This window comes from Adiantum capillus-veneris, chromosome 20, assembly GCF_014529385.1.
Source record: "Adiantum capillus-veneris isolate H3 chromosome 20, ASM1452938v2, whole genome shotgun sequence".
NCBI lineage: Eukaryota > Viridiplantae > Streptophyta > Polypodiopsida > Polypodiales > Pteridaceae > Adiantum > Adiantum capillus-veneris.
The window spans coordinates 153403334-153475422 of NC_140950.1; the positions used below are offsets into that span (position 1 = coordinate 153403334).

At 44.4% G+C, this 72089-nt stretch overlaps 1 protein-coding gene across 1 annotated transcript; it reads right to left on the reverse strand.

Moving 5' to 3' along the window:
* Positions 1-3363: 3363 nt before the first annotated feature.
* On the reverse strand, positions 3364-43997 carry LOC147433427 (uncharacterized). The gene is made up of 13 exons (XM_086492988.1): positions 43502-43997; positions 42885-43220; positions 42654-42810; positions 42348-42567; positions 42209-42262; positions 42051-42130; positions 14537-14814; positions 14060-14440; positions 13512-13981; positions 13164-13361; positions 12983-13084; positions 12805-12897; positions 3364-5710 (listed from the first exon to the last, which is right to left on the reverse strand). Exons 2-13 carry the CDS (start codon positions 43156-43158, stop codon positions 3902-3904), a joined length of 4116 nt encoding a protein of 1371 aa, XP_086349114.1. The 5' UTR covers positions 43159-43220; positions 43502-43997; the 3' UTR covers positions 3364-3901.
* Between the last annotated feature and the right edge of the window lie 28092 nt (positions 43998-72089).

A 72089-nucleotide genomic window follows, 5' to 3' on the forward strand; every position in this document is an offset into this window, starting at 1 on the left:
TCATTCCTCTCTTCTGGTTTCTTCTTTTTGAAATTTTTTATTGCATGTCGTTACTGACCCTAATTAAAAAAAGCTACCAATAAACTTCTTATTCGAACCATCTAAAGAAGATAGCCCGTTTTGCATTTGCTATGAATGCATCATTACCCCATCTTTCCTAGCGTTGAGTCACAACTCTTCCTCAAGCAGTATTACACTTGGTCCTTCAAAAGTAAGAGGGGTTGAATGTGAACCTTAGTGTTGAGTGTTGTAACAAGGCCATCATACTTGGCGGGACGTATGCAAATGCAACACTACACCAAACCCTTGGGAGAGATGGCCACACCAACAACAACCAATTTATCTTGGAAATTTTTGATGCACTCAATAAAAGCCTCCCCTTTATTAAGCTTTTTGATAACAAGTTGATTTTCAAAATTTTATGTTAGGTAAAAGCATAGTTTGTTGGTACAAAAAGGGATCAATTTTATTTTTACCAATGAAAAAGTAGACCGGTAAAAATTTTACAGTTTAGGTTAAAACAACTTGTCAAACATTGTTCTTTTAGGTCTCCTTCTGATGGCCTATAATATAATAGGTAGTTTCACATGTGACTTGGATAAATTATATCATAAAGATTTGTTTACGATATTGTCAAGAACACTCCTTTTTGTACCATCAAACCATGATTTTACCCTATTGTGAGCTTCATATTAGAGAGCCAATATGATTCAAGATTCATGTGCTTTAGTGGTGTGCCGAATCAGAGTACAACTTACACGCATGAAAATGGTACACAAAGTATCCGCAATTCTTCTTTTCCATGCAGGTAGAAGAGCTACATTAGGAGGAACTATTTGATTTGAATTTTCTAGATCAATTGTTGGAATAGGCTTGGGCTTTGCACCATTTGGCCCCAACACTAGATCCAAAATCAGAGAGTTTTTATAAAGTGCAATCTATGCCATCAAGTTATCTTCCATAAAAGGGATGGAAAAATCCACAATGTTGTAGCATTAATAGTAACATGCAATCATTAATAAGTATTCTTGCATCGATAACTTTGATTATTACTAACTAGGTAAATCTCAAAAGGAATTCTAGACATCTCAAGATGGACGATAAAAAGGGTAATAATGCACCAGGCATTATTTGCTTCATGGCTCATTACTTAGTGGTGTATAAATATAAAGGATTACAAAAGTGATTTGCACAATGTGTACAAAACATGGGATGCTTACTAAGATCGTCATAGATGATTAATGTGTACGTTCTTACATTCACTTTTCATCCATGTTGTGTTAATTGCGTTGACTTTATCAACTACTTGCAAATCCAAGACGTGTTGAATTTATGCCCTACTTGCATTTTCAAGCTGCATCCATCTATAATCAAAAAGTAGAGCAACCACCCAAGATTCTTTGTGGTCCATAAGTGGGACTCGCAACTCCTACTTCGCTATGTGTCAAGTTTGCTCAAACCATCTTTCAATCATCTACAATCCCAAATTGACCTCATTCTATTTAGGTTAGGATTCCCACCAAAATTATACGCACAAAGGGATTCTCCTCGTATTGGGGCCTTACAGTGTGTGCAACACGTATTCAAAAATACGTAGAGGGGCATTAAGTGTACACTAACATTTGTGCATAGCTTGGATGTAAGCATTGGCATGTAATTGATACTTATATGGTCTTTTATATCTTATTAAATAGCTTGTGATGTTTTATCCTAAGGTGGAGATCATCGTTGCAAGCTTCCACGCTTTCTTTTGGACTAAAATCGGGTTGGTTGCTATGACCCTCAGGTCTCCACAAGCTGTTTTTGTTGTAGCTCATGCATATTCTGGTTGATCGGGACATGGCCACTTTTAGTTGTGGTAGATTCTATAGGTATAATTAAGTCTCAAATACCTTATGGCAGATTGGGTGTTGGGATGCAATCTTTGTCACCAGAATCTTCAATGACAGTCAAAGCACATCAATGGTGGGCAAAAATCCAATGTTTCCTCGTTTCACCAAGCGCACGAGTATTTTAACATTATGTCAAGGAAAGTCGGGTTTTGCAACAATGGATGTAAGGAATGTGTTTTTGCATGGTGACTTTCAAGAAGATGTGTATACACAAGGATATGAGAATGATAGACATCCCGAGTGTATACGTAAGCCCAAGAAAACACTTTGTGGACTGACGCAAGCCAAATCAATCCTTGCATGCATGGAAGAATGAGGCAAGCTTTGTGATCATAAGCATCTAAGTGGATCGTTTGATTGTTGGTGGCAATTGTGAGGCCAAAATGGAGTGTGTAAAAAGCCTCTTATCACATGGAGCAACAAGAAGCAACCGACTACTGATGTAGTCTACGTGTAGGGATGATGAAACGGCAACATGTGAGGTAGCACGTCTTGAGATGGTTTCAACGTATAGGTTCAAAGACCAAAAAAATGACAAGTCCAAAGACCATGTCATCTACTATGACAATCTTAACAACATACAACGGGCACAAAACCAAGTGTTGCAAGGACAAAGTACATTGAGGTGCACTACCACTTCATCATAGGGAGGGTCTTGGCTGGCAAATAAATACTTTACTAATACAATTAATGAATTCTGAATATCCATGAGTGTAGGATCTAGTGTGCATCCTTAATGCACGACAAAATAGTACCAATCTGACTAGTCAAGCTGGCTCTGCTTATAACCTCAAGAACCACAGGGCGTCTAAATATCCATGAGCGTAACCTCAAGAACCACAAGGCAAGATTTTACAAATGATAAGGTTACATCTCGTGTGTGTAACCTCTCTTTGTGGGGGAGGAGGAATGACTTGCGTGCAGCTAGGGACAAGCCCAAGTCTGCTGCGTTGCAACATGCATGCTTAGTAGCAATACTGTTGGACAGCATTGTCAGCTTTATGAAGGGGCACCATGCTTTATAAAGGTCCAAAGGTGTCCCTGCCCTAATATGACCACAGCACGTTGCTTGCAAACCTACACCATGCATACCCTCTCAAGAGAACAAGATAAAGGAGGCCCACACATAGCTGCATCTTGCCTTGATAAATATCCAGTACAACCTTGAGAAAGGAGTGATGATGCAGAGGTGTTTGGAGTCCGTGTATAAAAAGAACATGCTTTTCTCAAACCTTGCCATGTGGGTTGAAAGAAATAGACGCCTCTCTCTCTCTCTGTCTCTCTCTCTCTCTCATCCATCAAAAGGCAATGCCATAGTCTGGAAAGCTAGACAACTTGTTCAAAAAAATGTCAAAACCATTTTGCTCTCCAAAAAATCCTTTTTAAATACTAGAAGATGGTCTGACCGGAAGAGCTACCCATTGTGACACGACCTTGTGACTCTAGTCTCCAAAAACTTAATTTCCTGAACCATTCAACAAAAGTTTGATTACAAACAGAGCCCATAATTAGCTCTTTAGTATCTCACAAATGTTCAAAATCAACAATGAGTTGAGTACATGAATTGCTCATGGCGAGCATAAAAAATACTACTGTGCATGATTGTCATGCACTTATTTGGACACAAGTGCTTGAGCACTGCGAAAAAAACAAAGAATTCTTTTCTCTCAAGAATGGTCCCAGTATAAAGGATCATTTATCCTTGCTTTTAACCAAAGTGGGACAGGGTTAGACCCAATTAGCTCTTCTATCCAATCCTGCACAAGCTGCTACGACTTTGTGGTTAGTGGGGCCTTTTAGTTCTAATGATGTAACAAATGTACAGGCAGTATATCTTCTAGGATGTGTTAAAGCTTGATTCACAGCAATGAGCTACTATAGACATTAACATGTCCTCCTCCGGGGTCAAAGATTGAAACTCTGATGGCAATTTTAGTAAAACCATACTGAGAAAGGATTGCAAATGGTCTGATCTAATTTGCTGATCTGCTACCGCCCAGTCTGTTAAACTATCCTTTGGTTCTAGCTTTCTCTGATTGAGACTCTCCTTCATGCTTCGCATCATCATTTCCTTTACTGTGGGTATGAAAATCTTGTGCCTTTTTGCCATGCAGAATATTTTCTTGTCGTTGACAGGGAGGAGGACCCCTGGCACTACCCATTTGTGAATGGTACCGACTTTGATGAGAATAATTTGGCCTAAAAAAAGGTTTTTTCTTTGAAACACACCTTGACAACGATCCATATCTGTGACTGTTATTTGCCGCAACAAATGATCTCGACCTGTCACTAACAATGGAGGAACGTGGAAAACTGTGTTGCACCTGGCCAAAATTTCTCCATCTCCCATTTTGGCTTGCCTGTTCTTCATCATCACAAGCAGCTTTATCTTCCTTACTGAAAAGCATATTACCTGGAAGAGGCTGTGCTCGTGAACGACTAAGTTCTGCAGAAAAACTCTTACGTGGACAAGATAGCCTGGAGAGTGGCGAGCAGTTTTCAGTCTGCTGGTTGCATGATGAAGTATGGTTATCTAGTATAGCTGAAGAACATGGGTCCTCCTTGTTAAATTGAGGACAGCACATGCCTGAATCAAGCGAATAACACCGCTCCTTCGAACTTATGTAGGGCTGCGGTTCGGTATCCACCCCCATACCCTCTGCCAATGGTGGTTTATTACCTGCTCTGGCACTTCTTGATGTTTTTTCAAAGTTCTTCACAGCTACTTTAGAAGCAACCTTGCCAAGATTGGGGTCAACCCTTTGTAATAAGAGATCATCAGCACGCTGTGACCCGACATGACTTCTTGTTTCACTAACTTCTTCTCTAACCTCACCTTCCTCTGATAGGCTGCCTAGTGGTAAGTCAGATTCTTTACTGAGATTGGAGGCCATTGTCATGTGTGCACGCTGTGATGAGACTCCAGAATTCTCCACTAAATCAACCCCCTGGTGCTCCAAAGAAGAGTCGGCAACAGTAGAAGTACTTGCTGCCTCTTTAGAGCACCATGAACGGGCCGGCTTTGTCCCATCCCTTACACCTGCTTCCTCTGAAACTTTTCCAGATTTTTGCTCTCTCTCTTCTTTCTGCTTTTGCTCTCTGTGTGCAACCACTGATCCCCCCTCTTGATCCATCTTTTTGTTGAGATGAACAATAACAATCTTCCTGGGCTCTGAACCTAAGGTAGCTTCGGTTCTCCTTTTACCATGATCTTTTGTTATGTTGTTTTCTGCTGCCATAACTGTTGCCTTACTCACAACACTAGGCAGCTGTTTACCACCATTAGAACCAACACGTGGTACATTTGCTTCAACATTTCTTAATGTGTGTTTTCTTCCTTCCACATCAGTGCCAATTCCATGGTGAGGCCTCGCTTCACCATCCATTTGTCCCCCATTCTTTCTGATGGGTGAGGTTCCACAAGTAAGTGCGGGTGGTGTTGGACCTTTCACCTTCAATCGATTAACTTTTTTAATTTGTTTCCTGCCCTGAAGGTCGGTGTTGTTTGATGAGCCTTCAAAAAAGGAAGTCTCACTGTCTGTGTCCCTCTTTCTTCGGCCTAGTGTTCCCTCCCTGTGCTTACTCCACTTTGAGCAGCATTTCTCCTCAAAACCTGTATCTTTCTCAAGTAATCCTGCAGAGTCGTCCATCATGATGTTTTCTGAGATGGTTTCCTGCAATTTCTGCCGTTTGTCCGAGATGGTTCTGTTGACACTTTGACAAGCGTTCTTCTTGTCAGCAGAAATAACCTTCTTTGGAATTGGAACTGCAGTTGACACTGGTTCATCTTCTCCCTGAATGCTGCAACTGGAGTTTACCTGCACGAGAACAACCATTAAAGCCAACTCTTGTGCAAGATTTAGTAGTAGTAATCTGAAGGTAATTCTCATTGAGTCCTGACGCGCTCGCTGCCTGCTGTGCTCGCCCACCCTTCATCCTCTGTGCGCTGCCCCCCCCCCCCCCCCCCCCCCCCCCTTCAGTCCCCCGCACTGCCCTGCCCGTCCTCATCCGACACCCGCGCTGCATCCCCCTCCCCTGCTGCCCCCCGCGCTGTCTGCCATCCCTCCCGCTGCTGCTCGCTTTCCCTCAGCCCGCTGGCCAGCGCTTCACCCTGCTGGTCTCTTCCCCTCCCCGCCCACCCCTTTGTGCACCATTCATTGTTCATTGCCCCCCCCCCCCAAGGCCACACTCTGTTTTTGCCTTGACAGTGATGATTCTTGGACATTACTCGCCGGTGCTTCTCAGAGGGTTGTCTTCACTCGGCCCCTTTCCACCACAGCAGCAGACACAGATGGAGTCTCATGCTCCGCCCGAGAGGGACTCGCAAGAAGCCCCCTCGCCCGACCCTGCAGAGCCCACCATCCAGCTTGCTCTTTTGCCGACGGAGCAAGCGAGCCTCGCAGCAGAGGCGGAGCGCCTCCAGGCAACCTCCCATCATCTGCAAGATCATCGGCACCCAACCTAGCCGAGGGGAGGTGCGTGATCTCCTCCAAGCCTACCTTTTAGCAGAGGTGGGCAGGATCATCGACGTTCAACTTCTCGGACGTGGCTACTATCAGACCGAGTTTGAGACCCCCGAGATGGCGTCCAAGGTCATTGCGATGAGCCCCCTAGTCATCCGAGCAGTTCGAGCTCGTTTTCGACAGTGGCGCCAAAAGCATCCATATCCGAAGATTCCATGGCTTTCCGACGCTTGTATTGGATTCCACTCAACTACCGATGTTCTAGTCGAGGAGGTAGACCTCCCCATCTCAGACGCGTGGTCTCCTAGCAAGATCATCGACGTTCAACTTCTTGGACGTGGATACTATCAGATAGAGTTTGAGACCCCCGAGATGGCGCCCAAGGTCCTTGCGATGAGCCCCCTGGCCATCTGAGTAGTTCGAGCTCATTTTCGACAGTGGCGCCATGGATTCGACACAGCTACCGATGTTCTAGTCGAGGAGCTCAAGAGGCAAACCTCCCCATCTCACTCTACTTCCCTGGCCTGAGGGGAGAGTAACTCCCACTCCTGTCCAGGATTGGCTCAGAGACTAGGACCGACCTGGAGACACCTCGCACGGCAACCTCTGTAGCTGCCAAGGCAACTGGTATACCTTCAGTACGCGTTCTGTTCGAGACACCCACACCCTTCAGAGGCCATTTTACTACCTCGAGTGAGTGGTGGTTGGCTCTGCCAGAGTGTGGAGTATTCAGGCCTCCAGAAGCAGTGCTTCATTTGTAGACAGATGGGCCATCTCGCGAAGTTCTATCCACAGACGAGGCCTCGACCTTCGGCACAAACACACACCCAACCTCCTAAGGCTGGCCAACCTTAGCACACAGAGACACGTGGATCTCAATCAAGATCCTCCTCTGAGCCTAGAGCCCAAACAGAGGAGGGTTGGCAACAGGTCCGTGGTCGGTGCCGCCACAGACCACCACGCCAGTCTGGCCCCCTTTGTAGTCGTCCCACTCCAAGCCAGCAGCAGTGGGTTCCCATAGGGAACTATTTCGACCCTCTACAGCAGGACAAGACCCCAGCTCCACCCTCCACCTCAACTTCACCATCGACAACCCCTCCTCCCCCCGATCCTTCTACCACCCCACCCCCCGCCTCCATCCTCCCCTCCACCTCCCCCCATCCCACCCATTGTTCCCTCCCCCTTCCCTCTTACTCCACCCACCAGTCCCCCCTGCTTTCTCATCCTCTCCTACTCCTGCCCCACAACCGGCCCAAGGGGCAGGACCTTCCTCGACTGCTAGGAGATCTCTTGGCAACGCCTTTGCCACGAGCCGCCTTGTGAGAGAGGAACAGCCTTTCTTACGGACCCCCCTTCTCGTACCGACGTCTCCCTTTGCAGCAATCCCTGGAGGACTCGCGAGTTTTGACATCCGTTATCAGTGGGACTTCTTTGCCTACGAGTTTTCTTAGCGACTCTTCACCAGACTTTCATGCAGCTTGCTTCCGATTCCATGTACTGTTTCTTGCACCGAGAGGGATAGAGGCCTTGGACACAGCGGTTGGTTTCTCTTTTCCCTTGTGTGGCAAGGACCAATCTAAGTGGACTCTGGACTCAGTGATGGATTGCGACTGCAGACCAAGGCTCTCGAGTTCTCTCACCACCCGAGAGACTTGGGGGTTACAGATTTGGCACAGACTTTCTGGCTGTTGGCCAAGTTCTTAGTGACACCTCCGGACACACAAGATGTAGACACATTGTGGTACACTTCTTTGCTCACAGAGCCCACCATGCTATGTATATATACATGAGGACTCCTAGACAAAGGAGGTAGCCCTACAGATGGCACGCTCTACTTGGGCCTGGGTTGGATAGTTTTTACAATCACGCCTATCTCGAGGTCGCTTGGATGCGTATTACTCCCCATCCAAGCCGGCCTCGAAGATAGCGAGGTTAGTTGTTGCTGCAGCATCGGTTCTTTCTCAGACCCCTTGAGGATTGTCTCATGGAATGTGCAGAGATTTGGAGGACCCCAGTTTCAGCGCCACCGAATCGGTTGCGTCAGGAGCTTCAGCGATGCCTTGTGGGTGGTGAGATTGATATTCTTATGTTGCAAGAGCATCATCTTTGTGAGAGCCACATTAGATGATGATGTCAAATTTTGCGTGGTCGATATGAGACGTTTTGGTCAGTTGCGCTTGGACCTGGTGGTATCCAAAAAGAGGTATGTATAACTATTGCGGACTCATGGTAGCAAGCCATTGTGGGGCAAAGGTATTATTGTGCCTGGCAAGGTTCAATGGATTACTATGCAGGTCCAAGGTTGCCTCATGGGCTTCCTGAACATTTATGCGCCCAATGTGGCAAGTGCACGTGCAGAGTTTTGGTGTCACATTGTAGTCTCTGCCGCACGCAGAGCAATGATGTATTGTTGGAGGACCCCTCTGACAGGATTGGAGGTAGCCATGCTACTGTACACACGGCTGAGTTGGCAGCTTGGGAGCGTCTATATATGACCTTGAGGATTTCAAATGTTTGGCAGCATTCAGGCTTTGTGAGACCCCCAGACAACTTGTCCCTCTCTCGCTCGGACCGCAGAGTAGGAGGAGTGACTCTATCACGGATAGATTGCTTCTACGCTAGTGACCACATCTGTGACATGGGTGGATCTGTTTGCATTCTGACAGGGACTTCATTTTTTTACTGATGCACTAGTGATCCTCACTGTGACTGATAGACAGAGGAGGGGGGAGCACGATGCTACGCGTCTCTCAGAGGATCTTGTTGGACTTGGAGCTTAGAGAGCGAGTGGTGGCACTTCGGACAGAAGGCTTGGACACACAGGACTCTCCTGCTGGTAGAGTGGCCTCTGGACTTGCTGAGCTTAGTCGCTTCTTTCTCCAGGAGTCTGCAACTCGCTTCGCTGCAGCCAGGGAAGAGGAGACGCGTCTCCGAGGGGGCGGTACTTCCTTGCAGAGGATGCAGGAGCATCATCCAGACAATCCTTGGCTGAGGAGCAGTTGTAGCAAGTTCGACAGGAGCTAGCCAACATTGAGGAGCGGCGTCATGAGTTTGCCTTCCATCGACAGGCATCTCAATGGACCCACGTGGGTGACAGAGTGACTGGGAGTTCTTTGAAACGGTGGGGGCCCCCCATGCGCACACCAGTGTCAGCCAGTTGAGGAGCCTGATGGGTCAGTTGTCGCTTCAGAACCTGAGGATATGAGTGCAGTTGCTACTGACTTCTATCGTGATCTGTTGTCTGTTGAGCCTCAATCAAAGCGTTAGGATGCATGCAGAGAGCAGGTTTGGGCACGGATGCCTTGTCTTATGACTGAGGAGATGCGCCAGAGACTAGAGCTTCCCCTCCAGCTAGAGGAGCTCCATGAGGCCCTTAGAGCACTCCCCCAGAGGTAGCTGTCCAAGGGAGGATGGTTTGACTCCCAATTTTTTCTTGGAGTACTGGGACTTGCTTGGTTCAGATCTCTGCAGTGCATTTCAGTTCATCTTGCACACAGGAGAGATGCCTGACAGCATGAGTGAGGGCTTGATTTACCTTATTCCCAAGGAGGGAGGCTCCTTGGATGAGATTCAACAGTGGCGACCCATCACCATCCTCAACTCAGCCTACAAACTTCTAGCAAAGGCTTTGAGTTTGAAGATTCAGCCAGTACTATTATACATGGGACCCAGACAGGTTTTGTCAAGGATTCTAGTATCCTTGACAACATCTTCACTTTTTGGGAGGCGTCTTCCCTCGCGCGTCTCTGAGGAGAGGATTTGGTGATGCTGCTTCTCAACTTTGAGAAGGCTTACGACCAATTGACTGGGACTTCTTGGAGGGCACTCTTCGCAGGATGGGTTTCTCAGATGCTTGGATCAGAGGAGTGTCAGCTCTCTACAGACGTGCACACAATCAGGTGCTTTTGGCAGGGGGTAGAGGGGAGCGGTTCATGCTCACATGCTTGCTCAGACAGGGTTGTCCTCTAGCCCCCTTCGTCTTTTTGTTCTATGATGGTGCGATGAGCAGATTTTTGGTTTCACAGTAGGTTGGCTTGCGTGGGTTAGAGCTCCCTATTCGAGGAGACGAGCTACTGGATGTTGAGTTTGCCGACGACTCAGCTTTGTACTTGGAGGGCCAGGAGGCCAACCTGCACAAGTGTGAGCAAGCTCTAGAGGTGTTTTTGTTGTGCATCAGGCGCACTGATCAACTAGAGGAAGACAGTGGCTTTCTGGGTTGGCAGTGCTCTTACGCCTGATTGGTCAAAAGGTGAGGGTTTTAGATGGATTCCCCATGGACTGCAATTCGATACTTGGGTTGTCAAGTTGGCCTCGACTTGTCCCCTGAGCAGTAGATTGCTCCCCTCCTCATGTCCATTAGGAGGAAGTTGTTGCATTGGAGTTCGGCACGCCTCTCTTTGGCGGGCAGGCCACTATGTGGTACATGACGTCTTGTTGGATCTTCTCAAGCTCTTGTATCAGCCAGCTAGAGAGGCTAACCAAGAACTTTCTTTGGTCAGGGCGCAACACCCAATTCGCCCGGGCCAAAGTAGCCTAGTAAGTCATCACCTTACCATGTTCTCGGGGGGGGCTGGGGATCATTGACCAGCACAAAAGAGCAAAGCCCTTCTTGGGATGTTTGTGGTTAGAGGACAACTTCCAGGGGAGGAGTCCTGGAAGGAGTTGTTGCTTCATCAACTCCGAGCTCGAGTGCCTCATACAAGAGGCCCCTCGAGCCCCTCCATCAGGTGGATTTTCATAGAGATGCGTAGAGTTGGTCTGAGCAAGAGGTTAGAAGACCGTTTTGCTGCAAGCCTGCTTAGATCCTGGGAGAAGTTGAGGAGACGCCTAGAGCAGCATCAGCCCACTTGCACGGAGGAGCGCTTGAGGCAGCCCCTTATTTGAAATCCCATGGTCACCACATAAAGAGGCCACCTGGTTGGTAGTAGGCCTCATGTTTCTTGGGGTCCCATGGCAGAGGGTCTAGCCCGCACTCTCAGTGATTAGCTACAGTTTTCAAGTTTGTCTGAGAAGGCTCAGAGCATCCAGCTACGGGGCATGAGAGGTGTGCAGAGCATGTGCCAAGACATAACAGAGGCCTTACCAGAGACAACAGCTCCCAGATTGATGGGGCCTTCACGCGACTGGAGGTCCTCATCGTAGTTCGGGCTTGCTCGGAGTCCATACCTCACATGTTCTATGAGATCCAAGGAGAGGGTTGCCTTCACAGAGTCTCAGTAGAGGCTCCTCAAGTTGCAGAGTGTTGCTTTCAAAGGATACAAGTTTTGGGCTTTGGAGGGAGGACATGTGTCCTAGATCCTAACCCTGCAGATCTTGAGACAAGCCATTGGCAGCTTTGGGCTTGGGAGAGCTGCCCTCTGGCACAAGTGCAGTGGGACCTTGGAGAGTGGTTCTGGAGAGACCCTTTCTCTTCAGCCGATCACCCTAGGGTCCGATTCTTTCAGTACACAGTTCGACTAGGGCGTCAAATACTGGCAGCACGGATGGAGGCTCGTCCTGCTATAGCACTTCACTGGCAGGAGGAGGGTCTCACCGCTGAGTTCCTGTCAGGTTTTTGGGAGCGGTTGTGGGACTCCAGACAACGGAGGAGAGACACTTTGTTCCAGTGGCTTGTTGCACACAGAGCTACAACAGTTGGGAGCTGGCTAGTACACATTGGCTTTTCGACAGCCTGTGCACCCTGTGCAGCTTGTGGTAATCCTTTGGAGAGTCAGTGACACTGTCTGTGGGACTCCACCGTGGCTCAGCAGGTTTGGCTTCGGGTTCTCGACTGATGCCAACTCTTTTCACAGCTCGACAGTACACTTGAGGTGTTGCAGCCTGGTCCACTCTACGGGCCCTACACTCCAGTTTGAGTTGCGCTCCAGCTTGAGTTGGTTTCCACCAGCACGATGATAGTGATCCAGAGGGATCGACCTACACTTCAACTTGCCACAGAGCTTACTCCCCAAGAGTGGTGCAGTGAGAGAGAGGTGTGTTGGGAGCTCATCTGTGGCCTGACACTCTCGTTCATTTGGCAGGCCCGCAACTTCCGTAACTTCGAGGCTCGTCCTGTTCCACCGGCAAAGACTTCGTGATTTTTGGTTGGAGCTGATCCACACTCTCAGGGGCCAGTTCAAGAAACTCCAGAGCAGTTCAGATCGCATGCGGGAGCGCAGAGAGGCTTTCCTGCGACTCTGGCGCTCAGGGCCCTTCTTCACCTTGGTCCAAGGTGCACCCAGATGGCACTACCATCCACCTGTGTGGCTGGCTCTTTCCTCCTCCCATCTCGTGATTTAGCCCCCATTGTACATATTCTGTTTTTTCATTGAGAGAGTCTCCCCTTGCTGTTGATATAGACCACTCTAGTAGAGGTGATTGTAGCCGTATGTGCAGTTTTATTAACTAATGGAAGGACCTTTTTCTCGGAAAAAAAAAGATTTAGTAGAAAAAGATTCCCAAATACTAACCATTGAAATTGTATGTTGTTGAGCTTGTTGCATCAGAATCTCAAGTCTCCTGGACTGTTCCTCTGTCAGACATTGCTTCAGAGACATACAACTCTGCAGAACAAGGACCTTCTTTCAATTACACCAACTCACCAGCAAAGTTGATCCCCTACAGACGATGGTTCAAACATATCAATACCTTGAGGGATAAGGCATCCACAAGCCTCCCTGCAAAAGGCACCCATTTGATCTTTATCGCCAGGCCTCGTCTCCTTCCATCATGCTGCCATCGGCGAATAACCTGTGATGCCCCGAAAGAAAACAGAAAAATAAGCTCAGAGAAAACCATACAGTGTATCCTGGTGTCAAACCTGGCTTACCTCTACTCTCGAACCTTTAATGCCTAGCTCATTGATCACATCTTGTACTAGAAGTGGCCGCCCCTGTACGATGAGCTCGGACTTCTTCTCTTTCACAGAAATTTCACAATCACCTTGCGGCTTCTTGTCGGACTTCTTCTCTTTCACAGAAATTTCACAATCACCTTGCGGCTTCTTGTCAATAACTGATACCACCTCCTGAAACAGCAGAAAATAAACTTCCTAAATTCATTTGATAAGCCAAACAAAAAAATAACCAAAAGATGACACTAAGCATCAACAGAAAATAAACTTCCTAAATTCATCTGATAAGCCAAACAAATGACAAAAAGATGACACTAAGCATACCAAGCCAGTTTTCAAAAGCTTTTTTGGTGAGAGCAGTTGCTCATCAACTTGAAACCGCTTGCTGTGTGAAGGTAACACCCTTCTTCGTTTCACTCTAAACGCCTCTGAATCAGATAAATCTTCTTCCTGGATCTGCTTGCTATCTGAAGATGGTGCTCCAGTAAAAGTATTCACATGGACAAGACTGCCTTCGCATAATTTGGGTCTCTTCTCTCCAGATAAAGGAGCCTCATGTAAGCCATTACTAGCTTCAGGTACAGATGATAAGGCGCTTGTCAGAAATAACTCTTCACCAATGCCAATACCGGTGCTAGCCACAAAGGGATCACAGATAGAAGGCCCCTTAAGAACTTCACTAAGTATTTCATCCTCTGATTCATACTTCTGTGCAACTGCTACTAGTTTTGGCAAGTCGTCTCTTACAACCAAAGATCGTATACCACCACAAGTGCAGCCGTTGATAACTCGATCTGCAAAGAACATGAACTGCTAAGTTACTGCAAACTCAACAAAAATACTGCGAGTACATTATTATAATTTGCACTTACCATGACTGAGACATGTAGGTTCAGGATAGCAGTTGCAAATGGTATAAGCAATGTAGCATGTATGCTTGCACAGGCCACAAGATACATTTATGAGACTTGCAGTAGTTGACTTAGCTCCTCGCTTCTTGAGACTTTCATGAGCTTGAAGCTGGGACCTCATAAAACCCACAAAAGCTATTTTCACATGATTATGTTGCCTGTACGTTGGAGAGTCATGGGGAGATGAGTCTATTTGTGATAGCATCATGGCCTCTTTGCAAAGCAGCTCTTCATGTGGCAACAAAGGTATTCGGTTCAAGAATTCGTAGCGCAAGCAAGCTGCAGCACCAAAAGGAAACCAATCTGCCATTGCAAAATTGACAGCCTCTCCACAATTGAAGCCTACAAAACAAAATATTTATTTCTTTCAGTGGCCTTAATAAAGTCGATAAATCACATTTCCACAAGGAGCTGGTCATTAAAGAGTATCTGGCCTACCATGACTAAAACCTGCATGGTAAGCCCTTGGAAATGTTAAGACAAATTCTCCTGGATTCTGTACAGCTCTGAATACAGGCACCCCTTGCTCTGAAAGAAGCTTTGGAGCAAACATTGTCGTCTTTCCTAGGAGAAGATCATACTGTGAACCTTTTCCAGAGTCCTTCAGCATCTCTATTTCATAAACATGCCTTTCTACAACATGCTCAAAATCCGGAGCAGATTTTCCAGGAACACCATACCAAGTTTTTGGCGAACCACAATGATGATAATTAATGCTGAGAACAGTGAAATCAAAGGCAATCAGTTACTGACAGGCAAGTTGCAACAGCTTGAGACTCGATCAAAAAGACTGCTCAATTAATATTACCACAAGCAACAATACCACATTTATCTTAAGCTGCAGTCTTTTGTACTAAACTTTAACACTACTATTGTAATTGGACAGTGTCTCCTGAACGGAAATTTTTTGTATTTATAATAGCTTAACTTGTCAATTTTCACTGAAAACCCTTGTCAGGAAATATTCACAAAATACTGGAGCTTCAAATATCAGAAAAAATTATGAAGACGCTGAACAATCCAAGGGCTCCAATAGCATTAATTAAGGGAGATCACTCTGTTGGATTGACTCAACCGTGTGCTCTTTTGTAGCTTAGACACTCTCTCAATGAAAGAAAGAAATATTGCACCACCTAGTTGAGTGGCCAATAATCTCTCGATGTGTGCGAGTTTGAAGTTCTAGGTTATTTTCAGGTCTATTTCTAGTTCTTTAAAGTCTGCTTCAGTGATTCTCCTATCTCAACCGGTGTTAGTAGTATCAAAGCTTGGCAATTAGCTTCTCCGACAAGCAAACCAATCCTCCAAATTTTACAGACTTACAAATGGAAGTAGAATCAATCAACCTATGGATGAATAAGAACTTCTATGCGACGTCAAAGAGAGAGAGGAGCAAAAGAATAAAGAGAATTTTGCAGAAGGTTTTATATATATTACATATATAATATCAATGGAAGAAAGAAGCAAGGAGACAAAATTTGACCACTATTTGACAGGTTTGACCAACGATGACCAAGGGTTGATCGGCATTTTATTTTATTTTAAAGACAAGTATGTGTAAACATGGGAAATAATCTCTTACAGCATGAAAGTAGAACCATCACACACACACACACACACACACACACACACACACACACATATATATATATATATATATATATATATATATATATATATATATATATATATATATATATATATATATATATATATGATAGCAAAGGAAGAAAGAAGCTAGGAGGTAGAAGGTTTGTACCAGGTTTGACAAATGATCACCGAAGATTGACCAACAAGCAAACACAAGGAGCGTGTGTAGACATGAGAAATAATCGCCACATTATTTCCATGGTTTTATATGGTCATCCTGCTGTAAAAAGTTAAAAAGGCTCACTTTTTGACATTTTCCTCCATGTCACGGAACTCTAAAAATCTCTTCAAAGGTCGTGAATTTGAAGACGCTACCGACAAACCTTTTGCAAACATTTTGATATTGGCCAAAAGTGGTTAGGTTTTCAACAACAAATTAGATATTCTTCAAAAAAATTCAGCACGTGTTTCATTTATGTTTCTTGACGCTCTTGTTGTTTATTGACTTGTAACGTGATACTTTCAAACTAAGAAAGATGGATTTGCAATCATTCGAAAGCATGTGGAGATGAACATCAAGTATTATCTTGTCCGAACTTGTCTCATCCTCTATGACCCTATTTGGACCTAACTTGAATATGTATGAACTTGCTTCATCTGTTTCCATCTGTTGACACTTGTCTAAACTTCTCAGATCCTAATTGAACTTGTTTGGAGCTTGTATGAACCTAATTGACATTGTTTAAACTTGTTAGGACTCACTAAGTCGCGTGCACATCTAATCCTATGTGTATGTAGACAAGCTATACTCCTAGTTCTAGGGTTTAGAACAACCTAGAAAGTGTTTTGGCACCTTTGTAAGCATGCTCGCAAGACGGGGATGTCCAGGCACTTTAGTTAGTTGATAGCCTCTCATCATTGCACAAGAACATATGCTAGTGTCTGTTGGGTGTAAGCACTAGGGGTGTTCACATTATAAGCCTTTAGTCAATAAAATATGCCTAGGTAGTTTTAGTGCATATGCAACAACTCTTATTAATCATATCATTATCATTAGTATCAATAAGTGGCATCTCTCTAGAAATTGTGGGGTTAAAATACGGCTATTGCTCTACCCAATCTTTTGGAGCTATAAAGGTGACCCCTTGGCTCACCATTTCCATCGAAAGCCAAAGAAGCGCGTACGTTTTGAGGGTGTTTCAAGTACATCCTCATCCTCTTCTGACAATTCAAATAGCTCCTCTGATTCAAGTGATGAGGACCGAAAGAGCACGAAGCGAAGAAAGACTCGGAGACACGGTAAGACCAAGAAAAAGGCCAAGAAAAGCATATCCCACCGAAATCTCGAAAAATTTTTGATAGTTTTGAGGACTCGTCCTCTTCTAAGAGTTCGGACTCTAATGACCATATGTTTTATTCAAAGAGGAAACACTTTTATAGAGCCAATCAATACGACTCTCTCGAGGATAGGAGCAAGAAGACCATACAACTCAAGAAGGGTAGACAAGCACTAAAATTTGATACCTTTTCAAGCTTTCGAGATGCTCACAAGGCTCTCGCTTTTATTTAGCAATTTGACATAGATTTTTCTGGAGGCCGCTACTCAAAGCACTCCAAGACTAGGAGGGTAGCATCCTATTTGATAGGAAATGCACCCACATGGTGGTCCACTCTTCTGTTACGAAAAGAAGCACCGACAAAAAAGGCTAAAGTTAAAGCGACTTTTTATTTCCTCGTGGCTCACTCAATAGTACGAACATAATGTGATTACCGCTTGGAATCATCTTCGGACGAAAAGGGAGATACTTTGGATCTTTATTGTGAGAGATTTTGGGATGTTTTTCTACCTGCCTCATCTTTTAAAAAGATCAGTTTTAAGCAGCAAATTGAGCGATTTTGTTGTGGACTTCCCAAAGAGATATGAGAACACTGCTTATTACAAAAATCTGAGTCCATTTAGCAAATGATGGGACATGCTAAGCAAGGGTTTTCTATGCATTCAAGTAACTTGAACTATCCAACATATCAACTTTTGACACCAAGGACCGAAATAAGATTCGACAAATGATTACAGAAGAGGAGGAAAGAAAGATACACGTCCCGGACTGACAGAGGAACAAAAAGCCGAATACCTCAAAACGGGGAAGTGCTTTGACTATGGGGAACAAGGAGATATATTTGTGCGGTGCCCCAAAAAGGCACTAGAATGAAAGCGGCCGACAGACTGAAATCAGTGTGTAACAGGGAACAAGGGGAACACACCCCAAACGTTCCGAAACGGTGTTTCGCACGAGTCCCGTTCCCGAAACACAGATGGAAACGGAACACCGTTCCGAAACGGGGTGTAACCGGAACGGTGTTCTGGAATGGGGGGAATGAGGCGGAACAACGAAACGCGGGGCGGAACGGACAAAAGTAGGCATTTGGGGGCAAAAAAGTGGGCTTTTGGAGACAGATTTGGGGTTGTTTGGGGAACATACTTGGTGCAGTTTGAGGGCAAGTTAGGGGGCAGATTTAGGAGCAGTTTTGGGGTTGTCTAAGAGTTTATTTGGGACTAAGTTGAAAGGAGGTAATTCAAGCCTTACTTTAGTGGACCGTTCCGGCCCCGTTCCCGTTCCGGGGCTCCCTCCTCCTCCCCGTTCCGGACCCTCCCGTTCCCGTTCCCCGTTCCTGTTCTGGGTAACTATGACTGAAATAAACAAGGCGAGAAGATACTCACTCCAGAACAGATACTGGAAAGGAAACTGAAAGGGATATTGATGTGCTGAGAGTATTCTGCTTTATGACTTTATGAATGAAGAACTTTGAATGGGAATTCCCGAAGATGACTCTTATTTATGTGTAAAATTAATGTTTTTGGAAGATCTTTTTATTTGTGTACACATAACAGGTGAAATCCAGGATAAGATGGTAAGGAATTTGCATATGAATCCAATTGGGAGCAATGACGGTTCAAGAAGAACCCGATCACAATTCAAGATAAAAATCATGAATTTTGTTTGAAATTCGAATGAGTGATGATGATGATGAATGATTCTAGTGCATCAAGATTCCCATATGAATGAGATGACTGGATACTGTGGTGAGCGCATCAAGAGTTCCCGAGGGATGAGATGGCTACACAAGGATCTAGGAGCATCAAAACTTCTAGACGGATGAGATGACTAGACTGAATGATTGAAATAGTGTTCAGTATGAACTAAGTGTGTGATTTGTGAACTTTGAAACTCGAATTCCCGGAAATGAATTTGATTTTTGAGTGCTCACTCATGTGATTGTGTTTGAATGCAGGTTTGAAAGACGAAATGATTGTAGCATTTCGGCCTTGAGAATCTACGGACATGATCGCAATAAGAACTAGTTAATCCGACATCAGTGAGGTCCGGTGTGGATCTAGATGCGATTGCTAAACACATTGCCAGGAATCATGGTCCTAGATCTACATGAAATTTTATTTTTATGAGACATAATTTGAATGTGATTTGATGTTCAGTGCATGTCGTCTTTGTGCAACGTCTTTGTGCAAGTGTTGGATTTGTGTCCTCTAGTGCGTCGGTACTTAGGGCCAGTGTCTACTAAACTGGTTTTATCATTATGTCTGATTTTGCAAGCGTATCGAGGGCGATTACAATTCTTTCAAGAGGGGGGTATGTCACAAATTGATGATGCGACAGTCTGGTGTGGACAGCTGTACGGAATCCCAAAGAACGCGCTGACATGATAACGTGGCAGTTGTACCGACCTTTCGCGAAATACACTGACAGGTGCTCACATGGCACAGCGTACGGATTTTCGCGTTTTTCGTTGGTAGCTTTTGGCTAATAGCTTTTGAGATTGAAGCTTTTTATGTACTCCTTTTGTGAGAGACCATGGACCTTTAAATATGTACTGAGAGGGCCTCCTCAACTCAATTTGGCTGACAAGCAGCTAAGCAAAGAGGACCCTCGGACTTTGTAACTTTGCTCAAGCATTAATATAAAAATAAATACCGAAAGGGACGCCAAACTTTGGGGCCAATACCTATGGACACGATTGTGATTAAGTTTGTGAAGTGTTTTTATTGATTCTCTCGTGTGTCGTGACATCTCAGTATCCAGATCCATTGTATCAACATTTGTTGCAATCTAAAGCAAATATCACTCTAGCAATATAGTGGGGGGTCCTTGGAGGGGGGTTTGGGATGCCATCTCGTGTTAGTCCTCTCTCTCTCTCTCTCTCTCTCTCTCTCTCTCTCTCTCTCTCTCTCTCTCTCTCTCTCGTGACACATCCAACCATATGTGTCCGTGGACAAGCTACAGCATGATCAAGGTTCAATCAAGTCCAGTCAGTCTAGATTAGAAGTGATCTTGCACTTTTGTGAGTCTATTCGTAGACCGTGCATGCCCAGTCACTTAGTGTAGATGCATATCCTCTGGTTGCACATAGCATGATCATCGGTATTCCCATCAGAATCCATCAGAATCAGAAGAGGAATTTTCCAATGCATTTAGCCTATTTTCCCTATTTTTGACATTTTTCACTTATTATTTTTAAGTGACTTCCCAACAAAAGTAGGTAGGGCAATTTTGCTAAGTTTGTATATAAGCAAACCCAAGTTAGCACTAAATGGCAGAAGAGGCAACAGGAGCTCCCCGCTCAACAGGCATCTTCTCAGCAAGAACCCCGCAGTACCCTCAGCACTCCTTGGCGTTTTTGGTTTCCCCTCATCGCCCACACTCAGCACTAGCGTTTTTGGATATCGCTAGCACCTCCCCATGACCCCTGGCGTTTTCAAGTTGCAATCATCACCAGCACTTCCCAGTTGCCTAGCGTTTTTGCTAGCGCTTACCAAATCTGCCAACGTTTTCCATTTTCAGCCTGAAGTGCAGAATTTGCAGCAGCGTTTTCAGCCTTGAAGACAACAGCAGATTCAACCCTAGCCATTGCAGAAGACCCCTCATTTTCAGCCCTCAAAAACACAGCCAAAACAGTCATTTTCAGCCATCGAAAACAGTCCCAGATTTTCAGCCATAGCGTTTTTATGGTAAGCAGATAGAAGACCGCAGATTTCAGCCCTAAAGTCATCGTCGTCATCCCCGTCGTCGTCACCGACATAGCCTAGACTTGCATCAGTCTCATGCATACCATTTGTACCAGATTGTGCAATCATAAGTAGACCACTCTCGCCGACGAGAGTGGGGCCTTCGGAGGAGGGTTTTACAACGTCTCTGGTGTCGTATCTCTCTTCTCTCTCTATCTCTCAGTCTCATGCACTTGCACGCACAGTGTCCATTCACTTTGTCTGTGATCATAGCATTCCCTCATTAAGAACGGAAGGCTCTACCTTCCATAAGAACAAAAGGAACCTTGAGCACAGTTCGGAGCACTCATCTTGAGCAAAGCGCAAACATTCATTCTGTTGCACCTAACATTGGTATCAGAGCTTTGGCAAAGTTCTGTATCACTCAAGGAAAGAACCACAAGAATCACAAGAATTTTTTTGCTTGTTGCGGTCGCATGAACCCAAGTTCGCTTGGGCGTGTCGATTACTAATCGTGTTTTTTGAAGAGTGACAGGAATCCCAAGAAAGAAGGGTTTGTCCAGCCTCCCCTTGTGTCTCTTTTCAATCATTGAGAGCGGACCGTGCACTTAGCAGCCGGCAAATCGACGTGAGGTGGAAAAAAGCAACCTTGGTGTGAGCGCAAAGCCGCCAAGGGGTGCGCCCGCAGAAAGGAGTAGAACTCGGGTGAAGAGAAGATCCTTCTCAAACGCGGTTTGCAAGCAAAAGAAAACCTCAAGAACCTAAAGAACCTCAAGACCCTCAAGAACCCAAGACCCGCAAGAACCCAAGTTCCTCGTGAACTTAAGAACCAAGACCCACAAGAACCCACGACTTCAGTGGATGGTCGCCACTCAAAGCGGAATTGATACTTCGCTTGGAGGTGATGAGCATGAGAGAGGCGAAGAAGAATTTTCCCCAACAGGGGTTTTTTCGACCCTCTCCCTTCCCCATCTACGCCAAGGATTGCACTAACTCCTATGGAGGAGTTGGAGCAATTGTGTATCATTGGAAAGACAGAGAACGCGAAGCAAGAAAAGCAGAAAGAAAGGCCTACGAAGAACGAAGGGCAGCCATAGATCGTGAATACAAAGAAGGTATGGCAGCCATAGAGCGTGAGCACGAGCAAGCACGCTTGGAAGCCAAAGAAAGACAAGCCCCATTTGATCGCGAGAACAACGAAAGACAAACAGAATATGACCGCGAGAACAAAGCAAGACAAGAGGAGCGATCAACACATAAAAGAGTTGTGGCAAATTTTTTCTCAAGTGCAGGCGTACTTTGCACAGAATCAGGAAAAGGAGCCTCTCCCACTCCCTTCTTCTCCCAAGCATGACACACAGGATTTGCATGATTATGAGAAGCATGATGAATTGAATGATAATGATGAGCATGATGATTTGGATGACAATGACAAGCATGATGATTTGCATAATCAAGATGTGATTTCTCACAAGCATGATGAGTTGCATGAAGAAGATGTGATTGTTCACAAGAAGGATGATGTGTTAGTAAATACTTTCTCTAGTGAAGCTAACCTCATTGCAGAGACGATCAATCACGAAGACCCGATCTTGGCTCTTGAGTCGAGATCCAAAGAACCCCCACAGGACGATTCGATCATTCAGGAAGAACCGATCTTGGCTCTCGAGCCTAGGTCCAAAGAACCCTCACAGGAAGTATTACGTGTTCCCATGATTGATACGCACGCATTGATCGAGTGTTTCATTCGTGATCGTTTCCTGTATTTTAGTCGACGTCTTTATGTGATCCCTTTTCCTAGGCATGATATATTGTACGTTGAGCACGTTTCACTCATGAATGAGTACGAATATGTGCGGATTTTTCATGAAAAGCTGAAAAGTATGCATTCAAGGACGTCACATTCCATGTCTCTTCCTTGGCATGACACATTTGTAGAAAGAGCACATGAAAGTATGAACACCAAGCATAGGCATTTCCGTTGTGAATTGCCACAGTTGATTGCTTTAGATCAGAAGAGAAAGATTCGATCTCATTGTTTGCATACGTGTGGTGAACGGTTTGGCACTCCCTCTCTTTGTTCATCTACATTGCATGCACAGTCTATTAGGACAACAGGATATTTTCCACTCACTTTACATAGAATGGGTATATTCATGTTTTTGTGTTGGAAGTGGTTTCAAGAATTTTCAGTCGTGGAGATTCTTGAAGACGAAAGAAGCATGACTCTCGACGAAGTTGAAGCATGGAAAGTGTCACCAGCGTGTGACTACTATCTATCCTTTTTGTTGATTTCTTTCTTATTATCTATTTACTTTCACTTTTTGGAAACACCCCTCGGGAAATCTAACTGCCCTGCATTGCATAGCTAGTGTGGAACTGTCCAGAGGGAGTCCAGGCCTGAGGGCAAGAGAGCACTAAGGTTGGACAAGGACTATGGTTAGCCAAGTGGGGTCATTGACTAGCCAAAGTGGAATCCTTTGCTACAGAGGCTACATTTCAGTTTTGGATGTGGCCGCAGTGTACAAAGAGGGTCGGATGACCTAGAAAGATACAATGGCAGCATCTCCTAAAATTTAGGGAACTGCTATTTTGGGACCTGAAAATGTCTTCGCGTCATTACGTGCAGTTTGACATGGGGATCATTTTGTTACTCTGTGGCCAAGTCAACAGAGGCTGCAGGTGAGATATTTTTAGACCCGAGGGTCTAAAGCGGGAAAATGCACAAATGAGTGACACTTGGCACTTTGAGGCCAGTTTACTACTTATAGAGAAGGCAAAAACGTGATTTATAGCTGGGAGGCTCATTTTGCAAGTCCCTGTCACAGGTTAAGAGCTATGGAGTGCTTGCTTTCCCTCTTATGCACAGTGCGGTGCCAGGAGTGATGCCCTGCACGCTACGCACTGCCCTCTCTCTCCCCTTTGGCAGTATGTTATGCCCCTCTAGTGGGCTCTTCATTTGACCAATGTACAGTTGTGTGGGTTCATGCGCGATTGCCGAGGCAAGAGCCTCTTGCACAGGTACTGGATTAGCTAGCGGCTAATCCCCCCGCAGGTACAGGTGAATTCGGAGAGGTTTCACGCCAGAAATCTCGTCCGATTCAAAGGGCAAGTAGCCCTACAGGTGCGGGAGCTCGAGGACTTGCTAGGGATGCGACCGGCACGCGAAACGGAGCCCGAAACAGTGAATTACAGCCTGCTGTGTATTTTTGCAGGTTTAGGGTTTTGGCCCTAAACAGACCCTAATACCCCCAGGAGGTTCGGGGACGCAAGGGGACCGCTGTACAGGCGATCTGGCGCATTTTCAGGGCTGAAAACAGAGAATTCAGCGTGCTGCAGATTCTCGCCAGGTTTTGCAAAGTGCCCGTATGCGTCGGGAAAGTCGGTCAATGCGTGGGAATGCTGACCGTGAAGGGTTCTAGTACAGTTATGCTGCCGAAATCGGGCTGGAACAGAGGAAATTCAGCCGAGTTTGTGCGGGGCAGCTTGTAGGAACCACAGCGTTTATTCCCTCTTTTGAACAATAAAGAAATACCGAAAGGGGCGCCTAAGTTAGGGGCCAATCTGGTGTCCGTCTACTCATACAGGTGCAATCTAGCAGCCTGTATCCCTCTCCCCTCTGTTGTGTCTTGAAAGTACAGGTAAAATAGACGACTAATAATGGGTGAAAGCTAAATCAAGGTTTAAAGTAAAGTCTACCGCCCTTTTTGGATTGAACAGGCCGGTTTCATGGTTCCATCGACGGGATTAAATCACTTTTTCCCATAGAAGTGAGCCTTGGGCAGTTTTCGGCTTGAAGACACAGGGGATCATAGACCAGACACAGGGAATTGTAATTATGGCTGACAGACCAGATGATGTGACTGAAGAGGTTTCCTCTTCACAGGGTCAACAGACACATGAAGTGGGTGAGTCCTTAAGACCACCACAGACTGATGATGATATATTCAGGACCCAGTTGGTTACTGTTGTGGCTATGTTCACACAAGTAATGCAGAATCCGAGGTTTTTAGCCTTTCTGCAACCTCCTGTTCCGTCTCAGCAAGTTGGGTCACTGGATCATATTCAAAAGCCTGTTAAGGCTCGAACACAGGTGATTCATACCGCACAGTCAATGGAAACACCTGTACACTTGACGGAGAACATGCAGTCTCCACAACGTATGCCTAAGGTGCAAGAACAGGTGGCTGAGATGCCAGTTTTTCAAGCTGTACCAATTCAGCCCGCCACCTTTCAGCAGCCTATAGCTGGTTCTAATGGGCAGGGAAGCAACCTACAGGCTATGCAACAGGTCTTCCCACCACCTTCAGTACACCCTGGCTATTTTGGAGGTGGATCGGTATTCCAGAGCATGGCTGGTCATGCACCTGGAAATCAGTTTTATACGCCAGGAACAGTGTTCGGGGGTGCTCAAACGATGATGCCTAACCCCATGTACAGTGTCATGGGTATGCAACCAGGGTTTCAAAGCACTCAGGGACAATTTGGGATGCCACAAGCAAATTTTGGTATGGCTGGAATTACAAATCAGCAGCCAAATATGGCATTTCCAGGTCAAGTTAATAGCGGCCAAGGAACACAAATGAACCCTAATAGTGTTCCCATGTTTCAGTCACTTCCATATGACAATTTAACGCCGCTGGAGAGGCCAACTCCGTACAAAGAAGGTGGCAAAGGAGTGTCATTCACGACCTTTACAGGGTTTGATGACAGGAAGAAGGCTCTTTCATTCCTCCAGCAGTTTGATAAGGCCTATGCAGGGGGAAACTTTACAGAGGCTTCAAAGGTCCGCAAGGCAGCCACTTTCTTGACAGGGAATGCGGGACAATGGTGGACAACTTTATTGCTTCAAGGGCAAGCTCCGTCCACATGGATTTACTTCAAGCAGATTTTTGCAGCAGCATGGTTATCTGATGATTTCGAAGCAGATGTCATGACAGAATGGCACCAGCTAAATGCTGCCACTTGCAGAAATCTGGATGATTACAATCGGAAGTTTTGGAAAGCTCTACTTCCAGTAACTTCCTATAGGTTTGTGCCATTGACAGAACAGATTGAAAAATACTGTTGTGGCCTACCTAAAGGATTGAGAAAGTACTGTACGAAGACAAAAGTCACTACTTTGACGCAGCTCATCGAGGTAGCAAACACTGGCAATGGTTTGCTCAAGGGAGAAGATTGTGAATTTAACACTGGCGTCAAGGCAGGATCAGGCAAGAAAAATTCAGCCAAGAAGCACGTTCCCAATGAGGCTCCTAAAGGGACTCAGGAGTCGGCCAACGCAGGGAAAGACAAAGCTACGGCTGAATCAGAAAAAGGACCCGCAAAGAAATGGAAAAGACGTTTTCCTCGCAAGTCAGAAGAGCAAAAGAAGGTCCTGAGGACAGAGAACAAATGCTTTATATGTGAGCAGCCTGGCCACATTGCTTACAACTGTCCTACAAAGAAAAGGCCAGCTGATTCTGAAGACAAGGAAGACAAGAAAGGAAAGAAGCCCATGGCTGGTCTAGTGCCAGATATGGTGGGCGATAAGCCAAATTCGGATGCAAGTGAGCTTTGCAGAGCATGGGGAAAGGTCAGGGATCAAACAGTGCTTATCTTCTTTGATCCAGGTGCCAAAGCCAACTTTATTTCCCCAGAATTGGCTTCAAAGTTGGGAATCAGACCTGAAGAGATGGGGTATACAGCAGAGGCAGGTTTGGCATGTCCTGGCCATACAGAGGCTGTGACACCCATCATTGGAAAGTTGCGTCTACATATCCAGTCCTATGTAGATGCTGAAGAATTTTACATCATGCCACTGGACGGATGTGATGTGTTGTTAGGTATTCCTTGGTTGTTTCGTGTACAGGGAATCATGGATGCCTACAACAAAAAGATCACTGTACAGAGCAGGGGAAAGACTCATATTCTGGATGTAAAGCTTAAAGGGGAGTCTATTCCTACTGTATCAGCTTCTGCTATTACTTCTGTAATGAAAAAGCATCTTTCTGCGTACTTGGTTTTTGCACGTGAAGTGTCAGATTGTGATGAATCAAATTTATCTGTGCTAGATAAAGAAAGGTCAATGTTTTTACAACAGTATAGTGACTGTTTTTCCGATTCATTACCGTCTCAATTACCGCCAGAGAGACCCGAGGACCATGCGATAGATTTGGTGCCAGGCAGTAGCCCACCAAACAAGCCTCCGTACAGGGTTAGTGCGGCTCAGCAGAAAGAGATAATGGGCCAAGTACAGGAGCTGTTAGAAAAAGGGCTGATTCAGCCCAGTTCATCTCCATTTTGTTCTCCAGTATTGTTGGTGCAGAAAAAAAGGATGGCTCATGGCGTATGTGCATCGACTACCGTGCACTGAACAAGAATACCATCAAGAATAGGTTCCCTATACCTAGAATTGATGATATTATGGACAAATTAGAAGGAGCAGCTATGTTTAGCAGGATAGATCTAAAGAGTGGGTACCATCAGATCCGCATTAGATCAGAGGATGTGCACAAGACTGCTTTTAGAACAACGTTTGGCCTTTACGAATTTTTAGTGATGCCCTTTGGTCTCACAAATGCTCCTGCTACGTTTAATAGGATGATGGACAGAATTTTCCGTCCACACCAGCAGTTTGTTGGTACATTCTTTGATGACATGATAGTCTACTCAAAGAATGAAGAGGAGCATAAAGGAAAGTGGGAGCAGTATTTGCCATTGGTGGAGTATGCATACAATAATACAGTGCATTCATCAACTGGCAAGGCACCTTTTGAGATAGTTGAAGGTGGCAAGAAAGTTCCTCCCATACTGCATACAAAGGACAAGATATTTGAAGCAGATAAGTATGTTCAGGACATGGATGAAATGTACAAGAAGGTCAAAGTGGCCTTAGAAAGGACTCAGGCAAAGCAAAAGAAAGCAGCTGATCGTCACCGTCGTGAAGTGGTATATTCACTTGGTGATTGGGTGCTTCTACGGTTTGAAAAGGCAAGGTTAAAGAAGATGAAGGGCAAGGAAAGACTGTTTCCAAAGCTCAGCATGCGTTACTATGGGCCTTTTCAAGTGTGCGACATAATCAGTGATGTTGCATATAGGCTGAAATTGCCTGACAGTTGGAAGATTCACAATGCGTTTCATGTGAGTCTTCTCAGACCCTATGTGGGTGATGTGCCAGAACATATGCCAGCTGAAGATCAGCCGGAAGTCGAGGAACTTGACGAGATCTTGCTCCCTGAACAGATTTTGGCACACAAAGAAAGGAAAGTGAAAGGCAAGGTTGCTAGGCGTTACTTGGTAAAGTTCAGAAACTATCCACCAATGGATGCTAAGTGGATGGAAGAAGGTGAACTTGCAGAGTCACCAACTGTGTTATCACTTTACCTGGAAGCCTTCGGTTTGCAACCTACCTTGACCCCTTGAGTTTCAAAGCTACATGGATTGTCAGTGTGACAATGGCTTCTGAAACAAATGATGTACATGGTATTTAAAGTGAGCTCAAATCAAATACCTGTTACATGAATGTTAGAGCTGTACAGATTGTCAGTTTGGCAATTGCTCTTATGGAATGTCCAAAAGTTTGGTTAGTGCTATAGAAGTGAGTATTTCTTGTCAGTTTGTCAAGGATACAGTGATTGCTTCTATTGAAGAGTACATGTGTAACTGCATTCTTAAACTGTCGGTTTGGGTATGCTCGAAAGTGTTACGGGATCCAACGTGTACTATAAGACAGTGGCAAAATGTGCAGCTACCATTTTGTCATTGGAAAGTTAGTGACTCAAAGCAATGGCAGAGTGCGCAGCTACCACTATGTCGTTGGGACAGGGTTCACACGCAGGCAATACATGAGTCGACGAGGTGTTGAATACACCAGGGTTGACAATGAGCATGTATGTGTCGTATATGTGTCGACAGGTGTTGAATACATCAGTGCTGACAGTAAGCATGTACGACATAGATGCAAACGAGGACGTTTGAGATTTCAAGAGGGGGGTATGTCACCAGCGTGTGACTACTATCTATCCTTTTTGTTGATTTCTTTCTTATTATCTATTTACTTTCACTTTTTGGAAACACCCCTCGGGAAATCTAACTGCCCTGCATTGCATAGCTAGTGTGGAACTGTCCAGAGGGAGTCCAGGCCTGAGGGCAAGAGAGCACTAAGGTTGGACAAGGACTATGGTTAGCCAAGTGGGGTCATTGACTAGCCAAAGTGGAATCCTTTGCTACAGAGGCTACATTTCAGTTTTGGATGTGGCCGCAGTGTACAAAGAGGGTCGGATGACCTAGAAAGATACAATGGCAGCATCTCCTAAAATTTAGGGAACTGCTATTTTGGGACCTGAAAATGTCTTCGCGTCATTACGTGCAGTTTGACATGGGGATCATTTTGTTACTCTGTGGCCAAGTCAACAGAGGCTGCAGGTGAGATATTTTTAGACCCGAGGGTCTAAAGCGGGAAAATGCACAAATGAGTGACACTTGGCACTTTGAGGCCAGTTTACTACTTATAGAGAAGGCAAAAACGTGATTTATAGCTGGGAGGCTCATTTTGCAAGTCCCTGTCACAGGTTAAGAGCTATGGAGTGCTTGCTTTCCCTCTTATGCACAGTGCGGTGCCAGGAGTGATGCCCTGCACGCTACGCACTGCCCTCTCTCTCCCCTTTGGCAGTATGTTATGCCCCTCTAGTGGGCTCTTCATTTGACCAATGTACAGTTGTGTGGGTTCATGCGCGATTGCCGAGGCAAGAGCCTCTTGCACAGGTACTGGATTAGCTAGCGGCTAATCCCCCCGCAGGTACAGGTGAATTCGGAGAGGTTTCACGCCAGAAATCTCGTCCGATTCAAAGGGCAAGTAGCCCTACAGGTGCGGGAGCTCGAGGACTTGCTAGGGATGCGACCGGCACGCGAAACGGAGCCCGAAACAGTGAATTACAGCCTGCTGTGTATTTTTGCAGGTTTAGGGTTTTGGCCCTAAACAGACCCTAATACCCCCAGGAGGTTCGGGGACGCAAGGGGACCGCTGTACAGGCGATCTGGCGCATTTTCAGGGCTGAAAACAGAGAATTCAGCGTGCTGCAGATTCTCGCCAGGTTTTGCAAAGTGCCCGTATGCGTCGGGAAAGTCGGTCAATGCGTGGGAATGCTGACCGTGAAGGGTTCTAGTACAGTTATGCTGCCGAAATCGGGCTGGAACAGAGGAAATTCAGCCGAGTTTGTGCGGGGCAGCTTGTAGGAACCACAGCGTTTATTCCCTCTTTTGAACAATAAAGAAATACCGAAAGGGGCGCCTAAGTTAGGGGCCAATCTGGTGTCCGTCTACTCATACAGGTGCAATCTAGCAGCCTGTATCCCTCTCCCCTCTGTTGTGTCTTGAAAGTACAGGTAAAATAGACGACTAATAATGGGTGAAAGCTAAATCAAGGTTTAAAGTAAAGTCTACCGCCCTTTTTGGATTGAACAGGCCGGTTTCAGAAAGGGCCACACAAGACTTTGTGTCGTTTTCGGCGCGGCCCAAAGAAGCAAGCGTTGCAGACCTTTATGAAGTTCAAGTACCGCACGACCCACACATCAGAGTGGGCCAGCGAAGAGTCCCTTCCAAGATTCCGGATGCTATTGGCGTCGAGGCCCTCACTTTGAAAAGGAGGGGATGTCACGTGATACATCCAACCCTATGTGTCCGTGGACAAGCTACAGCATGATCAAGGTTCAGTCAAGTCCAGTCAGTCTAGATTAGAAGTGATCTGGCACTTTTGTGAGTCTATTCATAGACCGTGCATGCGCAGTCACTTAGTGTAGATGCATATCCTCTGGTTGCACACAACATGATCATCGGTATTCCCATCAGAATCCATCAGAATCAGAAGAGGAATTTTCCAGTGCATTTAGCCTATTTTCCCTATTTTTGATATTTTTCACTTATTATTTTTAAGTGACTTCCCAACAAAAGTAGGTAGGGCAATTTTGCTAAGTTTGTATACAAGCAAACCCAAGTTAGCACTAAATGGCAGCAGAGGCAGCAGGAGCTCCCTGCTCAACAGGCATCTTCTCAGCAAGAACCCCGTAGTACCCTCAGCACTTGAAGGCGTATGAGCGGAAGTGTGACGCGAGAGAGAGTGCGAGAAGAAGAGCACGATGATATGGTGAACTCGCTCTACTGTAATGTGTAGAGCATAGTGAGTTTCTATTAGGTTTTTACAAAAGAATATGTGTACATACCTGGCGGCCCGCCCACTTACCTGGGCGACCACATTGGGCTTTATACCCCAACCACCTCCCACTTAAAGTCCAATGTGGTACTTTAAGTGTGAGAGAAGCTACTATACAAGCTAATATACAAGAGATGTAGAGAAGTGATGTACTACCCTACACCTAATTGCTTGCGAAAATACGCAAAGCTCTCTGAGGGAAGTCCTTTTGTAAGTAGATCAGCAAGATTTTCTGTGGTGTGAACTTTGACAAGTTGAAGTTGCTTATCCTCGAGCATTTCCCTGATGAAATGATACTTCACATCCACATGCTTTGTCTTTGAGTGATAAACTGGATTGCGAGCCAATTGTATAGCACTTTGACTATCACAATATAACACAGGCATCTCTTCTTTGATTACCAAATCTCTTACTAGTCGATTAAGCCAAATTGATTCTTTGCATGCCTCTGATGCTGCAACATATTCAGCCTCTGTAGTAGACTGAGTAACACAATCTTGTAATCTAGAACGCCATGATACTGCTCCACCAACCAATGCAAAGGCATACCCTGACGTAGACCTTCAGTTGTCTAAGTCACCTGCATAATCTGAGTCTGTAAAACCCTTTACACTTAGCTCCTGACTCCCATAGCATATACGCATACTCTTTGTAGCTTTCAGGTATCTCAATATTCCTTTCACTGCCTCCCAATGTTTCTTGCCTGGGTTTGACATGTATCGACTTACTACTCCCACTGCAAATGCAATGTCTGGGCGAGTAGCAATCATTGCATACATTAAACTACCCACTGCAGACGCATATGGAATCTTATCCATTTCAACATGTTCTTCCTCAGACACAGGACAATCTTGTTTGCTAAGTTTCACATATGGTGGCAATGGAACACTCAATGCCTTTCCCTTCTCCATATTGAAACGTTGCAAAACCTTGTCAATATACTCTGTTTGAGATAACCAAATCAACTTCTTTGATCTGGCTCTCTCAATGCGCATACCAAGTATATGACTTGCCTCACCCATGTCTTTCATGTCAAACGATTTTGCCATCTTTGACTTCAAAGCTGAAATTTCTTCCAAGTGCTTGCCAGCAATCAACATGTCATCCACATACAAAATAAGGATCAACCAACTGCCATCCTTAGCCTTCTTTGTATATAGACAATGATCGAACTCACTACGTTTGTAGCCTTGAGAAAGCATGAACTTGTGGAACTTATGGTACCATGCCCTCGGTGATTGTTTTAAGCCATAAAGACTCTTTCACAACTGGCATACCAGATCTTCCTTGCCTTTCTCAACAAACCCTTCTAGCTGCTGCATGTAAATTTCCACATCTAAATCACCCTGCAAGAACGCTGTCTTGATATCCATTTGGTGCAACACCAAATCTAATATGGCAACCAATGCAAGAAAGCATCTCAATGTAGTCATCTTGACCACCGGAGAGAAGACTTCATCAAAGTCAATGCCTTGTTCTTGCTTAAAGCCCTTGGCAACAAGCCTTGCTTTGTACTTTGGCTGACTATCATGAGCGGTGATCTTATACCTGTAAACCCATTTACAAGGTAGAGCCTTTTTGCCTTGTGGTAATTTAACTAGCTTCCATGTCTAGTTTTTATGCAGAGCTGTCATCTCTGACTGCATGGCCAATTGCCAATTCCCGGAGTCCTTCATTTGCACTGCTTCCTTGTAACATGAAGGCTCATTGCAATCAGTCAACATGACATAGTTCATAGATGGAACAAACCTATCAAGAGGTCGCGTGATACGTCCAGATCTACGCACAATAGGTGGCTCAGGCTCAGCCACAACCTGTGGTTCCAATCTATCATGTCCTTGCCCCTCTTGAGCCCTGACATTTTGTCTTGCACGTGCAGGTCCATCTTCTTGGAAGACAACTCTTCTAATCTCCTCAACCCTCTCCGGTTTAGAATGATATTTGGATTCATTAAAGTGAACATCATTGCTGCGGACAACCTTTCTGGATTCGGGATCCCAAAGTCTGTACCCCATCTCACCAGAATTACCATAGCCTAGAAAGATGCACTTTCTACTCTTTGGCTCAAGTTTGTTCCTAGATTCCTTTGGAACGTGAGTATATACCTCACAGCCAAAGACTCTGAGATGCTTGTATGAGGGCATTTTGCCTGACCATACCATCTCTGGCACTGAATCCTTCTGCAAAACCTTGCTAGGAGATCTATTTACAAGATGAACAGCTGTTGATACAGCTTCAGCCCAAAACCCATTTGGCAGCTGTGCATTAGACAACATACTTCTGACCTTCTCTTGTATGGTCCTATTCATCCTCTCAGCAACACCATTTTGAGGAGGATTGTAAGGAGCAGTAAGTTCACGTTTTATACCTTTTGACTAACAAAAGTCCTGAAAGGCCTTTGAAACATACTCTCCACCATTATCAGTGTGTAAGCATTTAAGCTTCTTGCCACTCTGATTCTCCACAAGTGTCACAAACGTTTTGAAAACACTAAATGCTTCATCCTTGTGGTTGAGAAAGTAAACCAATACTTTCCTCGAGTAATCATCTATAAATGTCATAAAGTAAGAAGCTCCCCCTAGAGATAGGTTAGGCATAGGTCCACACAAATCACTATGAGCAAGTGCCAACTGTGTATCTCTTCTACTGCTTCTATGCTTATGAGGCTGCTGTGTTTGCTTGCCATACAGACAATGTTCACAGAATTCAAAATCATTAAATGAAAAGCCAGGCAAATAACCAGAACGAGACAAGATTTTCATTCTCTTTTTGGACATATGTCCTAACTGGCTATGCCACAAAGAAACGTTCGGCTGCTCGGTTACATTGATTACATTTTTAGAGACATTTTTACTCCATGTGCTACTGCCATAGAACCCTTGGATATCTTCCATATGTTCTGTCCAAAAGTGGTGACGTAGACAGCATCATCAAGTAAACTTGTGCTGATCAAGCTCTTTGTAATTGCGGGAACATGTCTCACATTCTTCAGCGTGAAAGAAGAGCCATTCTGAAACTTCAATTGAACATCTCCAACACCTAAGATCTCACATGTCTGCCCATTGCCTAGCCGAACATGATCTTTAGTGGTCACATAAGAGGTAAACCACTCCTTGTTTGGAGACACATGAAGTGATGCCCCTGAGTCTATAATCCAGTCACTCAGTGCATTTCCATCAGATGCTGTAAGAAGAGCTGAGTCCATTGTATTCTTCAAGAAGTAGATGTCTCCTGACACTAGACTGTCATCCTCTGCAACAGTATTTGTCACATTTATTTCTTGAATCTTCACTGAAGACTTGTTCTTCTCACCATGGTCTTCAGCTTTCTCTTTGCCTTTTTCTGCTTTCCATTCTCTGCAGTCTCTTTTCATGTGACCCTTCTTGCCACAATGGTAGCATTCTATGTCACTCTTGCCTTTAGCACTGCGGGACTTGCTACGAGACTGATTCCTCTTTCCACCTTTGTACTTTTCTTTGTTCCTTCCCCTGACAACTAAGGTTGTTCCTTTGCCTTTGTCCATTGTCTTTCTATTGGTTTCTTCAGTAAGCAGACTTCCTTCTACACCTGCTATGTTCAGACCATCTGGAGGTGCAGAATTACTCAAAGCTGTGCGAAAAGTGTCCCAACTTTCCGGCAATGTGATCAACAGGAACATAGCTCTAACAGGTTCATCAAACTTGACACCTTGAGCTGACAATTGACTGTAAATTGTGTTGAATTCATTCAAATGATTGGACATAGGTGTCCCTTCTTTCATCTTCAAGTCAACAAGCTTCTTAAGCCAGTATACCTGTGAAGCTGCACTCTGCTTCTCATAAAGATCACTCAGCTTTAACCATGCTTGATAAGCCGACATCTCGTCTGCTACATTGAAGTAAACGCTTTCTGCCAAAGTCAGCATAATGGTAGAAAGTGCCAATTCATCCATTTCGCTCCATTTATCTTCGTCCGTCCATATCTTCTGGTTTTATCCCTTTGAGCTTTATAGGTTTTATCTGCTTCTTTTGTACCAACACGTGGCAAATCTGCTGCTTCCACAATGGAAAATTGGTTCCATCCAGCTTCTTGATATTGTAAAGAGCAGTGTCCTGTGATCCCGCCATAGCTACGCTTCACAGTAGTTTACTTTCCTGGGAAAAATTCGGCAGAGTTTCCCCTGTAAACTGACCTCTGAACCAATATCAACTTGTCAAATGAACCAAGAAAGCTTCAGATTCTGCATAAATTTCGGCAGAGTCTCATTTGTAAAATGGCTCTGGTGTACTAAAAAACATACCAAAAAACAGCTCAAAAACACTGTCTCTCTGACACTGTAAGCTGTGGGTAAACCTGTCCTGCACCTGTACTGTCTCTGATTGTCCTGTCACTGTCCTGTAAGCATAGACTGCGACAATGCCTCAACGGCAGTAAAGCAAAGATGCAATCCCAACTGTCTAACTCACAGTCAATACATCCTAGCTGCCTATCTAAGGGTGCTCGAGGGATCGCTCCAAGACCTGTATCACCGAAAGGATCTCAACATTCGAGAATCCCACAGCTCAATAAAACCTCACTCGACCCTCAACAAAGACTGCAGTAAAACTGACAGTACATAGACTTTCCACAAAGTCATACACCCACAAATTTCCCACTGTATGCCGTAACCGTTGCGGCGGTTGTTTGCTGCATGACTCACGGCCAGCAAACCCTCAACAGACATACATCATCTCTGACAATACATCCCATGTGGAAGTACCTGCAATGTCAGGATGAAATCTGAAATATCAAGCAGCAAACACAAGCTACCTGATGAACTAGTGGATGTCGCCTACAGTCTGTGTGTAGATCATAGTTACCCGGAACGCGGAACAGGAACGGCAACGGGATCCCCGCAGAACGGGGGAACGGCTAGGGGTCCGGAACGGGAACGTCGCGGAACGGGAGGTATAAAAAACACCCAAATAGTGCAATTTTTAGCTCCTTGTGTTTAAATACAAGGAGTATTAGAGTGCTTTGACTCTAATACTCACAAAAAACTCGTTTTGAAGACCATTCAACCTTGCTATGACTAGATGATGAGAGAGAGAGAGAGAGGGAGAGAGATTTGAGAGAGTGGGAGGGAGAGGAAGAGAGCTTGAAGGCTTGAAGCCTTGAGCCTTGAGAGAGTGAGTCTTGAGAGGGAGAGATCTTGAGAGTGAGAGGGAGAGAGCTTGAACCTTGAGGATTAGCTTGTGAAGAGAAAGGGGGAGGGGGGTGCATTTTATGAGTCCTTGAGGCCTTGCACACTTTCAAAAGAAGCCCAAACATTTACTTCAATTTTTTCAATTTTTGCCAAATTTGTTTGTAGCCGTTGGCTGTTCTAGGGGCATTCCGGAACGGTCCGGGGGCGTTTCGGAACGTTCCGGAACGGCCATTACGGTTTGCATTGGCCACCCGGAATGTCAGACATTCCGAGACGTTCTAAAACGTTCGGGAAGGGAATTGCCCCCCGAAACGTCGGAACGGGGGCTAGGGGACGTTCCCCGATAACTATGGTGTAGATGCGCCCGTGTCGTATGTGACACGCCTCCAAGAACTGTGAGCCGTCCTTCGATGTGTAGACAACCACAAATCAGCACTCTGGGAGTGTCGATATCCTCAGCACCGGCAGTCGTAGGCCGAAAACCCCAAATTTGCAGAGTCGGATCTGTACCCGTCGAGACCACATAGTCGAAAATGGCCTGCGCAGACCTTTGTCGAAGCCGAACGGTGGCCGAGATGACCTCAGACTGAAATTCTGACAACACCATGCCCTTCGGGCTCACCCACGAGATTTGGGGCCGTGTCTTCGCCTGTCGAATTTCACTCCTATCTGAGTTGGTGACTCTAGCCTCCTGCAATGCTGCCCCGAGCCTCGATCTGAGCTCTGATACCAGTTGAAGGAGTACGAGCGGAAGTGCGACGCGAGAGAGAGTGCGAGAAGAAGAGCACGACGATATGGTGAACTCGCTCTACTGTAATGTGTAGAGCATAGTGAGTTCTTATTAGGTTTTTACAAAAGAATATGTGTACATACCTGGCGGCCCGCCCACTTACCTGGGCGACCACATTGGGCTTTATACCCCAACAGCACTCCTTGGTGTTTTTGGTTTCCCCTCATCGCCCACACTCAGCCCTAGCGTTTTTGGATATCGCTAGCACCTCCCCATGACCCCTAGCGTTTTCCAGTTTTGCAGTCATCACCAGCACTTCCCAGTTGCCTAGCGTTTTTGCTAGCGCTTACCAAATCTGCCAGCGTTTTCCATTTTCAGCCTTAAGTGCAGAATTTGCAGCAACGTTTTCAGCCTTGAAGACAACAGCAGATTCAGCCCTAGCCATTGTAGAAGACCCCCCATTGTCAGCCCTCAAAAACGCAGCCAAAACAGTCATTTTCAACCATCGAAAACAGTCCCAGATTTTCAGCCATAGCATTTTTATGGACAGCAGATAGAAGACCGCAGATTTCAGCCCTAAAGTCGTCGTCGTCGTCACCGACATAGCCTAGACTTGCATCAGTCTCATGGATACCATTTGTACCAGATTGTGCAATCATAAGTAGACCACTCTCGCCGACGAGAGTGGGGCCTTTGGAGGAGGGTTTTACAACGTCTCTGGTGTCGTATCTCTCTTCTCTCTCTATCTCTCAGTCTCATGCACTTGCACGCACAGTGTCCATTCACTTTGTTTGTGATCATAGCATTCCCTCATTAAGAATGGAAGGCTCTACCTTCCATAAGAACAAAAGGAACCTTGAGCACAGTTCGGAGCACTCATCTTGAGCAAAGCGCACACATTCATTCCGCTGCACCTAACACTCTCATAGAACCTTCACTCACACTACCATTCTCTCTCCTCTCTTTGTTTATTGCACATCTCTCATTGAGTAACCTTGTGTATGTAACGAGCACTTGTCCTGAGCTATCACCAAAAACACTTCTGTTACCTAACAGCTGGAAATTTTGAATTTATGAGAGCCGCTATCTTCTTAGTTCCTTGTTCAAGGATGCACATTCGACAATCAAAGAGACCCCTATCCTCAAAAAGTCACAACTCTGTCCATAAAGGCATGCCTCTTCAACGAATAGCCAATCTTCTTTGACGATTGGCTACGTCCTTTTCTCATTAGGTTGTGTCACGTGCACATCTAACCCTACGTGCATGTGGACAAGCTACTTCAGGTCTAGGGTTCAGGTCAGCTTAGGAAGAGTTCTGGCACCTTGTGAGCCTGTGCGCAGGCCGTGCATGTCTAGGCACTTAGAGTAGTTGCATATCCTCTGGTTGCACACAGCATGATCATCACCATTACAATCCATATCCATCATGAGCATTTTACAGTGCATAGCACCCATTTTCGCTATTTTAGCCATTTTTTACTTGTTATTAATAAGTGACTTTGTTGGGAAACTGGGTAGGGCAAATTTGCTAATCTCTATAAAAAAAACCTAGTGCTAGCACTTTCTGGCATAAGAGGCAGCGCAGTACCTACACTTGCAGTGCACCTTCTCAGCAAGAACCGACCGGATTACCTAGCGTTTTTCAGCCATCAAGACCAGCCAACGTTTTCTCTTGCACATCAGCCTTGGCGTTTCTGTAGCAGAAGGCCTAGCGTTTTTGCAGCAAATACAAGATCAGCCTAGCATTTTTGCAACTTGCAGATCAACCTGCATTTTTTAGATCCCCAGCGATGACAGAATCAGCCATTGCATCAGCGTTTTCTATTTTCAGCATTTAGACTCCGCAAGGACAGCCCCAAACCTCGCAGATCTCACCTTCTCGCGACAGATCCTCGCCGCACGGTCAGATCAGCCAGCGTTTTCAATTTCAGCCCACTCTTCGCAGATTTCATCACCTGCGTTTTTAGCGCATCGTCGTCGCCATCGCCGTCCTCGCCGACATAGAGTCAGAATTCAGCACTCAGTAGATTTACAGATTTCAGCCCCTAGCGTTTTCAAATTTCAGCTCGTCTTGTCATCGACATCGTCGGCAAGTCCATTGCATCTAGACCATTGTACCAGATTTGTGCAATCAATAGCATAGACCTCTCTCGCCATAAAGAGAGGGGCCCTTGGAGGAAGGTTTGACAACATTCTGGTGTCGTATTCTCTCTCTCTCTCTCTCTCTCTCTCTCTCTCTCTCTCTCTCTCTCTCTCTCTCTCTCTCTCTCTCTCTCTCTCTCTCTGTGCACCTTCATTCACTGATACCAATGTAATCTGCAGCGGAAGAGAATGTTGGAACTTTGCTCAAGATGAGTGCTTCGAACAATGCTCAAGGTTCCTTTTGCTTACGGAAGGGAGAGCCTTCCGTTCTTTAATGAGAGAGTGCAAGTGATCACAAACAAAGTGGATAACACTGTGAATGAAGGTGTTGAGACTGAGATAGAGAGAGAAGAATACGACACTAGAATGTTGTCAAACCCTCCTTCGAAGGCCCCACTCTCTATGGCGAGAGCGGTCTACTATTGATTGCACAAATCTCTACAATACTTGGACTTGCCGACAATGTCGACGATGATGAGGACGACGACGATATGGGCTTAAATCTGAAAATGCTAATGGCTGAAATCTGCAAATCTTTATCTGCTGAATTCTGACTCTATGTCGGTGACGATGACGCGCTGAAAACGCAGATGCTGAAATCTTCGTTTTCCGGGTTGAAACTGCAAACTTCGTGGGATCTGACCGTGCGACGAGGATCTGCTGCGGGAAGATGAGATCTGTGAGGTTCGGGGGTCGTTTTGTTGTGCCTAAGTGCTGAAAACTGAAAACGCTGATGCTTCTAACTGTTATGTTGCGATGGATCTGCAGAACACTAGGATGGTATGTTGATCCAAAAACGCTAGGGCTGAAAATGGGTCCCGCTGCAAAAAAGTTGTGAATCTACTAGTACAAACCACTGACGCTAGTGTTGATCTGTCCTCTACTGCTGCCAGTTGATCTGCAATGCAAAAACGCCGGCTGTTGGTCTTGTCCAAAAACACTAGCTTTGCAGATGGCTGAAAACGCTAGGTCTTGGGGGTCTTGCTGAGAAGGTGCCTGTTGAACCGGAGTTCTTGCTGCCTCTTCTGCTAGAAAGTGCTAGCGCTAGGTTTCTATATATACAAACTTAGTAAATTTGCCCTACCTAGTTCCCAACAAAAGTCACTTAAAAATAATACATGAAAAATGTCAAAAATAGGGAAAATAGGTTTAATGCACTGAGAAATGCTCCTGATGGATTCTGATGAATTATGATGATCATCTTGTGTGCAACCAGAGGATATGCATCTAATCTAAGAGTCCGGACATGAACGGTCTGCGAACACTCACAAAAGTGCGAGATCACTTCCTATTCTAGACTGACTTGACTGAACTGAACCCTAGTCATGAAGTAGCTTGTCCACGTACACATAGGGCATCTAATCTAAGTGTCCGGACATGAACGGTCTGCGAACAGACTCACAAAAGTGCGAGATCACTTCCTATTCTAGACTGACTTGACTGAATTGAACCCTAGTCATGAAGTAGCTTGTCCACGTACACATAGGTTTAATGCACTGGAAAATGTTGATGATGGATTCTGATGGATTCTGATGATCATGATGTGTGCAACTAGAGGATATGCATCTAATCTAAGTGTCCGGACATGAACGGTCTGCGAACAGACTCACAAAAGTGCCATACCACTTCTTATTCTAGACTGACTTGATTGAACTAAACCCTAGTCATGAAGTAGCTTGTCCATGTACACATAGGGTTAGATGTGCACGTGACAACTTCCATTTAGGCAATACCTTTGTAACTTGAGAGGAAGCCCATAGCAACATCTCTCCCTTTGCTCCTCAAGAAGGACCATCTTAACAAAAGCCACTAGAAAAAAGGTATCCCAAAACCGTTGGTTGCAAGACAATAAAGATCACCCTAAAATGGTTCCAAGGTGTGAGAATTTGTGCATCGTAAAGAAGTGTCAACCATAGTAAAGAAACAACTATTTGAATCCCACCTGCATGCCAAGCATAGTGCCATACGTCTATCCCATGCTTCCATGCATCCCTGTTCCAAAAGCGCCAAAAGCATTTGTGCCCTATGGTCCAAAAGTACTTGCACTTGTGCCATATGGTCCAAAAAGCCCTTGTACCTATGCCAAATGGTCCAAAAACACCTACACCTGCTCTACAATGCCCAAAAGCATCTGTAAGCATCGTCATCTGATTCTTGGCCGCCATGTCTGAGAAAAGGACTTTTGCCCAAAAAAGAGTCAAGGAAAGGTTGCTTTTGCTTTAGAATATCGTGCATTGACCACTTATGCATCACATGTTGTCGCACTTGCTGCTGCATCGGGTGGAATCTATAGGGGTCTCCTGCCATGCCAGACATAGTGCCATACATCTCTCCCATGGTTCCAAGTATCCCTGCTCCAAAAGCGTGAAAAGCACCTATGCCATACCGTCCAAAAGTACCTGTTCCATATGGTCCAAAAGCACCTATACATGTGCAAGTGCAACGAGCCGGCAAACAAAATGTTGTGTGAAGGGCTGTCAAGAAAGTAGGCGACCACGTTTCTTCTCATGCGAAACTAGATCTACAAAGCAATGTGGATGAGTTGCACAACGTATGGGCTTAACCGAGCCACGACAAAAATGAGGGCTTGATTACAAGATAAATGTGGGCACTGAGAAGGTATGCCGGGGCTGAAGCGAGAGGCTTAATGTGGCATGATTGAGCAGCTACTACTTGGGTCTTGTTGTATGCAACTTCTTGCTTTCGCAATGAGCAATGCACCATACTCCATAAAAGCATTTCCTCTCGAATCCTCTATATCAAACTTAACATCTAAAAACCCTCTTGCCTTTCTGCATCTTACCTCCAATTTTCTAAACTCTTCCTCAAAAGGTCACACCTCCATCTTTGTCTCTCCCATGCCACCATTTCCAAGGAATTTCATAAAGTTGGTGACAAACCCAGCATTTGCAAACAGAAGCGTAAGTATTTTTAAGGAAACCCCAATTACTAGGGGCAATAGAGCTGATCGGTCTGGGCAAATCTTCCTAGGAGAAAGTTGGGCAATGCAAGTTCACTCGCGTAAAACTTTGACTCTCTTGAAAACAAATGCAATCCTTCCTTGGAAGTGAAATAGAAATCGTTACCCCTCATAAAGAAACGAAGTTGTGAGGAACACACCTGTACAAGTAATGGTCTTCGATGTGCCATGCAAACATACTAAAAAGCATTCCAATGTATAACATGGGTTCAGTAACTCCCTACAGCCAATACAAACAGAACATTGATCAAGAACCATTCAAACTAGAATTGAAGCAAACCCTGCCAACAAAGCATACCGGTATCACAATGTCTAAAAGCCGAAGAGTAGAATCCGGTAGTCGAGAAATGCCCTGTGGGAAACAAATAAAATAGCTCAAAAACTCACTTGGTGGCATAGGAAGTTCATCCGAGCATTTTGTGAGACTAAACTCTAACCTTCAAATTCCATTTGCTTTGTCCCAAAGGGTCTGTGCAAGATTCTGAAAAGGCACTGCCTTCAACATCACAAGCGTATTCAACAGTGCGAGTCTTACCAAGCACAAGTTCTTTCCAGAACTCTGCCTCGACGAACTTGGTAGGCAAAGCTGCAGCAGTTGAAAACTTGCGAGCAAAGGCCTTATTTGCAACTTTCTCATATTCGGTAAGATTGTAAAAGCTGCAATCAAGACAGAACCAGTTAGTCTCTCCAGGATAACAACTACCAAGTGTTGAAGGAGTTTCTGTCAACAAGCAATTCTTCACCGTCCACTCATAGGAAAGATGGTTTTGTCCTGCTTGTCCCAGTTTGACAGCCTCATTGGTTGGACCCTGGTTGTGAATTTAAAATTTGTTTGCTCTCGAGTCAAAACCACTCCAGCTGGGACAGATGCGACCACAGGAGGTACAATTTTGCAAATGCCTACACAAATGCAGAGAATATTTATGGCATGAGATCTACAACAGGAACCTCTCAAAAAAAAACCGGACACTGACCATATTCAGAAGCCTCGGTTGCTATCTTTTGAATGTACTGCAGCGGATCGACAAATTCCTCTTCAGTAGGGTAGTATATGGGGCATGATACTATTTTGTCAATCCAATCAGTATTTGCAGCCCCATGTCTATCAACCTTGACCCCCTCATTGCCTGCATTCAAATTGAACTTGGAAGACATCCCATCTCTGTGCTGAAATATTGAACTGTGCCAGTCCCTTTGCGTCAAAGCATCACCACCACTACGTGCTGAAGAACAATTCCCCCTCTGCATTCTGTATTTACTTAAAGCAGCTGGACACTATCTTTTCCACCTAACCCAATGCTTCCGTTCTCCTGAAAAATCAGGTGTCAACGATGTAAAACGAAAGAGCACCATGCGATTTTTATAGCACACTGCAACACCGCCTAATTAAAATATCATCTAGCTCCCAAGGTTTTCCGCACAGATCCTCAATGTGTGCATTCCGCTTTATCAAGTAAAATCATCCAGAAGCCAAAACAATGCCATACCCTTCCGGCATTGCGCCTTGAGAACAGAAAAAGCAGACAAAACTAACGACAACTGAAAGAGCGCGTTTTTATTAGAAAGCAGAGCAAGCATATTAAAGCTTTACCCGACTCAAAAGTCCATTGGCAGTCATGAGCGCCAAAGAATTTGTCGGATGTTGCAGCAAGGCCCTCCAGTCCTTGCCAAAGCAAGCAAAACACCTTCGGCATTCTCCTTCACCGCTCCATCTTCCAGAAGCCTTGCTTGTTGGCCCTATAAACGGAAAAAGCAAGTCCTGTCGTCTTACCTTGCCCTACGACGGCGTCCTCTTCACAGCAGATCTGCTTCGACGACGTAGGCAAGCAGCATTGTGGAGACAAAACCTGCGCAGAGAGAGAGAGAGAGAGAATGTGGCCGAGAAGCCAGAGACCGACACGCCGCGGGGGGGGGGGGGGGGGGGATGAAGAGGCCGGAAGGGAAGAGAGCGAGAGAGGGACGGAAGAGGCCTGCTGCTGGCGGCGGCGGAGGGAAGAACGACAGGTCTCTGATTTGGTCGCCGCTCCCCTCGTGGCAAAGAGAGAAAGAGAGAGAGAGAGAGAGAGAGGGGGGGTTTGGTAACCAAAAACAAAAACAGCGGTCTCCTTGCGAGCGAGAAGCCCAAAACTCGGGCCAAAAGCAGAAGAGGCCCTGAAGCCCAACCAAAAAGCGAGTGTAGGCTAGGGGGGAGAGAGAGAGAGAGAGAGAGAGAGAGAGAGAGAGCATTTACCAAGTGCCACGCGGATTCCAACCCCGTTTTCAATTCTCCTTTCTTTGGGCCTTTACCCGTTGGAGCCTCATGAGTCATTATACCCACCTTGTAAGAATAACCACCCTCGTGATTAGCTAAGCCCACTTTCTCACCACTTCATCGTCACAATAGGATTTTGATAGTGCAACACTTGAGCATTGAGATTGAAGTGGCTTGGTCACATCTTCTACTATGTCAAGGTGGCAACGTAGAAGTTTTCATGTTTAATCTAGAGTTCAAAAAATCCGAAATTTCTTCAAAAGGTATGTCCCACTACATATTGCCAACTACGATAGTCGATAAGTATGAACTTGAGTATAAAAAGCAAGCCCTTATTGGTATGGTCTGTGGTGCTCACCCCCCCCCCCCCCCCCCCCCCCCCCCAAAAAAAAAAAGGCTTACAAGTACAGGTTTTGCCTACACAAATTCATTTATCCAGCTTAAGGAAGAAGGGATGGCGGATGAGGCCTTGGGAGCTAGATAGTGGACTATTAAAAACTCTCCTCGCTATCCGTTTAGATGCAATTATTCTTTCTCTTTTGGAGGAAATAAATATGCACTCTATCTTGTGTGGATGGATTTATCTCACTTACCCTATCAATATTACAGATTTCTCAAGACCATTGCGTCCTTGGTAGGTTAGGTCCTAAGCAGCAAACGGCCTAGGGATCTAATCCACTATGGCACTTTCAAATATTTGGGGACAAACCCTTGCCTGAACACATAAAGATTATTTTGGGTAATGGCTCTTTTGTTCTCCAACATGTCATCTTCAAGCATCTCCTCAATGAACGTTTTCATTGTGGTTTAACTACCCATAAGATTAGGAACTACATCTCTAGGAGATATACAGGAGTGTCTCAAAATACAAAGGCGGCTTGAAGGTTATGCAGACTCTAGAACCAATGAGGGCTTTCACACTCCACCTCTAAACCTAAAGATCCTCTAAAGGATAGGAACTAGCCAAGATGCCCCCAGCAACCCCTCAAGCAAGTGAACCAATTAAAGATATCTACCTCCCCAATGGTGAACAAATGTGTCTTTAGCTTTTTACAAACGATCCTACAGGTTTGTTGGATAATCATGAAACTTTTGTCAAACACTTTTGAAACCGTCTCCACATTTTAGTATGGCCTCTGGTTGGGCAATTAATCATAAGAAACGGATATTCTTTTGCAAAATCCATTTCAAAACATCAAAAAGATCACAGTAGCCAATCTTGGAAGAAGGTCTCCACTTCAAGTGACTCAGATTCCCATGGGATTTGATTTTATGCAAGAAGATGGGGATGGGTGTTGGCTCACTTTGAGGCCAATCTTAAATGATGGGAAGGATTAAGCTCCTCTACTTCAATCTTAAATGATGGGAAGGATTAAGCTCCTCTACTTCAAAGAAAGTTCTGGTGATTAGCCATTTCTTGATTTTGTCATTGATATACTAGATATCCTATTGGAGACTGCCCATAGCCACTTGCTCATAAGATTTGCAATAACTTTTTGTCACGGGGCACACCTTCCAAATAGGGTATCTCCAAGGTCACTTACATAGTGACTTGGCTGCCTAAATCCATCAAGGGATGGATAGATTTTCCATTGAATCTACAGCGATGTGGAGAAAGCTCCCATTCCTCTCTATGATGGCCAGTCTTTTTTACATTAAGGTAAAAAACTTACAACTTGTGAGAGGTACCTAGGTAGCTTGGAATAAAGACAAGCCTCACCTAGTGTTGTAGATTACAAGGAACCAGCTTGAAAATAGCATTAAGATGTAGCCAATAACGATGCTCTATGGTGGTTTGCTCTTACCATCCCTCATCTTTTAGCTAGGGACTTAGGAAAGGCCATAAACTTCACACACTTTTGTAGATTCTGTAGCATTTAATGGCCTAATAACTTGTGTGTAGCGAAAATGAGCATGAACATAGTGGGCATTTCATTAGAATAGATTCCTAATGAGAATTACAAGAGTGCTTGGGTGGAGAGAGCAACAAAAAGCATAATACCTAGTTAGATAGCATCGACAATACTTTCAAAAGAGAGAGAAATTCAGCTATTAACAACAGTTGAGGACCGGATTTGCATGGAGTCGGTCCCCCCTCCAAAAGGCTTTGTATTATGGTTTCTCCCATCAAGAGAGACATTGTACAATACAATTCTTTGTGTTTCTTCAAGACTAGCTAGTGCAATGAAGATGAAAGCTTCATGCACTACGCAAAACACTTAGCAAACACAACTTGAATTATCCCCGTTCTCAGACCCAAGACCTCACATTCCTTCGAAGATGGTGAGAGCTAGCAGGGTATGAGAGTAGATTGAGAGGAAGAAGGAGTATCTTACGAGAAAGATGTACATCTCCTCACATAATCACTCATATTAGCATAGCTTAGCTTAGTAATTAGCTTGGTAGAGGAGAAGAGCATGCATTGAAGCTTGGCTCTTGGTTGGATTTGCATCCACATGCCAAGAGAGTGTTGATGTAGGCTTCTATCTCTCAAGCTTGGAGTAGGTGATGAGTTCTCCATTAAAGCTTGGGAAGAGATAGTCTTCTCTTTCTTCACACATGAGATTGTGTGAGTGTGTGTGTGTTAATGCCTTGCAAAAATCAGCCCCCTCTCTCTCTTGGGCGAGCCCTCTTGCTATTTCCTCTTGTTGAGCCCTCGTTGGCTCTCCCTAAGTCAAGCCAATGATCATTAAGCAGCATAAGTGATAGCCTTCTGACATGTGTCCCCCTTTCCCCTTTTGTGAGAGCTTTAGGTAATTAAATAATTAAACTAAACTCTCATTGGACCCCTTTGCCTCCTGGCCAATAGGAATCAGGCAAGCCATTGGGCTCTTGAATGCTCATTGGACCCCTTGGGAGACTGCCCAATAGTCTTCTAGGAGACTTAATTCTCATTGGTTTCTTTTATTAAATGTTTTTTAGTTAATTAAACTAGATTTACTCTGGCTTAATTCTCATTGGTCCACTTCAAGGGTCATCCAATAGAAACTGGGCACACCTTGTGGGCATCTGGCCTAGGGAGCTGACATGTGTCCCTCATTCCCTTTGTGTAAAGGGAGCCTGTGTGTGTGTGTGTGTGTGTGACTTTCTCTCTCATCCCCTACCTTCAGGGCTCGCCCCCTCCCATGTAGGGATATGCAAAGACTTTTTTTACACACACAAAGCATCCAATTTCCCCTAGGTTTGACCTTTGGACACAACCTTTGAATTTTGGAACCTTAGCATTTTGGAAGTCTTAATGGGATGAACCTTAGGGTCTTTTTAGCCCATTGTTGCACGTGGCTCTTTTGTAGATGGCCCCCCCTTTGGATCCCTACTGTGGCCGGTCTGCTAGCTTAACCAATATTCTAGCTTTTTCTCCCCTAGCACTTCCCCACATTAAATGATCAGTTTAATATGAGAAAATCATTTAGGAGAATTAGATATTGATTATTATAACATTACCTCTCTCTTGAAATCATAGTCGTCCTTGACTATGGTGTAGAGAAGATAAAGCATATTCATGAGTCCTTTTCTTAGCGGGTAGAGGATCCCTATGTTACCCTACGACATCATTCCACAATGGATGACTAGTCCATTTGGTGCTTGAGAGCCTGAGGTTGCCGCAAGCATGTCTGCACATTAGTCCTATCAGTCTTCCATAGTAGAGTGACAAGTTCTACTTGGTATTTGGGAGACGTCGTCTCTGCAAACTTGATCTAAGCATGCATACTACTTCATTTTTGTGCACAATAAAGAAAAAGAGAGTCTTATAAGACAAAAACTTTGTTCATTTTTTACATTTTGTACATTTGCTTACTCTTGGGAAGCATTGTAAGCATTGATAAGGTTTAGGTTATCCTTTAATTGTATGCCTTGCATCCATCTAGAATCTTCAAAAGGATAATTCTTAAACTTAATAAGATATCGTCGGATAGTCTTACCGCCTCTTAGTACCTTGTCTTCATGTCGGAGAATGGACTCGGGCTGCAGCACCTCCTGTAAGCACCAAGGGACTGCCATGCCTAGTCCATCCGCCCAGCCTCCCTTTAATAGGCTCCTAGCCCCTTTCGGACCCCTTCCCACTGGCAGCCGGCCCTCGGCCCTTGGCCGAGTCCGTGACCCCTTGGTTTGGCCCTTGGCCTGACATTACTCCCCCCTTGGAGAAGCGTTTTCGTCCTCGAAAACAAAAGTGGGGAATTTCTTCTTAAGAACACTTATGTTTTCCCAAGTGGCACCCTCTTCAGGGCGATCTTTCCACTTGACTAAAGCTTGACTACGTACATGATGACGAGTACGGAGTTCATGAAAATCTAAAATGCGTTCAGGTTCATGCGGTTAAGTGGGAGGTTCAGTGAAAGCAACCAATATCTGCTGGCCGATAACATTGTCGTCCCCATGCAAGCGTTTACGTAAACGACTTACATGAAATACCGGATGGGCACGCGAGTGCGCAGGTAACTCAAGTTTGTAGGCCCTATCACCAACTCGCTTGAGTATCTTGAATGGCTCGCAATAACGGGGAGATAATTTGGGCATCGGTCCAGTCTTCAGACTTTCTGAATGCTCTGGCACACGCAAAAATACTTCTTCACCTTCCGTGAAGGTAACTTGCCGACGTTTCTCATCAGCATACTTCTTATACCGATCTTGTGCTTGTCGAACATTTTGACGAGCAAGTCTCAGCATTTCCATATGATCTTGGAGAAACTCCTTGACCTGTTGGAGCTTCTCAGTTGCCAACCCCACTGTGACTAGTGATCTAGGTTGAAAACCATACATAAGCATGAATGGACTAAAACCAGTTGTAACATGCTTAGCACTATTATAGGCAAACTCAAGAATAGGAAGATAATCTTTCCAATCTGATTGCTTCTTGCTAACGTATGCTCGTAGCATATCCTCTAGCACTTGGTTGACTCGTTCCATCTGACCATCTGTTTCAGGGTGATCAGCCGTACTTAAATTAAGTTGTGTACCCAATCGTTTAAAAACAGCCCTCCAAAAATGACTATTAAACTTGGGATCACGATCACTCACAATGTTACTTGGCAATCCATACAACCGGTAAAGATTGTCCACAAATAACTTAGCTAAGTCTGGGGTCTTAATGGTTGACTTTGTTGGAATAAACCGACAAAGTTAGTCAACCGGTCTACGACCACCCATACCGAGTCATGTCCTCGAATAGTGGTTGGTAAACCCACAATAAAATCCATGGAGATACTTTCCCATTTACCGTTGGGAATGTAAGAGTCCTCCTGCTTTCAGGCGCTCTGTTATTAACTTGACATTTTTGGCAATGCAAGACATAGTCTTGAACATACCCATGCAAACTTGGCCAGTAAAACTGTCGTCTTACGAGTGCATAAGTTTTCTTAATTCCCGGGTGCCCTGCACTTGGACTATCGTGACATTCATAAAGAATTTGGCGCCGAATGTCCGCGTCCGTCGGTACACACACTCTCCCCTTGTGGAGTAGGTACCCATCATCTATGGAAAAAATCTTCCATCTCTCCAGTTCATCACTCGAAAGAGGAGAACTGAGTGTGGAGGAAACAAAACCACTACCAACATTGGAGTGAGAAGGATCCCTCTTTCTAACATAGCTCCACACCTTGGAATATGCAGTATCATGCTCACACTTACCTTTGAGAGATTCCAAAAACTCGCTCCGCAATTCCGTGAAAAGGAGAGAGTTGATCTCTGGCATTCGGCTGAGAGCATCAGCCACTACATTGTACCGCCCTTTACGATATCGTAGCTTGGCGTCATACTCCTGAAGAATCTCATCCCACCTGGCCTTGCGACCCTTCAAATCACTTTGTTGTGTAAACCACTTGATGCTTTCATGGTCAAACACAATCTCGAACTGTGCACCATACAAATAATGTCGCCATGTCTTTAAAGCAGACACTATTTCATAGAGCTCTCGTTCGTAAGCAGAGTAATTCTGATGTGCTGAATCCAGCTTCTTGCTTTCAAATGCAATCGGCCTTCCCTCCTGTAGAAGGACTGCTCCAATCGCACGATTACTAGCATCCGTTTCCAAAACGAATGGCTTTAAGGGATCCACAATAGCCAAAACAGGAGCTGTGGCTAATGTGTCCTTAAGTTTGTCAAAACTTTGTTGTTGTTCCAATCCTCACTGAAAAGTCTTGCCCTTGGCTTTTAGCTGATCTGTCATGGGAACAGCAATATGGGCATAGTTTTTAACGAATCGACGATAAAAACCTGCAAAGCCTAAAAAAATCTGGAGCTCTTCCAAATTTTTGGGAGAGGGCCACCTCCGAATGGCATCCACCTTGGATTGATCCATGTGTAACCCTGCAGCCGAAATAACATGCCCCAAGTAGTGAATTTCCTCCTTGAGGAAATCACATTTGGATTCCTTGGCATATAACTGATTTTGGCGTAACAAATGAAACACTTGTTTCAAATGTACTAAGTGCTCTTCCTCAGATGCACTATATACAAGAATGTCATCGAGGAAAACGATAACAAACTTTTCCAAGTATGGTCTCAAGACACTATCCATGAGTGTCATGAACGTAGCTGGAGCATTGGTTAACCCAAAGGGCATTACCAAAAACTCATAATGTCCAAACCTTGTTCGGAACGCTGTTTTGGGTATATCCGCAAGCCTGATGCGTACTTGATGATACCCAGATCTTAAATCAATCTTTGAAAATATACGAGCATGGGTGAACTTATCAAACAGCTCATCTACTCGTGGCAATGGGTACTTGTTCTTAACAGTAGCCGCATTTAATCCACGGTAATCTACGCACATGCGCATACTACCGTCCTTTTTCTTCACCAAGAGAATGGGAGAGGCCCATGGTGAAGAACTTGGTTGAATAAACCCTCTACTGAGATAGTCAGCAAGCTGACGTTCCACCTCAGCAGCCTCCGAATGACTCATTCGGTAAGGCGGTTTACTCACTGGCTTACTGCCTGCAACCACGTCTATGCCATGTTGCACAGAACGTGTCGGCGGTAGCCCTGGTGGCAAATCATCTGGGAACACATCCTTGAATTCCCTTAAAAGTTCCTTCAATTCCTTAGCAACATTTGCTTGTTTTGAATTAGTAGACATAGCTGGAAGAGGAGAGAGAGAAGAATGCGGCGTTGAGGAAGTTGTATTCAAAACTTTAGCATCGTTAAAAACATCATCCACATTTGAAATAAAATGGCACAGTGAGTAACACAAAAAGAGTTCTTCTATTGCATCATCAGAAGCGAGCTTCATAAGCTCAATTGTACAAATAAGTGGTGAGGAAGGTACATCCTTCTCCCCCAACAGCAGTACGTGCACACCATTGGATTCGAACATTAGACTATTATGCTCATAGCTACGTCTAAGTGATGATCCTAAACTATGCAACCACTCACGACTAAGAACCACATCCGCCCTCTCCATATTCATGACTTGGAAATCCAAAGAGGTACGATATCCTTGAATTTCCAGAGGTACATCTTTAACCTGAGTGTCCCATATCTCAGCATCATGGCCGTTAATCATTGCTACCTTGTAGCGATGGGAACTCGGGGTTTGGGGCAATTTGAGTCGTTTCACCAATTTGTAATTGATGAAATTGTGCGATGCACCATCGTCTACCAAGATCCGCACCCTGTGCCCTTGGATAGAGCCATGCATACGCACCAACTCATGTGGTCCGAAAGTCTGCTACCACATGGAGGCCGTGATACAGCACTCATGCACCGCCTCGGTGTGTGTTACTTCCACATTAGCAAACTGGGAAGAGGACTCAAGAGGTAAAAGCTGCACCATGTGTACTGCTTTTTCCTTCCCCTTGTCTTGAGCAGCAGATTTCCCCTTGGGACAATCCTTTTTGCTATGTCCAGTTCCCAAACATTTAAAGCACAACTTTTCTTTTTTGGCTTTCTCAAACTCTTCCGTTGAGAGAGGACCTCTAGACCCCCTTGGGCTTTTTGGAGGTCTCTGATGTAGTAGAGACATTTTTTCTTTTATGATGCACATACTGTAGACGTGTTAAAACAGGTGTAGTGCCGTGCACATGCGAACTATGCAATGCACGATCATCGGGATCATCATGGATGTGAGCTTGCACTATTGCGTCCTCAAGTGTTTGTGGATCCTGGGTTTTAACGTGCTTCTTAAGCTTGGGAGTTAACCCACGGATGAACCCACGCACCTGCTGAAAGGTATCCATCCCTTCCAGCTTGAGGATCACATCCCGATAATGGGAAATATATTCCAATAATGTTTTATGTTGGCGCATAGAACATTCGTCCCAGGCGGTCCAATTTCTATCCTTCTCATTGGTAGGTAGAAATTCCTTCCTAAAGACAGTCTCAAAAGCTGCCCAAGTCTGTGGTAGCATGCCCTTCTGCTTGAGAGGCATCCACCATTTGTAGGCCTTGCCGTCCAAAGTCAGACTTGTCTGCAGCGCCTTGGCTGCATCCGGGGTACGTCTAAGGTCATGAATACCATCCCACTTACTGAGAAAAATATTCACGGTGTCCTTGTTTCGCTCAAGCTCTTCGCCCCGAAAAATTGGTGGCTTTGTATTTTTCAACAAATCGTCCACCTCTTTTTTGGTCAAAGAGTGCAGCAGACCCGGAGGAGGGCCTTGTCCAGCAGTCGGCCCTTGGCCTGGTGTGGAGCCGTGCTCCTGAATTGGCTGAGTAGCAGGGCCCGTGGCTTGCTGACGCATACACAACTTAATCAAATCGGATAATGCTGTGACATTCTGATTTGATTGTGCAAAATTCGTTTCAAGCACAGTCATGAGTGTTTGCAATGCACGGAAATCTTGCATGTCTAGCAACTCATACGTATCATCTGTTGCCGTTGGGGCACGATTACTCTCCGTGAGAGGAACCGTCTGTGTGGCATCGACAGATGAAACGGGTGCGGACTGCTCGAAATCAAATGCATGATGCATATCTATGTCCGAATCCATGCTGTGGACGTACTGTGCGAGAAAAGAAAGAAGAGTACCTGAATTCCAACGAGCTCGTAGCAGGTTGCTATAAATAATCGGATAATTACGCCTTGGATGGGAAAAAATGCTGAATCCAAAAGCGAACGGCAATCCAAAACGAAGAATAACTTGAAAATAATGATCAAGTCTGCAACCGATGATGGTCTTGAAAGCCTTCATCAAGTTGGCGTTGCCAACGAGCATGGTTGCATCGTATGCACTACGCCAAAGGAACTTGAAATTTTCCGACAACTGGTGCAGCCGATGAGAAGGTCGTGAACACGAAGCAATGTACCTTCACCACCGAGTTGACGTACATCATACACAAAAACCAAAACCGGGAAATATGCGACCAAGCTTTGGCGTGTCGAAATTTCAAAAACCGAGTTACAGCAGATGCGGGCTGTAAAATATGCAGTACCACAGCCTTTGTGTGTTGTGTATGCCCACCGATGCGGAGACAAATCCCTTGGAGCAACAGACTTATCAAGGGATGGCCCTTGTTGAAAACCCGCTAGGGTTTGCCGGGTGTGAACGGCCTACCCTTAAGGGGTTTTTTTATTAAATAAAATCGTGGAGTTCTCTGCTGCAGACGTCGGCCACCTGCGCCTTGCTTCTTGAAGCTCTACCTTGCGATGGCAATGCTTGCTGAGGCCAGGCCAGTGACGAGGTTTGCAGCCCTTCCCCTTGCGCTCCTACTGAGCCCAACTACACCCAATTCGGTGCAGGTCGTCCGCGTAGCCTCGGCCCCGACAAAGGGTTACTGCACGCGCCCTAGCTCTTCGGCTTCGGCTTCTTTCTCCTCCACTAGAGATTGCATGCAACATGCATTCCAAAAAACGTGCCTCAGTCCCAAAATAGCATGAAGCTCTGATACCAGTGTAAGCACCAAGGGACTGCCATGCCTGGTCCATCCGCCCAGCCTCCCTTTAATAGGCTCCTAGCCCCTTTCGGACCCCTTCCCACTGGCAGTCGGCCCTTGGCCGAGTTCGTGACCCCTTGGTTTGGCCCTTGGCCTGACACCTCCTCTTGGTCCTCGATCTCCGGTGGGTCTTCAATAGTTGGTTCTTGAGGTGGCTGTCCTTTGTAAGGCTTTAATAGGCTCACATGGAAAGCATTGTGTATGAGCCAATGATTGGGCAACTTGAGTTGATAGGCCATCTCATTGATTGGCCTAAGAATCTGAAAGGGACCATAATACCTTTTTGCTAGTTTAGCATAGTACTTTTGGTGGCCCGTAGGATTCTTGCCCGTCGTGTGCCTTAATCGAGCCTTGGGAAACTTTAACAAGACCCAATCGTTTTCTTTAAAGGTTTGGGCTCTTCTGTGCTTGTCAGTAGCATCCTTTTGCCTTTGCTGTGAGATAGAGATAGCATCCTTAATATTTTGGAAAGATTCTTGTAGGTCTCGGCTATACTCATCTGCAGCGAAGATCTTCCCATGTACCTTAAGTAGCAAGGGACTTTTTGATCTTCCCTCAATTACCTCGAAAGGTGCTTTTCCCGTGGAAGTATGTACAATATTATTGTAAGCATACTCCACTAAGGGTAAGTACTTCTCCCATTGGGATCTTTGATCTACTTATGTTACATAGGCTTTTAGTAGATCGAGAATGGTTAGGTTAGCTATTTCACTTTGGCCATCTGTTTGTGGATGATAGGCCGAAGAGAAGTTTAGCCTTGTCCCTAAATTCTCAAAGAGACCCTTCCAGAAATTACTGGTCATTCTAGGATCTCTATCCGACACTATGGACATGGGCAAGCCATGGTACTTGAAAATTTGTGAAATGAAGAGGGTTGCCATTTGATGGGCTTTGATAGTCTTTTTGATAGGTATAAAATGAGCTTGTTTACTGAACCTGTCTACTATCGTCCATATTCCCGTATTCCCATGGATAGACTTACGCAATCCAAAGATAAAATCCATGGATATGCTCTCCCATGGTGAATTAGGGATTGGCAAGGGTTGAAGCAATCCAAGTTGGTTCCCTCTATCAAATTTTGTCTTTTGGCATACCACACATTTGGAAACATACTCTTGTATGTTCACTTTCATGGTAGGCCAATAGAAATATGTTTCAATTCCCTTTAAGGTAGACTGAAACCCTCTATGCCCCGCATAAGGTGGAGCATGGGATTCATACATTACTTTCTCACGTAGTGAGTTAGTAACGCATAGTCTATTGCCATAGAGAAGATAACCATCTTGTAAGGTAAATGGTTCTTCTTTCTTTCCTAATGCAAGGGCTGAAATCACATCTCTAAAATCGGGATCAATAGCATACTCATCTATCATTGAAGATAGATCATTGTGAGTTGCTATGGAAACCGCATTCACTCTTGGCCGTCTCGAGAGTGCATCAGCTACTTGATTATGCTTACCAGCAATGTGAGCAATATGAAAATGAAATTGCGAAAGGAAATTTGCCCACCTCATTTGTTTGTTGGAGATCTTGGTCTGCGTCATGAAGTACTTAAGACTTTGGTGATCCGTTCGCAGAATAAAAGGAGTCCCCAATAAATAGTGCTTCCATGAGTCTAAGGCATGTAGAACTGCAAGGAGTTCCTTTTTGTATATGCCTAGAGCTTGCTCAACAGGGTCGAGCCTTCGACTCTCATAGCCTATGGCGTGCCCTTCTTGGAGCAAAACAGCTCCAAGGCAATCACCACAAGCATCACATTGGACCTCAAATGGTTTTGAGAGATCCGGTAGTATAAGCACAGGTTGAGAGATAAGCTTTTCTTTAAGCTTTTCGAAAGCATTGTTCTCTTTAGCAGACCATGTATACCTAACGCTTTTCTTTGTTAGGTCATGTAATGGTCCCGCAATTTGTGAGAACTTTTCTATCAAGCGTCTATAGTATGCACACATACCTATAAAGCTTCTTAGTTCATGAAGATTCCTTGGTTTAGGCCATCCTTTTATTACCTCTAACTTAGATGGATCCATTTGGATGCCATCTTGAGAGATAATGTGACCTAAATACTGAATCTCTTGCAAGAAAAATTCACTTTTCTTTCGATTAACATAAAGTTTATTCTCTCTTAAAACTTGAAATATTACCTGGAGATGTTGCTTGTGTTTCTCCAATGAATTAGAGTAGATGACAATATCATCAAAGAACACTCCAGTGAAGGTTCGATGAGGCCCGAACAGCTTCTCCATCAAGCGGTTGAATGTGGCTGGTGCATTGGTCAAGCCGAAAGGCATGACAATGTATTCGTAAAGACCAAATGTAGTACGAAATGCGGTCTTTACAATGTCTTGATCAACTATCCTTATTTGATGATAGCCACTTTTTAGGTCAATCCTACTGAAGTAGGTCGATCCTTGTAGCTTATCAAATAGGTCTTCTACCCGTGGAACGGGAAACCTATTCTTGATAGTGATCCTATTTAGTGCTCTATAGTCGACGCACATACGATATGTGCCATCTTTGTTTTGCACTAATAGCATAGGCGAGCAAAATGGAGATGAGCTAGGCCTAACCATGCCCTTCTCAACTAACTCATGCACTTGCCGCATAATCTCCTCTTGTTGAGCTTGAGAAACTCAATAAGGAGGTTTGTTAGGCGGTGAGCTTCCTGGAAGAAGTTCGATTGCATGGTCATCATTACCTCGTTTAGGAGGTAGCTCACAAGGGATGTCGTCAATAAAAACATCTTGAAACCCCTTGAGAAAATTAAATAACTCTAATTCCTTTTGGTTGCTTTTATTTTCTTTTGCTAAAGCATTAGGTTCATTTTGAGAGTCTTTAACAAAAATCATGTACACGGAAATAGAGCTCTTTATTGACTTGTTGAAAGCTGGTGTATGTACAATGGGGATAGTGTTACCCATTTCCTTAGCATCTATATACATGTCTTTTTCCCTGAACTTAAAGGAGATTCTCCTTTCAGGAAATTTAACATCGGCAGCTAGGCGGTCAAACCATGGTGCCCCTAGGGTTACATCCTCATGCTTGAGAGGAGAGATAAAGAAGTCCTCTTTGTCCACATAGCCTTGGACATGAAGCCTCAATTTCCCAATTAAGGGAGTGACTGAAGCTTCTCGCCCCTTGAAGGCACTGTCTGCGGGTAGGACATCTCCCATCTCGTAGGATTGTATGCCTAGCTTGGTGGCTAACTCCATAGATATAAAATTATGAGTAGAACCAGGGTCAAAGTAAATAAAAGCATCATGTTCTCTTACCTTTCCCCAAGCATGGCATAGAGGAGATCCTTTGTGGTGAGTTTGGTGAGTCTCCTCTTCTTGGATTTCAACCAAGGAAGCTCTAGGAGGATCTTGGCGGTTGTTCTTTTGGGCACAAGCGCGGTACGCATGTCCTTGTTTTCCGCACTTGAAACAACGGTTATCCTTACGATAATGCTCAAGCTCTTCAGGAGAGAGTTTATTCTTACCTTTGTAAACTCCCTTCTCTTTAGCTTTGTTGGAGTTGCCCTTAGGAGACTTTTGGACATTGTCCTTCCCCTTAGGCTCATTGGAACCCTTGTTTTCCGGGGGCTTATTATTTCTTTTAGCCCCCGTTTGGAAATTGATTCGAGAGGCCACCATAGTATGGTGTATTACCGCCGATATGGTACGTGGCCTTTGGGAGTTGACATACTCCGCCATTTCTTCCCCGCACAAAACTGTTGCTTTTGCTCTCCAAAATCCAACTTTTTGAAGACAGTGGCTTTGAGTTGTAAGTGCCAAAACTTGTCTACATATTTGTGGATGGATTCATTGGGAGAGAGCTTTAAGCTTCACCATTCGGTGAGTACTTTGTCTTTGGCATCGGTGGCCAAAAACTGCTTCATAATGGAAGCTCTTAAAGCCTTCCATGTTCGTGGAGCTTCACCGTTGGCTCGTAGGCTAGACCACAATTGTCTGACGGACTTTTGAAAGTGCATAGCTACATGGCATAGCTTAGAGGACTCCGTGAAGCCCTCATCTCCAAACGCCGCATCGAATTGTTGGATAAAGGCCAAGACTTTGTCCGTAGCACCAAAGGTACCATCATAGGTAAGGAAAGAGATGCTCTTCCCTCCCTCTTTGAATTTCTTCAGCTTGGACGACCTCTTCCATGCGGCATAGGATTTCCTATGGCCTCTTCTTTTTGATGGTTCAAAGGTTGCACCATCACTTTCTTCAGAAGGTGAAGAATTTGAAGAAGGTGGAGAAGAGGGTGACCTCTTTCTCGCCTTTTTCTTGTCTTGATCTTTGTCGTCTTCACCATAGCTTTCATAAGAGGAAGAGGATGAAGAAGATGCAGAAGAGGGTGTCCTCTTTCTCGCCTTTTTCTTCTCTTGCTTTTTATCATCCCTCTTTGAATTGTGGTGAGGAGAAGAATACGATGGTCTTCTCCGCTTTGGTGGTGATGGAGAGCGTTTAGCCCGCCGTCTTCGTGGAGCCATCTCCGCCGAGGTGGCGGGAGACTCGCTTCTTTCTCCTTCCTTCGGTGGAGGCTCTTGAGTTCTCCTTTAGGAAGGAGATGCATCATCAAGAAGTAAATTCTTGAGCCCTTCATAAGGATTCTCTTCTTCTTCCCAAATCGGAGAGAGACCTCTTTTGGTAGTCTCACAAGGAGGCTTCCTAGGTGTTCTCTCGTCATGGTGATGAGCTTGGAGAATCCCGTGAGCATGGAGTTGCCGTTGCACTTCACTTTGGAGAGATGGATTGCCCATGGCTTGTTGAAGCCTAGAAACAAGATAGTTAACAAGCATTGAAGCATCATTAGTAGCTTGCTCATGAGCAAAATCAAAGTTATCAACATTAATTTCACTCTCTTTACTATTGTCAGCCATTCTAACAACTTTTAGGCGTAAAATTTTTAGGTGTACTTTGGCACTTCAAGCCCTAGTTGCTACTCCTCTTTACCCCTTTAGAAAAAGCACTCAAGCTACTGTACCCGCGGCTCGAATACCATTAATTGCAAGGAATAGAAGAGAGGGTCTTTCAACACCAAAACAACACCGGCTCCTTTCAAGCTTCTAATAGCTCAATAGTGGTTAAGCCGTAGGCAAGCCCCGTAGGACTCCACTATTAAGACCATAGCTCTCGACGGTGATGCCCCGTTAACTGCACAAAGGCAGGCACACTGCAAGGCTGAAAAATCCCTATTCTACTTACTCACAGGCAATTAATAATACCAACCATTTGTAGCTAGCTTGAGGACCTCCTTTCTAGAGCAAGAAAAGAGAAACCTTGAGCTCTGATACCAATGTAACATTTAATGGCCTAATAACTTGTGTGTAGCGAAAATGAGCATGAACATAGTGGCGTTTCATTAGAATAGATTCCTAATGAGAATTACAAGAGTGCTTGGGTGGAGAGAGCAACAAAAAGCATAACACCTAGTTAGATAGCATCGACAATACTTTCAAAAGAGAGAGAAATTATGCTATTAACAACAGTTGAGGACCGGATTTGCATGGAGCCGGTCCCCCCTCCAAAAGGCTTTGTATTATGGTTTCTCCCATCAAGAGAGACATTGTACAATACAATTCTTTGTGTTCCTTCAAGACTAGCTAGTGCAATGAAGATGAAAGCTTCATGCACTAAGCAAAACACTTAGCAAACACAACTTGAATTATCCCCGTTCTCAGACCCAAGACCTCACACACCTTCGAAGATGGTGAGAGCTAGCAGGGTATGAGAGTAGATTGAGAGGAAGGAGTATCTTACGAGAAAGATGTACATCTCCTCACATAATCACTCATATTAGCATAGCTTAGCTTAGTAATTAGCTTGGTAGAGGAGATGAGCATGCATTGAAGCTTGGCTCTTGGTTGGATTTGCATCCACATGCCAAGAGAGTGTTGATGTAGGCTTCTATCTCTCAAGCTTGGAGTAGGTGATGAGTTCTCCATTAAAGCTTGGGAAGAGATAGTCTTCTCTTTCTTCACACATGAGATTGTGTGAGTGTGTGTGTGTTAATGCCTTGCAAAAATCAGCCCCCTCTCTCTCTTGGGCGAGCCCTCTTGCTATTTCCTCTTGTTGAGCCCTCGTTGGCTCTCCCTAAGTCAAGCCAATGATCATTAAGCAGCATAAGTGATAGCCTTCTGACATGTGTCCCCCTTTCCCCTTTTGTGAGAGCTTTAGGTAATTAAATAATTAAACTAAACTCTCATTGGACCCCTTTGCCTCCTGGCCAATAGGAATCAGGCAAGCCATTGGGCTCTTGAATGCTCATTGGACCCCTTGGGAGACTGCCCAATAGTCTTCTAGGAGACTTAATTCTCATTGGTTTCTTTTATTAAATGTTTTTTAGTTAATTAAACTAGATTTACTCTGGCTTAATTCTCATTGGTCCACTTCAAGGGTCATCCAATAGAAACTGGGCACACCTTGTGGGCATCTGGCCTAGGGAGCTGACATGTGTCCCTCATTCCCTTTGTGTAAAGGGAGCCTGTGTGTGTGTGTGTGTGTGTGACTTTCTCTCTCATCCCCTACCTTCAGGGCTCGCCCCCTCCCATGTAGGGATATGCAAAGACTTTTTTTACACACACAAAGCATCCAATTTCCCCTAGGTTTGACCTTTGGACACAACCTTTGAATTTTGGAACCTTAGCATTTTGGAAGTCTTAATGGGATGAACCTTAGGGTCTTTTTAGCCCATTGTTGCACGTGGCTCTTTTGTAGATGGCCCCCCCTTTGGATCCCTATTTTCCCTCCTTTGGATCCCTACTGTGGCCGGTCTGCTAGCTTAACCAATATTCTAGCTTTTTCTCCCCTGACACTTCCCCACATTAAATGATCACTTTAATATGAGAAAATCATTTAGGAGAATTAGATATTGATTATTATGACAGATTCTGTGTGTAACTATGATTCTATGAGGTTTTACTCTAAGTAGGATTGTTGGCTTTTAATTTATTTTTTGAAATCACCAAAATAAGCATATTACTAGCTTGAAATTTAGTTATTCAGGTCACCTTGCCTTGTATAGATCACAATGGTCTAGGGACCCTCCTCTTTTAATAATTCCCACCCCTTGCTCAATTATTACACATAAAGCTAAATGGTAGATGGGATGCCCTTATGGATCAACGAGAATGGTAGTGGAAGTTCCAAAAGATATGGCTCTCTTCAATTCACCCCAAGAAATCCTTTCTTCCATGTTTAATTCTTCATGAAGGCATACGGAGTGTACCCAAAGCATTGGTTGTGGAAATAGGTAATGGAACCTGTATTCGATGTTACTTCTCTCAAAAAAGAGTTTTAAATTTGCTTATGTTTTATTGTGTTGGTCCTTAATAAAGCTTGATGCAACTATGGAGAAAGACAACTATCAAAGTCATTTTCATACATACAAGGCACTATACAAGGCATTGATTCAAAAGAAGAGAAGAAGATGGGAAGTAAAGCATCAATTTTTTTCAAGTCCAAGAAAGGATACATGCATGTGGAAGATTTTGGAGAAACTTGAGGGGCAAACAGGTTGAGAGTTTTGGTAACTCGAGTCTTGTCGATATGTACACACATTGTAGGCAATTATATGAGCAACCAAGTGCTAAAAAATTCCTTATGGTTCACTCCCATGTATGCCCCCTTTTTTACTATTAACGATGTGTGCAGTGGGCTCCAAAAGTTGGCCACTCACAAAGTGGGAGATCTTCAAGGTATAGATCCAAAAATGTTTAAATGGACAAGAGATTTTATACATGGGTGGATGTGTGATATGTTCAACCTGGCTCCCAAAGTTGGCCACTCACAAAGTGGGAGATCTTTAAGGTATCAATCCAAAAATGTTTAAATGGACAAGAGATTTTATACATGAGTGGATGTGTGATATGTTCAACCTTGCACTTCAACATGGTATGCCTTGTGATTGGAGTACTAATTGGGTCAAGTCTTTGCATAAAGGAGGGGATGTAAATAATGTAAATAACTATCGGACTATAATGATTGGGTCTCTTATGGCAAAGTTGTTTGGGTGCATAATGGAGATAGAATCGAGAGATTGGGGTGAAGAGAATGGCAAACTTGTGAAAGAACAAGCGGACTTTTGTCGATGCAATAGCACCATTGATCATCTTATTAGTCTTCGTGCTCTCATGGAGGAAAATTGGTTGAAAGGCAAGCAATTGCATTGTTGCTTTGTAGACTTTAAGAAAGCCTTTGATATGATTCGACTTAACAATTTGTGGAGAAGGATGGAAGAACTCCAAATGCCAAGTGAGTTTATGCTTGGGGCTTCTCGGGTCTATGAGAAGGTGATGTGCCAATTATGCATGGGAAGAGGGATTTCAGGTATTTTTGCATCCACAATTGGGGTTAAACAAGGATGTCTGTTGTCACCAACTCTCTTTGGTCTATGCATTGATGAATTGGAACAAATGGTATTTGACTTTATGCAAGAAGAAGGCATTAAACACGTCACTATTTGCACTGCAGTAATCATGCTTTTGTTGTATGCGGATGATGTAGTGCTTTTAGCACACACTTTAGAGGATGCACAAAAGCTTGTTGTCGTCCTTGAGAACTTTTTTTTGTATAGTGGGCTGATTGCGAATGAATCCAAAACAAAGCTTATGGTTGTGAAAACCAAGCTATGCATTGTGTACAACAATGAGACGCTCGAAGTTGTTGAGAGCTTTAAGTACCTTGGCCTTGAGGTTCCGGCCAATCACAAGTGGCATGAATGTGCTATGCATTGTTTGCAAGCCATAAAGAGAGCGTACTATGCATTTGAGAACATGTGTAATGCTAGAAGAATCAAGTGTTGTGTTCTTGAGGGGTTCTCAAGAAGTACCTTTTTGACATATTGGTGACACCGATTCTTCTTTATGGAGTTGAAGTGTGGGGCGGGAGCATTTCAAAGTCTACTTGGAAAGAGTTCGAGAATGTTTAAAAGTGTTTTCTTACAAACTTTCTCCAGGCGATGCCACACTCAAGCAGTCGAGGTTACTTGATGAAGTTGAGGGCGATGCCTTGACTACAAAATGGGCCTTCCCCTCTCCAACGAGAGCACCTGCTACTCACCAACCCGATAGAACGCTCCGAATCCAAAAGCTTCCCAAGGCGGAAAGCTCTGCTCACCTATCTCACCATCGTTCACTCCAGTTGCGTTAGGGTATCAGCTTAGCAAAGCCAAGGATGGGGTAAAATTTTTCACCAAAGAGAGTTTTACACGAACACATCTCTTTGATATTCTTTTTTTGGCAATATTTTTGACTAGCAAAGCGGCATCAACCACGAGTTGCACCATACAAAGATGATCATTTCTAGAATTTTTTTTTGCTATCTACAAGACAATTTTTAGTCCTCGGATTAGGCACAGTCTTTCTGATGAGCTCTCCAATAACGACAAAGTTCGCAATTGGGTGGTGAATTCTAAAGTTTGTGGTCGACATTGATGATTGACTACGACTTGGCGGTATTGATTTAGCAAGGCTAATCGATTTCCTTGGTGGTTGCTCTTTGATTTTGTAAGACAATCTTTCTTCAAGGTATTTATTTATCTTGCTCTAGTACACTGTGCTTCATGGGCTCCGTGTTTAGTTCACTAGACACGGAGCTTCCTGAAAATCACCTTTTTTATTTTGAGCTTTCTCCACAAGTATGCACTCCTCCTCCCCAGAGTGTGCTTGAAATTTTGGACGATAATAGTAATTTGCCCGTTGTCGAGAAATTTGCGGTCTTGCCGAGAAAGCACCGGGTTTATGGCTGTGAGAGTTTGTGAGAGAACTCGACAAAAACTATATGAAGGAGTTAAACCATGGATGCCATGAAGACTAGGGTTTGGAAAGAAGTGCAATCAAAGAAGCCCCACTCTTCTCTCTTACACTCACACACACAAAGAAAGAGCACAAAAGAAAGTGTCAAAATAACACAAAGATGAAAACATCAAGGCTATGGTCATAATTGATTGTGTATACAAATCCTCTTGGTTCATAGCAAGATAACTACGCTTACGTCAAAAGAAAAGTTATAGTCTATGAGAGGTAGTATAATGGGATCCGGTGATAGAAGTATTTCATTGAGCCTTTCTGGGCCAAAGAGAAACACTATACGTTGTTGAAAGTGTATTTTACGGCTAATCCATACGTTAATTCTAATAGATCGTACAGAGTGAAAGCGATAGAAATGATCATCATGTGGGTTATTCATCTAGGATAATATGTGAGAAATGTAGATATGAGAAAAATGTAGATATGAGAGAAGTGAAGAGATGAGAAGTTTCCCTCCCAAGCCCTATTCTTGCCCGTAGGCAATAAGGATACTGCGGGGGGAGATGTACCTGTAGCAAGGAGAACCTAAAATTTGTAGAGAGGATGAATTAGTAAGAGCGAGAGAGATAGGTTTGGTTAAGGAGATGAGATTAGATACATATATATATATATATTTTGGATTAGAGATGAAAATGAAAACAACAAGAAATCAAGAAAACATCAATGTAAAACACATCTTACTTGACAAACCCTTTGGCACCATTATTGATGGAGAGAGAAGAAGAGTGGATAATTCCACTTTGATTGATACATCAAGTGCAAGACCTTCTTTGATTAGAGTTGATCTTCCAAGGTTAGCTTGTTGCAAGAATGGCTAGTCTCCCTCTATGAGAAAGTGTAAGCTTGGGCTTACGTTAATGGGGCTAAGTACAATTAGGCATTACTACTCACTCCCTCAAGAATTCCTCTCATCAATGGCTTGAATGCTTGAGTTCCTTCCAAGGAAGAAGAGGTCCCCTTTTATAGGTGAAGGGAACCCACAAGGGTTTACACAAGAAGAGAGGAGCCAGTGTGAACAGGAATTGGAAAAGTTGGAAATGAGATGTCCCTGCATGATGTGGGCAGACTGGGTCCAGTATTTTGATCATATCTCCTCAACCGTGGCTCCAAATAAAAAAGTAAAAATATGGGCAAAAACTTCAGCTCATTAGCTATGATTTTTATTTTAAAATCGTTTTCCAATTCGGATTGCAACCTTGTGTAAAAAATTCATCAAAATAGGGTCCATTTATGGCAACAAAAGTCTTCATGTGGTCTCCTTAGCCTAGACTTTCATTTAATTCCAAAGGACACCTCATGCCATATGAAAGCATGACATTGTTCCTTGACAAAGTTTTGTAATCATGCTTGCAATAATGCATTAAAATAAGTGTATCTTTGAAATCATGCCACCTAGTGTCCCACTAGGATTTGATTATCTCCTAGTAGCTATTTAAAAAGAAATATAAGAAAAGTATAAAAAATACATATAATATATATATATTGGAGTTTACCCTAGATATAGGATCTAGCTAGGGTGTGAGATGATAATGAAACACTAGAAATAAAGAATCAATGCTTTTTGCCCCAAGTTAAAGAGGCGGAGCTATTGATGCTTTTCCCATAGTATTTTTTGATGGTAAAGTAAGGATAGGTTACCCTTGAGAAAAATAATAGGATGAGATAGAAGGCTTATTATTATACTTAAATATGCATATGTACACTATAGGAAATATAATTATGTATCTAAAAAATTATAAGATAACTCTTGTAGGATGCGTTCCCACTATGTACGTGTCACAGCACGACACCGTTGCAAAGGAATACGTCACACAGCGTGATCTTCAAAATGTTGATGACTGGTTTTGTAAGTTGGCAATACGTGTCCAATTGCTCACCACTCAGGTGGAGACACTTATTGAGTTGGTCACCTCTTTTATCTCAAAGGAGGCAGATCTACCCAAGGAAAAATGATCTCAGTCAACACGGCCAAGAAGAGATTGTCAACTACAAATTTTCAAAGAGAAAAAGTGTAAAAAATATGTTCTAACTGTTTAGGACTTGACCTCATTATTACTTTTAGCTTCATTAAGATCGTAAGCTCTAGAAAAGATTACATCGCCTTTTGGGTTCTTAATGATTACCCCACCACTTGCCTTTTGAAGAACTTTCCTGTATGCACCATCAGACATCATTGTATACGCATCTGTAATATCTACTTCCTCTTCACGATCATCCTTGTCAATTCTTGGGTAAGATGGAAGCTCCCCTCCCTTGTGTACCACTATGTCCTCTAGGTGAGCTTTAACGGAATGATCCACTTTAAACTCAAACACATACTCTTGAAGCTCCATAGTCCACTTTAAGATGCACTTGCTAGGCTGCAAATGTTGTACTACATCTGGCAAAAGGTCCGATTTAGTGAGCACATAGAACTTTTGGGGCAATAGATATGTCTTGAACTTACGACAAGTAAGAACCAAGGCAAATACCCACTGTTCCATTTCTATGTAGGAGAACTCGCTTACATTCTTCATCTTGCTCTCAAAATAGACTAGCTTGAAGTTCCTTCCCTGCTTTTGTAACAACACCGACCCAAAAGCTACTGAACCCACACTAATAGATACATAGAAAATCGATTGCAAGTCAAGAGGAATTACTATTGGTAAAGCACACAATACCTCCTTGATATCGTCAAAAGCTTGTTGCATGTCTTCATTCCACTAAAACCCTTGAACTCTTTGGCTCAATTTCTGGAGAGGATACACATACTAACATAGCATCCAAAAAAAACCCGACCGGTACCTGAGATTATGCCCAAATGATGACAAATCTTTTATGTTGTTTTGGGTGGATCCATAATCAATAAAGCCTTAACTTTCTCGGGGTCGGCTTCTATTCCATTTTGGAAAACCACATGTCCTAGAAAATGGACTCTAGCATGAGCAAACTTACACTTCTTTGGGTTGAGTTTCCCACCCTCTTGTTGAAGCCTTTCAAAACTCAACCTCGACTTCTCTAAATGTGTGACCCTAGAGCTATAACATCCAATGTCATCTATGAAAACTTGAATGAACTTACCCAAGTAGGGACCAAACACTCTATTCATCCACCCTTGGAAGGTAGCATATGCATTAACCAGCCCAAAAGGAATTCTTTTGTAGGAAAAACAACCCCAAGGAGTAATGGAGGTCATCTTCAATCGATCTTCAATCGCTATCAAGATCTGAAAGTAGCCAAAAAATCCATCCGTGATTGAGTAGCATTCATGACCTACAACCTGATTGAGGATTTCATCCAAGAAGGGTAGTGGATAATGATTCCTTTTTGTGGCAGCATTCAAAGGTTTGAAATCAACACATATCCTAAATATTCCATTCTTCTTGGGCACAATAACTACTTGAGAGACCCATTAAGACTCCTCCACTTGAAAGATGAAATCTGCTTCCAAAAGCTTTGTCACCTCTTCTGTTAACCCACCGGCGTCCACTTCTAGTAGTCATGGGTCGGGCCAGTCGGTCCAATAGGAAAAGGGTAGAGTGATCGCTGATGAGAGGTGCACTCTAACTGGAACATTCAAGGGTTAGTTGGCTAAGCATGGGCGCCCAAGTGTGAATGGGCGAGCTCGTATAAAAGTCACCTAAACCTAAAAATCACTCATTCTCTCATTTGTGCAATTGAAGAGTGCTCTTGCTGCATCTCCATCTTCTTCTTCATCTCCTTTTGTGTGTGTGTGTGTGTGTGTGTGTGTGTGTGAGAGAGAGAGAGAGAGAGAGAGAGAGAGAGAGAGAGAGAGAGAGAGAGAGAGAGAGTGATCGAGCATTGCGACGACGGCACGGCGGCGGCGAGGCGGTTGAGTGCGGCACAACGGTAGCTCCTTCTTCTTCACGGCAAGGAATCCTCCATGAAGGCGAGCATAGGGCGGTGAGTGACACACCCTTGCTCTCTAGAGATTGCTAGATTAGTCTGGTTGTGTGCTTGCAGCCATTTCTGGCTCGCACACAGTGTACGGCAAGTCCCTTGCATTGACACGTGCAACAGACGCACACATTTTTGGCACCGCTGCCGGGGAAATGCTATGCATTAAGCTCGAGTAGCACTCTATCCTTCTTGTGGTGCATTATGAAATGTAGGAAAGGTAGAGAAAGAAGGTGTGTGGCTTGTTGAGAAGGATTTGGTTTTGCTGCAATGTACTGTTTTTGTTAATAAGGTGTTGCAATGTACTGTGTTTTCTGTTCATAAGGTGTTAGAATTAAGGTAGTAGAGCTATAATGTTAGTTCTGTAAGGTACAATAAGTAGATTTGTTAGTTAATTAGTTGTTGTAGTACTGTGTTCGTGTGTAACAATAGATTTGTTAGTTGTGTGTGTACTCATGCGTGCGGCGCGGCCGCTAGCCGTGGCGACCTTATCCAAAAAAAAAAGGCAGGACCGGGCTTGGGAATATTTCCCAGGCCCAAGCCCAAGTCCAAGCCCAAGCCCAAGACCACGCTCAAGCTCAGGCCTCAATCACCCTTTAAAATTACTTATTTTAACCTCACGCGTAAGTAAAAATTGACCCTTTTGAGGACCAACAGAGCTTCGGGTAACCAAACAGTGCGTTGTAAAGCACACCATGACCCCCTAAGCGATATGCTCATTTCAAGCTATCACACGCTCCAATCCAAAAATCGATCATTAAAAAATATTTAAAAATATCAAAAATCCAGTGAAAACAAGGTGCAAAACGCCCAAAAAATCCAGCAATTAACCTTCGGATTATTCACCGACGCTTGTAGGGTGCCTAAGGCACATGCATCTAGGCTATGGTCGTGTGCTAGAGGCCGAGCAACTAGCGAGCACTTCGACTTACACGAGTTCTCAATACCCACCTACCTTAGGTTTCAAGCCCTCGGCAGGGACCCAAGGTAGTACCACTCAGGACCCGCATATTGCGTCCAGTGACTCTTCCTCTGACTACGACGTCATGGAGGGTTACCCAATGCCTAATCCTGATAGCTCAAGCCAAGACATGCATGCCATGGGCCCAGGGTACGGGCCGAGCGTGCTTAGCCGCTTGAAGGAAACCTTCAGTAGAGCCACTCGCTCCGAACATGGAGCTAACGTGTAAATGAGGGGGTGGGGAAGTAAATTCGCCATTCATGACCAACATAGACTCCATGCTCATGGAGAGTGTGCACGTGAATACTTCATTAACTGCACCCCCTGATTCTTTAGAGCTATTCCCCTCCGAGGTTATATTACCTGATGGTAAAAGCCTTGCCGAAGTAAAGAAGTTGAGCGGTATATCATTGCCGCTAGGGAAAAGGAAATCGAGAGCTTACGCAGGCAGAGCAATGAAGAGAGTTAAAAGCAAAAGCCCCTATATCAATATCCTTGCTAGGAGAGAAATCGAGTGCTCTTGAATTAGCAACCACTAAGGGTCAACCCATAGAGAGCCACATTGCATCTAGTTCAAAGGACATCCATAGTACCTCAATCCTAGATGGAGCGTTCCTAAATGAGAAATGGGAGTACGAACTACAAACGAAAACTCTAACCGACCTATACATAGGTCACACCTATCACGTGGGTTGGTTAGATGTCCTACAATCCACAACGGGTGCTACTAGTGTGGAGGATCAACAACAAAGAGTTTGTGAGGAGGTCATCCATAGGGTTATTGAGCTAGAGAGACAAAACAAGGGGATCCACATGCCTTCAACGGGTCTCATGAGATTCTTGGATACAGGGAAGGCTAAACAACCAACCTTATCGCAAATGGAGACTCCCTCGATAAGTCCGATGGATCCTCCATATGTTGTTTCCCCAGGGGTCTTAGTGCAATCTGAGCCCACAAGTGATAGCTTTACCTTTCTAAGCTTATCTTTCCCTTGATGGCACCACGGCTACCATGCCTACCCTAATGATAGTCATGCCAAGAAACACGCTGTGGACCTCATTTGTTAGTAAAGCACCACTACATGGTAGCTCAATGCCTGCAACAGTACCTACAAGTGTGTACCAATCGTATACACCTATGGGTCCTCGTACTCAGGTAGTTCCTACCCCTCCCATTATTTCAACAACCTATGCTCCACAACCACAACACCCAAGCTCTTATTTCCATGGGACCATACCGGCTAGCATTAGCATGTCACATCTGATGTTTGCTATGCCTAGGGCCACACATATGAACTTTGGGCTGCCACATGGCACAACACCGTACCAAACGTGGAACCCAAGGGCTTCCTATGCGCCAAACCCAATGCCAATACCTACTCCACATGTAGTCTCTAGAGCGCCTTCACCCACGGTGCCTGCTCACTTAGGTGACTTGGCAACATTTGCTCAAGCTATCGATCGATCTATAGCTAAGAATATGCGTAACACGCCTGATAGAGAGCCTAAAAGTAAGGCATTACAAATAGCCAAGCTCAAACAAAAATTTAGTGGAGATGGGGATGTGAGAAAGCATATTGAAGTGTTTGAACAAATATGCGATTCTCTAGGAGAACACAATGACCTGCATAAGAGTAATGCTTTAAGCCTAACCTTAGGTGGGAAGGCAGGGGATTGGTATAGAACCCTAAGGGTGGAAGAAAAAACGATTTACCCTACTCTTAAGAGACTGTTCTTGAAAGAACACATACGAGAGGGAGTGCTTTGGGGTGTAGCCTCTCAGCTCCAGAAAGCCCAACGAGAGGAAGGAAAATCGGTGAGAGACTTTATTAGTCGCTTAAAGCATTTGAATTCTCGCTGTAATCCAAATGAGTGCTTCAATAATAATCAATTGCTTGATAGATTCATTAGGGGATTACGACATGAGGATATATCTCAATGGCCTAGTTATTAGAGGTATCACCACTTGGGAAGCGATCACCACGAATGCGATCCAATTGGAGGATAATTTAATGATTCAAGGAGAAAGAGTGTCTGTTGAGCCTAAATCTATTAGCTCACAAGCATCGGGGCATTAGCCAATGACCCTAAAGCCTATTGCTAAGGAGCGAAAGATATCTGAGATGACTTTAGCATATCTCACCAAGGTCATTCAAGAGAGTCTTAGAGACAATTTGCTCCGCAAAACAATCATATGTATCCAAGAAGGGAGCAACAATGGTGCTCAATATGCTATGGTCCGCATAGTACCAGTGAATGCCAATCCAATGGGAATTGCAATGCCTATGGGAGGTATGGCCATCAAGCTAAGGATTGCATAGTATTTAAGTGCGCGATGGCCAATAGAACAACCTTAGCATGGACAGACACACCTCAAGTGCCTACATTGATGCCGGCCCCACCTCTTGAACAAACGTCACAACACATGGTCCCTAGGGCCCAAATTGTTGTTCAAACAACACCCTTACCACCTGCAGTGCTAGGATCGCAACCACCACATCCGAGAATCACTTTTGTGAATCAAGTGGGTGGTGAGTCATCTATTGCTTGTTTGGAAGGCTGTGAGGAAGATATAGACCCTAGTATTGCCTATGGGATGGATGCGCTTGAAGAAATTCCACAATACTACATGGAGGACTATTGGGGATAAGTCAAACCTGTCTATCAAGTAACTGCTCTTGTTGCAAGAGGCCAAAATATCAATTACACTGCCAAGAGACCACCTCTTCAATGCTACGAGTGTGGAGGTCCACATCGTGTAGCCGAGTGTCCTATTAGGCTACAAAAGAACACCACAGTAATGCAAACCAATCAAGCGAGCACGTCTAAAATGCCGATACTCATGTGTAATCGATGTGGCATAGATCATTTAATTTTCCAATGTCCGAATAATCCAAATGCACCAAAGATCACACTATTAAACTTGATTGAGGTTACCAGAAGAGCCATCACAAAGTACACCTGTGGTACAAGTAAATGTACTCACACGATTGATACTCCAAAAACAAAATTATATTCTTGAAGAAAGAGACACGGCATCAAACCCCAATCTCAGAAGAAGAAGAAAACACGAAGGAAGAGATCGCAAAAAGTAGCGAAGTCAGACCCCAGTTCAAAGACCAAAAAAAGGGACTGGTGACGACCCCGTATATATGAACGATGTTGAAGAGGATTTTGATTTAGGTGAAACCACGGAGACCAAAATGACCACTAGGAAAGAAACCAAGAAGGAAGATCGTCATGAGCCACAATGGCCAGGATCCAAGAAATGTGATGCTCATCGGAAGTTGGTAGATAATTGGGGTGAATACCTTCAAAGTGTTATGTGGTTTAGTCCACAAACCATTGAAATCACACAACTAGAGGCTACAGAGAAGCCAAAGTTGAGCTTTACCGTAAGGAGA

Coding starts and splice junctions, on each gene's coding strand:
- LOC147433427 (XM_086492988.1), bottom strand. CDS start 43,158: ATGCAGAGGGGGAATTGTTCTTCAGCACGTAGTGGTGGTGATGCTTTG. Junction 13,362..13,511: donor AGCTTTTGAAAACTGGCTTG/GTATGCTTAGTG, acceptor CTGCTGTTTCAG/GAGGTGGTATCAGTTATTGA. Junction 12,898..12,982: donor TGGATGCCTTATCCCTCAAG/GTATTGATATGT, acceptor CTTGTTCTGCAG/AGTTGTATGTCTCTGAAGCA.